The sequence below is a fragment of the Helianthus annuus genome, chromosome 15, assembly GCF_002127325.2.
Source record: "Helianthus annuus cultivar XRQ/B chromosome 15, HanXRQr2.0-SUNRISE, whole genome shotgun sequence".
NCBI classification, from domain to species: domain Eukaryota; kingdom Viridiplantae; phylum Streptophyta; class Magnoliopsida; order Asterales; family Asteraceae; genus Helianthus; species Helianthus annuus.
In genome coordinates, this window is record NC_035447.2 from 112,099,388 (window position 1) to 112,171,476 (window position 72,089).

General features: G+C 40.6%; 5 protein-coding genes across 5 annotated transcripts; 4 read left to right on the forward strand and 1 right to left on the reverse strand.

Moving 5' to 3' along the window:
* Positions 1 to 12,614: 12,614 nt before the first annotated feature.
* On the forward strand, positions 12,615 to 13,607 carry LOC110914075. The gene has a single exon (XM_022158895.1). The coding sequence runs from the start codon at positions 12,615 to 12,617 to the stop codon at positions 13,605 to 13,607; it is 993 nt and encodes a 330-aa protein (XP_022014587.1).
* A 2,004-nt stretch (positions 13,608 to 15,611) lies between these two features.
* On the forward strand, positions 15,612 to 16,304 carry LOC110914076. Its single transcript, XM_022158896.1, has one exon. The coding sequence runs from the start codon at positions 15,612 to 15,614 to the stop codon at positions 16,302 to 16,304; it is 693 nt and encodes a 230-aa protein (XP_022014588.1).
* Positions 16,305 to 33,526: 17,222 nt separating this feature from the next.
* LOC110914077 lies at positions 33,527 to 34,482 on the forward strand. Its single transcript, XM_022158897.1, has 3 exons — positions 33,527 to 33,723; positions 33,769 to 34,052; positions 34,136 to 34,482. Exons 1-3 carry the CDS (start codon positions 33,527 to 33,529, stop codon positions 34,480 to 34,482), a joined length of 828 nt encoding a protein of 275 aa, XP_022014589.1.
* Positions 34,483 to 34,518: 36 nt separating this feature from the next.
* On the forward strand, positions 34,519 to 35,577 carry LOC110914078. The gene has a single exon (XM_022158898.1). It carries the CDS (start codon positions 34,519 to 34,521, stop codon positions 35,575 to 35,577), a length of 1,059 nt encoding a protein of 352 aa, XP_022014590.1.
* Positions 35,578 to 57,805: 22,228 nt separating this feature from the next.
* LOC110914079 (pollen-specific leucine-rich repeat extensin-like protein 1) lies at positions 57,806 to 58,843 on the reverse strand. Its single transcript, XM_022158900.1, has one exon. It carries the CDS (start codon positions 58,841 to 58,843, stop codon positions 57,806 to 57,808), a length of 1,038 nt encoding a protein of 345 aa, XP_022014592.1.
* Positions 58,844 to 72,089: the final 13,246 nt, after the last annotated feature.

Here is a 72,089-nt window from a genome sequence, read left to right on the forward strand (position 1 = left end):
TGAACAAACCATTTTGTTAGGACACGCCATCTCACCAGCAATCCGTGCGAAATTAAAAGAACTCATGTCTAACAACATGGATATCTTCGCTTGGTCTCCGGCGGACATGACTGGAGTACCAAGAGAGATAACACATCACTGCTTAAATATCCGACCTTCCATAGAACCAGTCGCGCAAGGGAAGCGCAATCTTAGCGCCGAAAAAGCAAAGGCAATAAACGAACAAGTGGCCGAATTACTTTATGCTGGGATTCTGCGCAAAGTACAATATCAAACTTAGGTAGCCAACCCAGTAATGGTGCAGACGCACAACGGCGGGTGGCGCATGTGTGTAGATTTCAAAGATTTCAACAAAGCCTGCCCAAAAGACTGTTACGCCCTCCTAGAAATAGACAAGAAAGTGGATTCCTTAGCATCCTTCCGCTGGAAGTGTTTCCTAGATTGCTATAAAGGATATCATCAAGTACAAATGAAGGAGGAAGACGAGGACAAAAAGACCTTCCGCATAGATAAAGGTATTTTTTGCTACACAAAAATGCCTTTTGGCCTCCGCAATGCGGGAGCCACTTATCAACGTCTGATGGATAGAGTCTTCAGAGACGATATTGGCGTAACAATAGAAGTTTACATGGACGATCTCGTTATCATGAGCCGAGAGGAAGACTCTATGCTTGCAAACATTCAGCGCACCTTTGACTCCCTGCGCAGAGTTAACCTAAAGCTGAATCCAATAAAAAGCTCGTTCAGAATGGAGGAGGGCAAATTCCTAGGGTTCATAGTAACCAGAGACGGCTTCAAGGTCAACCCAGATAAGGTAGAAGCCATTCAACTAATGCCATCACCAGCATCAATCAAAGAGATGCAACGTCTGGCTGGTCGATTAGCAGCTCTCAAAAGATTTCTAGCAAATCACGCTGCCAAGTCATATCCATTCATCAGCACGTTACGCAATTGTGTTAAAAAAAGCCATTTCCAATGGACTCCAAAAGCAGAAAAAGCCTTCCAGCAAATGAAAGAATGCCTGATTCAGCTGCCAACCTTAACAACACCACGGAAAATGAGCCATTAATACTATATCTATCCGTAGTAGAAGTAGCAGTCAGCGTGGTACTGATGGTAGAAAGGGACGGAGTTCAAATCCGATATACTACATCAGCAAAATGTTAACCGGTCCAGAGACACGCTATTCTATCATGGAGAAACTCGTCCTTGCACTGGATCACGCATCACGCAGGCTGCAACGATATTTTTCTGGCCACGTTATCACCGTCCTTACAAACTATCATCTAGGACAAATCTTGTCTAAGCCAGACGTCGCGGGGCGATTGGCCAAGTGGGCTATCGAATTAGGAGGGTACAACATCTTGTACAAACCTCGACCAACTATTAAGGGGCAAGTCTTAGCAGACTTCGTTACCGAAGTCCCCATCGACAAAATCCAGGAATGCGAAGCAATTCAAAATCCTACCCCAGTCTTCGATGACAGGGTTTGGACATTACATACAGATGGTGCCTCAAACGACGACGGTGCAGGCCCATGCCTTCGCCTAGTTAGCCCTGACAACCACGAACTAACGTACGCAATTCGCCTGGATTTCAAAAGTACTAACAATGAAGCGGAGTATGAAGCGTTCCTTGCAGGTCTCCGCTTAGCACTCAAGATGGGAGCAAAGAACCTCAAAGCACATGTTGATTCCAAATTGGTAGCAGAACAAGTCAACGGTCATTACGACGCCAAAGGCGAAGCCATGACTCTGTATTTGGAACAAGCAAGAATCCTTATCAATCAGTTTCAGACCTTCAAGATAGTCCACATCAACAGAAGCGAAAACAAACATGCAGATGCGTTAAGCAAACTGGCTGCTACAAGCTTCAAACACCTCGCGAAAGAAGTCCGCATCGAGGTATTATCTAGTCCATCTGTCCCCTTAAGACAACTAAACATCATAGAAGTTAGGAATCCATCTTGGATGTCCCTAATCATTACATACTTACAACATGGAGTCCTCCCAGAGGGAAAGGCAGAAGCTAGAAAAATTCTGCACAAGGCATTAAACTACGAAATGGCAGACGATATCTTGTACCGCAAATCATTCATGGGTCCTCTTCTACGTTGCGTAGATAAGACCGACGCACAATATTTAGTCCGCGAAATTCATGAGGGACTATGTGGAATCCATGCAGGTTACTACTGGCCAGGTATGCACGTAGATGCAGTAGAACTGTTGCGCAAATGCACGGCATGTCAGCGTCATGCCCCAAAGACACTCCGCTCAAAGAATCCTCTGGTCCTAGTCACTTCCGCTTGGCCCTTCCAACAATGGGGCATTGACCTAGTCGGTCCCTTTCCCGATGCGCCCGGCGCAGTCAATTTCATAATAGTAGCAGTAGACTACTTTACTAAATGGGTAGAAGCAAAGGCTCTCGCGTCGACTACTACAATGGTGATCCGAAAATTCATCTGGGAACACATTATTTGCCGATTTGGATTACCATTGCCCATCATTTCTGATAATGGTAAAAACTTCGCATCAGAAGATCTACAAAAATGGTTCAAAGAAATGAACATCGAACATAGCTTCGCCTCTGTGGCACACCCACAAGCGAATGGGCAAGTCGAGAGTGTAAACAAGCAGATAGTGGATGGCATAAAAGCAAGACTGGGAACCGCGCACAGGGGGTGGGTAGACGAACTCCCAAGCATTTTATGGGCTCACCGCACTATGCCAAAAACCAATAAAGGCGAAACTCCATTCAGTCTAGTTTATGGTTCAGAAGCAGTAATTACAGCAGAAGTCGGTCTCCCATCACCACGAATGATCGCCATGGAAAAGCAAGGCAACGAGCGAGAGCCCAGAATTGACCTGGACCTCCTTGAAGAAAGGCGCGAAAACGCAGCCATCAACGAAGCCAGGTACAAATCAAAGCTAGAGAAATATTATCACGCTCGCGTGCGCGTGTGCACTTTTGTTCCAGGGGATTTTGTTCTATGAGACAATGAGGCCTCTAACGCTGAGAAACCAGGAAAACTCGCGCCCAAGTGGGAAAGACCATACGTCATTCACGAAGTCCTAGGTAAAGACGCATATACCCTAAAAAGGCTGGATGGAACAGACATACCACACACTTGGAATTCGCAATAGTTGCGTAGATGCTATATGTAGCCAACCTATCCATCCTGCACAACAGCCAACACTTGCGCAGGCAACATAATTATTTTATTTATTTACTTTGTATCTACTGGCCCCCGCGCCTTAATCAATTGATACATAGTATTATTCCTGTTATGTTCTATTGTTTATTACAAAATGCATGTAATTTCTTTTGGTAAGCGCGAAAACATTATGGTAAAACATTACAAGTCTCATGAACGGTCCACGGATACAAGTCCCACATACAATCCAGACCTACGTTCACACATGAGATTTATACCATCTTTATTCGCTTTACCTAAACAAAACAATTATACACATGCAAGACATTGTAATCCAAACATATCTTATATTCAAAACGTTACTTGCGAACTATACGCATTAACAAAAATCTACATGCACAACAGTTTATCAAAAAGTTACTTGTGCAGAAAGCACAGTAACAAAAGTATACGAGCACAGCAGTGCATCAAGCAATATTTACAAAAACATACAAAATAAACTAGACATCTGGGAACATGGCCAACACCTCCAAAGGAGTATGTAGTGCTTCACCATACCACTCGAGCGGGTGAGGGTCAATGATCCACGAGTTCCCATCCTCCCCATCACCCACAGCAGATGCCATCCTGTGGGCCCTGGCCAGAATTGCAGAAGGACGTCCACTTTGACGCCGCTTATACACCACCGAGCACTGACCTTTCCGATCAGACCGAAACATTTGCATCAAGACATTCGCCGACAATCGCGTAACACCTACATCATCATCAGCCCCAGTAGGAAATGGGATATCATCTTTCCCTTTTCAGGGACGAGGCACGGTGCAGAGAAACCCTTCATTTCCGACAGCATTTTCCGGTGTCAGACCTCCAAGACGAAGCATAGCATCAGCAGCGCCAAGAGTCTTCAAAATATCGGAAATCCTCCTTAAACGGTATTTTCGATTCGTTTTCATATTTACCAAATCTGGTAAATGGACAGTAATAACATACATAATATATATATATATATATATATATATATATATATATATATATATATATATATATATATATATATATATATATATATATAAAGCTTAAACGAGTTGACGTCAGCACAGTTAAAGAGAAGTGTAAGAAATCGTAATGATTAATGTCAAATCGCCACTTTCTGAAACGGCGGCACCACAAGTAATCATCGATTTTATTAAATAACCCCTGACAGCGTCAGACGTCTGCACACATTCCCACAAGTCACAGGTTCAATAAGAAGGTGATCGGTCAAACACCTGTTCATCTTCTTCCCCAAGGCACACAAGGGCTACATCACATCAATCAGTTCATGCTAAAAAACATTCATTCTAGCATAATGAACAGTTCAACTTGAAAAAAATCTTCTCCAAGAAGATTCCCCACGGTTCATGCCAAAACTCCACATGGCAAAAAAACACCCATCTCTCATAGCCCAGTACTCCACTTATTTGCATAAGAGCAACACTGGACTGGGGGGACTTGAAGGGGTATGGTCCCAAAAACCTCGCGCAGGCACGTGGGACCATACCACATCTTCATCACAATAAACCCCCTTTAAAAGAACCTTGCGCGGCTGCACACCGGTTCTAAAGGAAAACTTGAAAGAAAATAGTCTTCAACATCCACGCGGCAAGATGGAACTAACACATCCTTGCCCAAGTTCCTATGGCAGAATAGTTAACAAACATCTCTGCGCAAATATCACCAGACTTAAACAGAAAGTGGTCTTTCTGTTACAACAGAATTAACATGAGACAGAGGCATAGAAGATTACAGCTGTAAACCTTCTAGAAAGCCCCATCATGCATAGCCATTCGGTTATAACCGAATGGCCACGTGGCATTATCCTGAACTCCCATCAAGGTCACGATGATGGCACTAAATTGAAGAAGGATCCATGCTTGCCCACTTTCCACGTGGCACCTCCCCAGCCATTGATCATGCCCACGATCCGTGTGCATATACACCACGTTAGCGATTAACGGTGAAGAAAATAACCGCTTACGAAAAATGCTTTCCGTTACTTCCTCGGTCAACAAACTTTCCCTCCCAAATTCGGTTATAAATAACACAACTCAGGTATCATTTCTCAAGTTACTCTCACTTCACTTTCACTATTACTTCTTCTTCTTCATTGAAACCTGTACTTATTCTCACGCTGGAGGGTGGTCACGGAGAGAACCCCCATTCTCCCTGTGGCAAGTCTAACGGTTGTTTGTTTTGCAGTTATCGTTCGAAGAAGGAGATCAGTCAAACCTCGAATCAAACGAGAGGACTGACCCTTTTAAGCAGAACCAAACCCCTTGGTCCGATTGATTTCGGTCATTCGAACCAGTGCTTCTTCAGCTCAGGATATCATCAATTGAAATTACAAGAAGAGGACATTCCTAAAACTGCTTTCAGAACAAGGTACGGTCATTATGAATTTACAGTCATGCCATTTGGTTTAACCAATGCCCCAGCCGCATTTATGGACATGATGAACAGGATGTGTAAACCATACCTGGAAAAATTCATAATTGTCTTCATAGATGATATTCTAATTTACTCTAAGAGTAAAGAAGATCATGCAGAGCATCTGCATACACTTCTGACATTATTGAGAAAAGAGAAGCTATATACTAAATTCTAAAAATGCGAATTCTGGTTACAAGAAGTGCAATTCCTTGGACATCTGGTAAATCATGATGGAATTCATGTGGATCCCACAAAGATCGAGGCGATTACTAAATGGAAAGTCCCTGAATCACCAACGGAAGTAAGAAGTTTTCTTGGACTGGCAGGATATTATAGGCGATTTATTCAAGATTTCTCTAGAATAGCCATTCCACTAACCAAACTGACCTTCAAATCAGTTAAGTTTGAATGAGGACCAAAACAGGAAGAAGCCTTTAGGATTCTTAAGCAAAGGTTAACCAACGCACCCATACTCGCGTTACCAGAAGGAACTGAAGACTTTATAGTCTATTGTGATGCGTCTAAGCTAGGATATCGATGGGTGTTAATACAATGTCAAAAGGTTATAGCTTATGCCTTTAGATAGCTTAAGAAACATGAAGAGAATTATACAACCCATGATCTAGAGTTAGGAGCCATAGTTTTTGCCATTAAAATTTGGAGACACTATCTTTATGGTAGTAAGTTTGTTGTCTTCACAAATCATATGAGTTTAAGATACATTTTTGGGCAAAAGGAATTGAATATGAGACAGAGACGCTGGATGGAAATTCTTAGTGATTATGATTGTGTTATCCAGTATCATGCAGGGAAAGCTAATGTAGTAGCTGATGCTTTAAGTAGAAAGTATCATGAAAAACCAAAACGAGTATGCTCTCTCAGATTAAATATGCAGATAGATTTAAATGAACAAATTAGAGAGGCACAGGAAACAACAATCAAGGATGATGCTGAAGGTTTAAAAGGAATGATTAAAGGATTAGAACAAGGGACATGGAATTTGGAGATTCTATAAGAAAAGGATCTGGATACCTAGACAAGGAAACCTACACCATAAAATTTTAGAAGAAGCCCATAAGTCTAAGTATACGATACATCCGGTAGTGATAAGATGTATCAAGATTTAAGAAAGAATTTCTGGTGGATAGGAATGAAAAAGGATATAGCAAACTATGCTAAATGTCTAACCTGTTCACAGGTTAAAGCTGAACATCAGAAACCCTCAGGGTTATTACAGCAACTAGAAATGCCAATATGGAAATGGGAATTGATAACAATGGACTTTGTTACCAAATTACCAAGACATGAAAAGGTAATGATACAATCTGGGTGATTGTAGACAGATTAACCAAATCTGCTCATTTCTTACCAATGAAGGAAACTTTCAGTATGGAACAGTTAGCCAAGTTATATGTAAATGAAATAGTTTCATTACATGGAATTCCTTTATCTATTGTATCTGATAGAGATAGCCATTTTACATCTCATTTTTGGACAAGTTTCCAAAAAGCAATGGGAACCAGGTTGAACCTAAGCACAGCTTACCATCCGTAAACGGACGAAAAAAGCGAAAGGACAACACAAACGATGGAAGATATGCTTAGAACCTGTGTAATTGATTTCGTAGGAAAATGGGATGATCATTTACTATTAATAGATTTTTCTTACAATAACAGCTATCATACAAGCATTAGTGCTGCACCATTTGAAGCACTTTATGGACGAAAGTGCCGAACTCCAGTCTGTTGGGCAGAGATTGGAGAAAAGCAACTATCTGGACCAGAGATAGTGTAAGAAACAACGGACAAGATAATTCTAGTCAAGGAAAGACTAAAAGCAGCACGAGATCGTTAAAAGAGTTACGCAGATAACAGACGAAAACCTTTGGAATTTCAAGTAGGAGACAAGGTATTATTAAAAGTTTCTCCATGGAAAGGAGTGGTCAGATTCGTTAAAAGAGGAAAGCTAAGCCCAGGTATGTTGGACCTTTTGAGATTATTAGAAGAATACGACCAGTAGCTTACCAGCTACAACTACCAAAGGAAATGGCAGGAATACATGATGTATTTCATGTATGTAATCTCAAGAAGTGCTTAGCAGACGAATCTTTAGTAATACCTCTTAAGGACATAGAGGTAAATGAGAAACTTAAGTTTGTAGAGAAACCCATTCAGATTGAAGATAGAAAGATCAAGAATCTCAAACACAAGAGATTAGTTCTGGTCAAAGTAAAATGGGATTCTAAGAGAGGACCAGAATACACTTGGGAGCTCGAGTCAGAAATGCAAAGGAAATATCCACACCTGTTCTAGTAGATCTCGAGGATGAGATTTAAATCAAGGTGGGGAGGATATAACAACCCTCCTAAAAACCTTATAAAACCCTAAACGTCCTAAAGTATACCCCGTATCCGAGAAACGGGCCTGAATTACAATTATATTAATAAAAATCAAATAAAACAAATAATAACCGTCGCTCGCGGGCCGCGACATAGTTGGCCAAGCGAGTCGCGGGGCGTGACACTCGGTTACTTGCCGGACACTTGTGAAGCCACGTGTCCTAACGCGTGTCGAGGCTAGTGTCCTGACTAGTCAAAGCTAAGGCCTAACCTACCCTGCTCGTGGGCCGCGAAAGAAAAGGAAGAGGGCGTCCCGGGGCGCGAGCCGCCCTTCGATCAGCCCTATAAAATGGGCCGATGGCCTCAGTTTACCTCCGCTCAATTCTTTTTCTCTCTCAGACGTATAGCCAAAATATAATCAGGTATTATACCCCAAAAAGCAAAGCTCTGCTTCATTGTAAGTATTATAACCCCCGATCACGTATTTGTTACCCTACCCGATTGATCTAGGGCTCCTTAACGCATGTCAAGGTCTGCCTGACTCAGTTCGTTGGAGTTCTGTCTCGTGTTGTACGACTAATGTGATTTGTGTTATCTTACTAACACGTGTGCATTGTTTAATTTTTAATAGATAATAACCAGGAGAACCATCAGGAAGCTATAGTATTATCTAAGTCAGCAATGTGAGTACATCTTACTTTTTGTCACCTTTTGTGAATCATTCAAAATGTTTTACCAAAATCTCAAATATTATACTTAACAATGATTGAGTCTGTGTATTCTACAATTACTGTTGGTATGTTGGGGTTTTGTATACATTACTTGAAATTCGTTACAATTGGACAAAGAGTTAGCCAATGAGTAATATGTCACACCCCCAAAATCCATGATGTACAGAAAAAGTACATATGTTTTTAGTGTATATTTTGGTCAGTTTTCGGTAGTTTTGAGTCTAGTTTAGGTTAGAATTTCGATACTGCTGACGTTAAGCTTTGATTTCAGGTCCCGTAGCTTAAAGTGATGAAAAACGAGTCGAAACGAGCAGTTTGGAAGAAAAACGGGATTCGTACGCGAATTGGAAAGCTGGAAATCAAAAAAATAATAAAATAATCAGAAGGGAGGGCGCCGCGTGACGCCTAGCCCCCTCGCGTCACGCCTAGCCCCTAAACCGTGGATCTGGTTGTTTGCTGCTAGGGTTTTTGAAGGAATTTCCAAGAAAAAAACAAGAAGAACCCTAATTACGAAATTGAGACATCTTTGGGCAATCTTGGAGCATTCTTGGCGCATAATCGGAGATCTCAAGGTTTTGAAATCATCGGTACGAGTCAAGGGCGAAGAACCGAAGGATCTATCGGGTTTTCTAATCCCTTGTTTTGTCGATTTCTTTTCTTGAAACTTGTTATGATGAATTCTTGTTTAGACATCTTTGGATTGTTTTCACGTTTTAGTATGCTTGGCTAAACATTTAAGCCACCTAGACTTGATGAATGGATTGATATAAAGTTTTTACCGGTTTTATTAATTGCATGATTTTTATGGACTAATTGTGTTTTGTAAAAGGTTTGATTTAATGATTTGATGTATATGCGTGCTTTGATTTGGTTTATTGTTATTATTTGCTTCATATGATTCTTAGTAACGGTCTATATCACAATATAGAGTCATATTAGGGTGTAGGATTTCGGTGAGTGTCTATATCACGTTAGAAAACCTTAACTCTTTAGGGAGAATCGGCCGATAACCCCTAGAAGTAATTGATAATAATTTGCTAAGTCTTAGTGTTCTACTAGTCCTAATACCTGGGAAGTGAGGGGCTATTGGTAGGTCTTACCCGGCGAATTGCTTTAGATAGTCCTTGGGAAAGGTCATATCTTGGTTTATCTGTCAGTTTTATTAGTCTATCAAGTCAAATTAATTAGTCCAAACTACCCTAGATCTATGATTGGAAAAGAGTAGGTCAACATTAGGGTACTTACACAATAATTAGACAACTGGGAAGGCGTCTAATAACCGGTAGGATTAACGGCCTAGGTAGTTCCACAGGTTTCTCCTTGAGAAGGGTCGAGGGGCTTAGTTGGTTCTTAATAGGTTTAGTATCACATGATCCCGGTTCCATAATTCGTGTAGTTAATTTAATCGGTAATCTCTAAAAAATGATCCAGGATTCTTGTCTAGGTGGTCTCGTTCTCATATAAGGAAAGTCCTCAGTCTTAATTCGTTTTTAGTCCAGTTTTAGTTAATTTAATAGTTTAATATAGATTTCCCAGATTTTTCATAACCCCCCCTAAAACAAATAAACAAGTTAAGTCGTGTCTGTCAGCGTCTGTTAGAGTCTAGTTTGCGTGATACATAGAGTCTCTTGGTTCGATATCCGGACTTCTTAGGGTTATACTACATTGATCGGTACACTTGCCGATTGTGTGGTTTAGGTCGAGTCTAGAACTAAAGCTTTGTAGTGTCTAGTTTAGAAAGTCTTATTTAGTTAATTTTTATAGTCTGTTTAGCACACATCAAGTTTTTGGCGCCGTTGCCGGGGACTCTTGGCAATCGCGTTCATTAGCTTTGATATACTTCATTGACAAATACGTGCTACGTGTTTACTTTGTTTTGTGTCTTTTATATTCATCTTGAGTCTTAGTAACTAGTGTTTGTTTGCTTTTCTTGTGTTCAGGTTTTTGCTTGTAGTGGATGCCACATCTGCGCTCGCACGGACCGCTACCACGAGTCAAGGAGTCATCATCTCAATTGGGCCAAGGCCCTCAGGTTACTTCTTCATCCTCTTCTCGTTTTCCCAATTTCGATTCCACCCCGTTACCCACCCCACCTCCTACACCACCACCTTCGCCAAACCATTCGCCTAAAACCTCACCTAAGGTTTCTCCACCCGATAGTCCTACTTCTAGTGCCTCTAGTAATCCAGAAAACTTAGAACCAATGGCCAACCCTAGGCAAACCGTCCATCAGCAAGCCACTCAGAATTTCACCGGCCTTGCTTCACCCATCACCGTCCCACCCATAGTTAATGAAAATTCATGGCAGATTCCATCTTATGCCATGCAGGCTATCACCAATACCATCAAATTCCATGGCCGAGACGATGAGGACGCCCCGGCCCACATCAACCGTTTCTCTCGTATGCTAGCTACTTTTAGCCTTCACGGTGCCCCTAACGATGCCACCTACCTACAACTTTTACCATTCTCATTAGCCGGCCGTGCGGCTACTTGGTTGGACTCTCAACCAACCGGTACCTTTACTACATGGGCGGGGCTTCGTCAAGCCTTTTTGAACAAATATTTCCCGCCCGCTAAAGCCTCACGTCTTAGAGACCAAATCCACTCCTTCCGCATGGAGCCCGACGAGCCTTACTACCTTGCTTGGGAGCGTTTCCAAAACCTTTGTGCTCGTTGCTCCCAGCATGGTCTTTCTGATTGGGATTTGTGTGAGAAATTCTATAAGGGTCTCACCCAAGAGACTCGTGATAGGTTCGATACTAATGCGGGGGGGGGGGGGGCATATGATGGGTATTCTTACAGTTGCCGAGTGTTTAGAGCGTTTTGAGGCATTTGCTCAGTCTCAATCCCAATCACGATCCGATCAGAGGTATCAAAGTGGTAGTTCCAATACCACTACTAGTGCACCCGCCCGAGGGGTAAACCATGTCACCATGGATCCTAGTTTAGCCTCTGTTTTGGAAAACATGTCTAGGGAACTTAAAGAAATCAAGGATAAGGTAGACAAATGTGAGTATTGTCGAGGGGGTCACGACACGAGTGCGTGTCCATTACTTGTTGGTGAGGAGCAAGTCGATTTTGTAGGAGGAGGGTTTGGTAGAGGTCAACCTAGCGGTTTTAGTAGTAATAATAATTTTGGGTCGGGTTGGCGTAATAATAATAACTTTAATAATAACACTTTTCGCTCAAATGGACCCCTGGTTTTCAAATGGCTCAAAACCCAAATAGGGGCCAAAGTTCACTTTTTGGTGGGGGTTCAGGTGGGCAGTTCAACAAAGGGTTCAATGGGTAGGTCAAGGATGGGGGGTCAAATAACAGAGGTCAAACAGGTCAAGGTTCAAGCTATGATTTAGGGGGTAGTTTAGAAAGGATGGAGTCCATGATGAGTCAACTAATTGTTAGGGATCAAACCACTCAAAAGACCCTTAGTGAACACGATCTCATGCTTAAGAACCACCAAGCCTCATTCCAAGACCTTCAAAGAGTTGTAGGGGATATGTCTAGAAAATTAGAGGAGAGGCTACCCGGTCAGTTTGCGGGTAACACCCAACCCAATCCTAATGCCCATGCTAAAGCCATTACCACTCGTAGTGGCAAGACCGTAGGAAACCCTAGAGTCGAGGAGAGAGCAGTTGATGAAGAGGGAGATGTGATAGATGAGGAGATCAAAATGGAGGCTCCCGGCAAAGTGCAAAAGAGGCTAAGCCCAGCAAGTACCGCACAGCCCGGTGAGTCTCAAAGTGAGTAGAAAGTTGAGAAAACCCCTATAGACGTTAGACCTTCACCTTTAGTGGACCATGCGTATATTCCGTTTTCCTCACACCTTAAGAACCAAAAATACTCAAGGGAATACGGACAAATTCTAGACATCTTCAAGCAATTGAAGATTAATCTACCGTTTATAGAGGCACTTCAATCGATGCCTAAATACGCGAAGTTCCTTAAAGATCTCCTTAGGAACAAAGAGAAGTTAGGAGAGTTGTCTAACGTTCCGTTGAATGGGGGATGTTCCGCTCTTGTGTTAAATAAGCTTCCCGAAAAGCTTACCGATCCCGGTATTTTTACCATTCCTTGTCTATTCGATAATAATACCAACACTAGAGCTTTGGCCGACTTAGGTACTAGCATCAATTTGATGCCTTTTTCTCTTTATAAGAAGCTAGACCTAGGAGAGCTTGCACCTACCCGAATGACATTATCCTTAGCCGATCGGTCCGTTAAATACCCTAGGGGTATAGTTGAGAACTTGCTAGTTAAGGTAGACAAATTCCTGTTTCCCGCCGATTTCGTAATTCTTGATATGGAAGCGGATGAGAGAGTTCCCATTATACTAGGTCGTCCTTTCTTACGTACCGCCAAAACTCTCATAGACATTTACGATGGTAAGATCACCCTTAAGGTCGGTGAGGAGAGGGTTACTTTTGAGATAGATCGTTCCATGAACCACCCGAGTGGTTCGGATGACTATAGTGGTCCTTGTCATTCCGTGTACTTCTTGAATTCGTTTATCTCGTGTGTCGACCATTGTTTAGAGTACATTAGTGGAGCGGACCTAGTGGTAGGAGAGAAGGTAGAAGAGGAGTTGGAGAGTGTAGATGAAGTTGAAGAGGAGGGGGTTCCTTTAATCCCCGATGTGTTAGCCGTTAGTGAGGATACCACCCAACCCCCACCCTTAGAACTTAAGGTACTTCCATCTCATCTAGAGTATGCTTTCTTAGGGGAGGGTTCCGAGCTTCCCGTCATTATTTCGTCCGAGTTAGAGGAAAGTGAGAAATTGAGGTTGTTGGATGTGTGGAGGGCCAACAAAGAGGCCATTGCATGGAAGTTGTCCGACATCAAGGGCATAAGCCCTTCCTATTGCACCCACCGGATACTCATGGAGGATGATTATAAACCAGTGGTGCAACCCTAAAGGATGCTTAACCCCAACATGCAAGATGTAGTGAAGAAGGAGGTTCTTAAACTCCTAGATGCCGGGATGATCTATCCCATTTCTGATTCACCTTGGGTTAGTCCCACTCAGGTTGTCCCCAAGAAGGGGGGGGGGGGGGGATGACCGTTGTCATGAACGAAAAGAACGAGCTTATCCCTTCTCGTATGGTCACGGGTTGGCGCGTGTGCATCGACTACTGAAAGTTGAATGATGCCACCCGTAAATACCATTTCCCATTGCCTTTCATAGATCAAATGTTGGAGCGTATCGCCGGTCAACAATTTTATTGTTTTCTAGACGGCTTTTCTGGTTACTTCCAGATCCCCATCGCACCGGAGGATCAGGATAAGACCACCTTCACATGCCCCTATGGCACCTATGCGTACCGACGCATGCCATTCGGGTTATGTAACGCTCCAGCTACTTTTCAGCGTTGCATGGTCGCCATATTTCAGGATATGATAGAGACTTCCATGGAGGTTTTCATGGATGATTTTTTCAGTTTATGGTGATTCCTTCGATGTGTGTTTGAAGAATTTGGAGAGGATGTTGAAGCGGTGTGTAGAGACGAAGCTTATGCTGAACTGGGAGAAGTGTCACTTCATGGTGACGGAAGGTATAGTGCTAGGGCATAAGATTTCTAGAGAGGGTATTGAGGTAGATCGTGCGAAAATAGATACCATTAGTAGGTTACCTCCACCCACGAGTATGAAGTCGATTAGGAGTTTTCTAGGGCATGCAGGGTTCTATAGGTGTTTCATTAGGGATTTCTCAAAAATCACCCACCCCATGACCAGTTTGCTAGAGAAGGATGTTCCATTCGTCTTCGACGAGGAGTGTCTTAAAGCCTTCAACTTTTTGAAGGAGCAGTTGGTTAGTGCACCTATTCTTATCTCGCCCGACTGGAGCTTGCCGTTTGAGCTCATGTGCGATGCGAGTGACTATGCCGTCGGAGCGGTTTTATGACAAAGAAAGGATAAGCACTTCCACCCCATTTACTATGCGAGCAAGACGCTCAATGATGCTCAAGAGAACTACACTACCACGGAGAAAGAGCTTTTAGCCGTAGTTTTCGCTTTTGATAAATTCCGCTCGTACCTCGTGTTATCCAAAACGATAGTATTCACCGATCACTCCGCGTTGCGTTTTCTGTTTCAAAAGAAAGACGCCAAACCCCGACTCATACGGTGGATTCTTTTGCTTAGCGAGTTCGATATTGAGATTAGAGACAAGGGAGGGGCCGAGAATGTGGCGGCCGATCACTTATCGCGTCTAGAGGATCCCAAGAGAGAAGAGATCCGTGAGGAGGAGATTGGAGATACGTTCCCTCACGAGTCTATAGAGTTTGTTGAGGCCGAGAAAGAAGGATTGCCTTGGTTTTGCAACTTAGAAAATTACCTCTCTAGTGGCAGTGTTGTGAGAGGGATGTCCACACAACAAAAGAAGCGTTTAATTAGTGAGGCGAGGAAGTATGTGTGGGATGACCCTTTTCTTTTCCGAATAGGGGGAGATAGAGTTCTTAGACGCTGTGTGTCGAGAGAGGAGGGGTGGAACATCATAAAGCATGTGCATGAGGGCCTCACGGGAGGACACCATGGTGCACACTCCACCGCCCAAAAGGTATTTGATTGTGGTTTCTATTGGCCTACCGTTCTTAGAGATGCCGAGGAGTTCGTGAAGATGTGTGATGCATGTCAACGGACCGGCAATATTTCAGCCAAAGATGAGATGCCTCAAAACCCCATACAAGTAGTGGAGGTTTTTGACGTTTGGGGTATCGATTTCATGGGACCTTTCCCGAACCCCAAAGGAAACCGTTCCATACTCGTGGCGATTGATTACGTGTCCAAATGGGTTGAGGCTTAAGCTCTTCCCACAAACGAAGCTCGAGTAGTTTTAAAATTCCTTAAGAAGCTTTTTTCCCGATTCGGTACACCAAAAGCCTTGATTAGTGACCGTGGCACTCACTTTTGCAATGCATTGATGGAGAAATTGCTTGCACGCTACAGCGTCACTCATCGTTTGTCCACCGCATATCATCCACAAACAAGTGGACAAGTGGAGAATGCGAATCGTGGTATTAAACGAATCTTAGAGAAAACAGTGGGTAAAAATAGGAAAGATTGGTCCGACAAGCTAGACGATGCATTGTGGGCGTTTAGAACCACTTACAAGATGCCCTTAGGAACCACACCATTTATGATCGTCTATGGAAAAGCTTGTCATCTTCCCGTAGAGTTAGAGCATAGAGCGCTTTGGGCATTAAAAACCGTTAATTTAGACATGACCGAAGCCGCTAGGAAGCGTTTCTTTCAAATTCATGAGCTTGAGGAGCTTAGGGATACAGCGTATGCTCGATCGTTGGGAATCAAGGAGAAAACGAAGTTGTTACATGATAGAAGGTTGAGAAAAGTGAAGGAGTTTAGCAAGGGCGATAAAGTGCTTCTTTACAACTCAAGATTGAAGCTTTTTGCAGGTAAGTTGAAATCGAAGTGGTCGGGACCTTTTGTGGTTCACTATGTGTTTCCGTATGGAGCGGTGGAAATCATGGATGAGAAGGATGGCCGTGCTTGGACGGTGAATGGCCATCGTTTGAAACAGTACGTTGGAGGAGCGATAAATAAGGATGAGAGGGAGGAAATTCCTCTCGAAATCCCACCTAAAGCCGCCAATTAGTGTTTTGGGTGAAAGCCCAAGTGTACATTTTGTATTGTTTGTATAAGAGTCGTCGTTTGAGTATTTTTGCATTCTAACAAGTATTGTCGTAGTTTTTCGGTCTTTGTTTTGTGTCGTTGAGAATTTTACAGGTCTCGTCACCGCCATGGAACGGAAAGAGCATGATAAAAGAGGTCCCAGGTATGTTTCCTTGATACTTAGAAAAATTTTTGGGAATTTTGGATGGTGGGGAAAGGTTTTGAAAAAAATTCTAAGGCATGAACAACAAATTTTCTCGAAACATTCTGTGAAAAACGACCCTAGGCGTGGCGCCTAGGGCCTTCGCGTCACGTCTAGGGTAAAGGTTCAACTTTAATTGGTTTTGGTAGCGCCGCGCTACGCGAGACCCCCACTTCACCCCCACGCATCGCGCGAGGTCCCCCTGAACCGGTTTAAGTGTTGTTTTTGACCCTGTTCGCTGCATATCACCTTTCCTTTTCTCCATTTCGAAACCCTAGTCTAAAAACACTAAAATCACCATATCTTGCTCATTTTTCCACCAAATCACTCCATTCTTTTTTCCTACATCACCACAATCACTTTCCCTACCATTCTCACCATCAATTTCACCTGAAATCGCGATACATCTTCGCATTTTTCGACGACCTCGTGCACCACAAGTTCAAGGCTTCATTTTTCTTGCTTAATCCGACTCCAAGGTATGTTTTCTGTGATTTCTCGAATAGTAGGTATCATTATTGTTCATTTGTAGTGTCGGGTCAGTCATGTTTTAGGTCTAGGGTTTGGGTAGTTTGCTAAAGTTGAGGTTTTTGATCCGTTAATGATGCTAGTGGTATGCGGGTGGTTTTGTTTGGGATGTTTACATAGAATGAGGCTTGCGGATGGTTCGGGTTGGTTTACTTGGGGTTGTTTGAAACTTGTGAGTTATGTGTGGACATCTAGGCAACATGTTTGAACTACGAGGGGTTGTTTGGCTACCACTAAGAAGTTTTTGCTAAAAGAAATAGGTTTTTGAACTGATTTTTGCAAATCTAATTAGTTTTCTAAACGGCTTTTGTTGCACAAAACGTCGCTTTATGGCTTCAAAGTTTCAAACTCTCACTTGTTTAGCCTCAAGTGTGGGGATATTTTGGCACTTATGCTTAATTGAGGACAATTAAAGTGCCGGGAGGAGATAGTGTACATTGAGTCTTAGGTCGTTCGAGTTATTGAGTCTAGTAGTTTTCTTAGAGTAGTACTTTGAGTCTAGTGTCGGGTTTACTAATATGCACGTACAAGTTCACAACATTTTGCCCGTACTCAATCTCCATTCGGGTAGAATGATGTTTAACTTACGCTTTTGTAAACGGTAACCCATGTTTTTCTTCAACTTTATTTTCAGAATTAGCCGCGAATGAAATGCTATACGGCTATTCTAGTTTTTATGGACTAAAAAAAATATATTTAAAAACACCAAAAATAGTTTGTGATTACTAACATTCTGCATTGTTTTTCTTGTCAAATCTTTCTTGTTTTGCAGAAACATGTCAGGTGAGGGCTCATCGTTTAACCTAAGGAAAAGGAAAGTCCAATATCGTGGAAATGATAGGAGAGTTTATTCTCGAGTTGAGAGGATAGTTGATCACCCGGTCTTGGATTTTGAAGAAGATAGTGAAGAAAGAGTGAAACTAAAGAAATATGTGGTAACTCAAATGTTGGAGCATCGCACGATTGATTGGGAGTGGTTGCAAAGAATAGGAGCTAGTGATCGTGTAGCGGAATTGTTGGGGCCAAGACTGAGAGCGGCAATGGATTGTGATTGGCCACAGTATACGGAACTGACACTTGAGTTCCATTGTACCTTTCATCATAAAGAGGGTACTTTTGCTGAGAAAAACGCGGTTTCGTTCTCATTGGGCAGGAATTTGTATGAGATGAGTATTGCTCAGTTTGGAGTGGCTTTGGGTTTTTACACGGAGGAGGAGGTGCAGACAGATGAGTTTGTTAATGGGTTAAGGGGTGTGTACAATCATCCTCGGCCAAATTGTTTGGATTCGACAGATTTGGCTAGATTTTGGGAAACAATTGTGATCCAATCGTTCGCCCACACGAACCTTATCGCATCGGTTTGTGATCCGATACATAGTTATATTCTGAAGGTATTGGCGACTACGGTTGTGGTGAGAAAGTCGGGTGAGAATAAGGCCAATTGGTTGGATATTTTTGCGTTGATGTGTATGGTGGAAAAAAAAGGAATTGGAACTTGGCGAGTTTCTTCGCATGGTCATGCAATCGACCTCGTAGGGGAGGAAACGGGCTGCAATGGATCTTGGGCCATACATAGCTAGGTTGGCAAGGAATTTACAGGCTCTCACGAAATATAAGGTGGAGCAGATGCATGAGAGTTTTCCAACGGTTTATTGGAGTGTTACGGATCTACAGTTAGCGGGTGTTCTAACATCTTCGGATCCGGCAGAATGGAATTACTCACAGGGCGCTCCTCCAGCACGACAGCCGGTACCTAGGCAGAGGCGTGAGGTCCCAGCTCCACAGCAACCACTTAGACAACCACGACCTAGCCCGTTCACTCCTGAAGTTGCTTATGACATGACCCAGCAGCGATTTGATCAGCTGGAAAACAGAATGAGAGTTGATCACCAGTGGACGATGCAGAGCCACCACCGCCAGGATGCCATGCTCAGGTATATGATGTCAGGTATGACACTAGATGTTCCTCCACCTTTTGCCGGGTTACTTCCTCCACCACAGTATGGAGGTGAGCAGCAGACCCCGTACGTCTATGGACAGTACCCGGGGTACGATCAGTGGGGAGGACAGAGTGGTTATAGTCATGGTGGACAGTACGGATGGCAGCAGGCTGGAGGCTCGGGAGTGCAGCAGATGGAGGAGGAGTCAGATGAGGAGTGATGGAGACAGACTGAAGCAGCGTATATCCTTTCATGATTATTTCATTTTATGCTGATTTAGTAGTTCGATTTGGTTGTATCAGTAGGACATATGTTTTTATTTTTCATTTGAACTTCGGATGTTGGTACGTTGAACGTTGGGTAGTAGTTGGCTTGGTATGATATGTTTGCTTTAGGTTGATGACTGGAGCCGCTTTCCGTTTGTGTGAGAGAGAGTTTGGTATTGTTTGCTGAGCACGTTCGGTATTGGAGTGCTTATGTGGAAACGACTGGCACTTTGATAGTCTCACATACTCAGCTAAGTCGTTTCCCTTTTTGTTGTTGTTGTATATTTTTTTATTTATTTCGTTTGCAGTTTCTATTTTTAGGTAGTTGTTGAGTCGTATTTTCGTTCTTGCATTAGGGACAATGCAATCTCTAAGTGTGGGGATGGGATACTTGTAAATAATCGAGTCTTAAATATGAAAAACACAATAAAAAAAATTGAAAAATCCAAAAAAATTGAAAAATCAGAAAATGTCTTTCGAAAAAAAAAGAAGTTTGCAAATTAAAGCGGAAAATGATAGAAAAGATGAATTTTTGCTCGGTTTCGAATAATAATAATATGAGATTATAATAAATCGAGCTTGCGTCTAGTTAGGGATATGTGGATAGGCCCGGGTTTGGTTTTAAGTCCCTTTGAGTTAATATACCTTAATTGTCGGTCTGCTAGTGGGTTTTCGCCTGGGAAATATGGGAAATCAAAACTGCCAATAAGAGTATAAGGGGCACCGTTATAAGTTAAAACTGTTAGAGTTTGTGATCCTGCGAAAAAAAATAGAATAAAAAGTGAGCTAGAAACTAAATGAAAGTAATGCATTACTATGTAGTCTGAGCTGGGGATAACGACTCCACAGCAAGATTACCGCTAGGGTGTGTGAAATCGATCGTGCAAAGAAAAAGAAAGAAAAAAGTACCGAAACCTAAGTAATCTGTGGTTGGGGACAGCGACTCTACAGCCGGATTGCCTCTTGGTTAGGGAAAGCATCGTGTAGACTCACGAAAAAAAAGAAAAAAAATGGAAAAAGAAAAAAAAATTTTGATTGTAAACTCTTTTGGTTTTGATATAAGACGGTTAGGAATTGGTCCAGTGATCGTTCCTTTAGTCCTATAAGCTTGAGGTGGGAGTAGGTGGACCGTAAATTCTGGTGTGAGGCCCTAGGTGGATTGACCGCACTTAAATTAAAATCACATGATAAGGGCTTAGAACCGGATTAGGGTTTAAAGTGGACAAGTATATTCGCAATCGCGGCTAACGCAAGCCTTGGTTTTAAATTAATTATACATATGCTTTTGACCCGAGTGATTATTCGTCTCTGATTCCGTTGCATAATTCTTTTTCGAGGACGAAAAAAGAGTAAGTGTGGGGATGTTTGATGTACTGAAAAAGTACATATGTTTTTAGTGTATATTTTGGTCAGTTTTCGGTAGTTTTGAGTCTAGTTTAGGTTAGAATTTCGATACTGCTGACGTTAAGCTTTGATTTCAGGTCCCGTAGCTTAAAGTGATGAAAAACGAGTCGAAACGAGCAGTTTGGAAGAAAAACGGGATTCGTACGCGAATTGGAAGGCTGGAAATCAAAAAATAATAAAATAATCAGAAGGGAGGGCGCCGCGTGACGCCTAGCCCCCTCGTGTCACGCCTAACCCCTAAACCGTGGATCTGGTTGTTTGCTGCTAGGGTTTTTGAAGGAATTTCCAAGAAAAAAACAAGAAGAACCCTCATTACGAAATTGAGACATCTTTGGGCAATCTTGGAGCATTCTTGGCGCATAATCGAAGATCTCAAGGTTTTGGAATCATCGGTACGAGTCAAGGGCGAAGAATCGAAGGATCTATCGGGTTTTCTAATCCCTTGTTTTGTCGAGATTTCTTTTCTTGAAACTTGTTATGATGAATTCTTGTTTAGACATCTTTGGATTGTTTTCACATTTAAGTATGCTTGGCTAAACATTTATGCCACCTAGACTTGATGAATGGATTGATATAAAGTTTTTACCGGTTTTATTAGTTGCATGATTTTTATGGACTAATTGTGATTTGTAAAAGGTTTGATTTAATGATTTGATGTATATGCGTGCTTTGATTTGGTTTATTTGTTATTATTTGCTTCATATGATTCTTAGTGACGGTCTATATCACAACATAGAGTCATATTAGGGTTTAGGATTTCGGTGAGTGTCTATATCACGTTAGAAAACCTTAACTCTTTAGGGAGAATCAGCTGATAACCCCTAGAAGTAATTGATAATAATTTGCTAAGTCTTAGTGTTCTACTAGTCCTAATACCTGGGAAGTGAGGGGCTACTGGTAGGTCTTACCCGGCGAATTGCTTTAGATAATCCTTGGGAAAGGTCATGTCTTGGTTTACCTGTCGGTTTTATTAGTCTATCAAGTCAAATTAATTAGTCCAAACTACCCTAGATCTATGATTGGAAAAGAGTAGGTCAACACTAGGGTACTTACACAATAATTAGACAACTGGGAAGGCGTCTAATAACCAGTAGGATTAACGGCCTAGGTAGTTCCACAGGTTTCTCCTTGAGAAGGGCCGAGGGGCTTAGTTGGTTCTTAATAGGTTTAGTATCACATGATCCCGGTTCCATAATTCGTGCAGTTAATTTAATCGGTAATCTCTAAAAAATGATCCAGGATTCTTGTCTAGGTGGTCTCGTTCTCATACAAGGAAAGTCCTCAGTCTTAATTCGTTTTTAGTCCAGTTTTAGTTAATTTAATAGTTTAATATAGATTTCCTAGATTTTTCGTAACACCCCCCCCCCTAAAACAAATAAACAAGTTAAGTCGTGTCTGTCAGCGTTTGTTAGAGTCTAGTTTGCGTGATACATAGAGTCTCGTGGTTCGATATCCGGACTTCCTAGGGTTATACTACATTGATCGGTACACTTGCCGATTGTGTGGTTTAGGTCGAGTCTAGAATTAAAGCTTTGTAGTGTCTAGTTTAGAGAGTCTTATTTAGTTAATTTTTATAGTCTGTTTAGCACACATCAATCCACTAACGGAGTATCACCGCATGGGGGCGTTCCTCGACGAATCGCAGCTGATCGTCGATAGTGAGCTCCTTGAGAGGAACCATGAGGGTCTCATCTGACAGACACTTCTTCAGATTCGACACATGGAATACGTTGTGAACTCCGCTGAGTTCGTCAGGTAGGTTCAGTTTGTAGGACACTTTGCCTATTTTCTCTATGATTTCGAAAGGTCCGACGTATCGCGAGTTGAATTTGCCTCGTTTACCAAAACGAACTACACCTTTCCAAGGTGAAACTTTAAGTAACACTCGATCCCCAACCTGGAACTCGAGTGGTTTCTTGCGCTTATCAGCGTAGCTTTTCTGACGGTCACGAGCTGCCGCCATTCGTTGTCGTATCTGAGCAATCTTCTCAGTCGAGTCTACCACAAGTTCTGGGCCAGTAATTTGGCTGTCGCCAACCTCTGCCCAACAAAGAGGTGATCGGCATTTACGTCCGTACAATGCCTCAAACGGAGCAGCTTGGATGCTGGTGTGGTAACTGTTGTTATACGAAAACTCCACTAACGGGAGATGTTTTTCCCAGCCATTACCAAAATCAATCACACGTGCCCTAAGCATGTCTTCAAGGGTTTGGATGGTGCGTTCAGACTGCCCATCCATCTGTGGATGATAAGCGGTGCTCATGTCTAAACGTGAGCCAAAGGACTTGTGCATTGCTTGCCACAGTTCAGAAGTAAAGCGTGCATCTCGATCAGAAATAATAGAGGTTGGCACCTCGTGCCTCGAAACCACTTCCTTTAAGTAAACGTCTGCTAAAGTAGAGAACTTGTCTGTTTCTTTGATGGCCAAAAAGTGTGCAAACTTAGTCAATCGATCCACTATCACCCAAATTGTGTCATTTCCGCGTTGAGATCTAGGCAGGCCAGAAACGAAATCCATGGAAATTTGCTCCCATTTCCATTTCGGGATCTCTGGTTGTTGGAGTAGGCCCGATGGTTTCTGATATTCAGTCTTGACCCTTGCACAAGTTAAACATTTACTAACGTAGGTTGCTATGTTGGCTTTCATGTGGGGCCACCAGTACGTAGTCTTGAGATCGTGGTACATCTTATCCGAACCAGGATGTACCGAGTAACGAGACTTGTGTGCTTCATCCATCACAAGCTCACGTAGATTACCATAGAGTGGAACCCAGATGCGCCCGTTTACATAGTAGGCACCGTCTTCCTTTTGTTCTAACCGTTTCCTCGATCCTCGCAGGGACTCCGCCCTGATGTTCTCTGCTTTCAGTGCTTCAACCTGAGCATCTTGTATCTGAGCGGGAATACTAGATAGGATGGTAAGTTGTAACGCTCGCACGCGCTTAGGTGTAGTATCCTTTCGACTGAGGGCGTCGGCCACAACATTGGCCTTGCCCGGATGGTACTTGATCGCGCATTCGTAATCATTTAAGAGCTCGACCCATCGACGTTGTCGCATGTTTAACTCCTTTTGCTTGAAGATATGCTCGAGACTCCTGTGATCGGTGTAAATGGTGCACTTGGTACCGTACAGGTAATGTCTCCATATCTTAAGCGCGAAACAACTGCTCCCAGCTGCAGATCGTGAGTAGTGTAGTTCCTTTCGTGAACTTTAAGTTGGTGTGAGGCATAAGCAATGACCTTATCCCGTTGCATCAACACACAACCAAGACCCTGAATTGACACGTCACAATAAACCATGAAATCGTCTGTGCCCTCTGACAATGAGAGAATTGGTGCGCTACAAAGTCTATCCTTTAAGTGCGGAAATGCAGATTCCTGTGCATCACCCCAATGATAGGTGACACCCTTCTGAGTTAGTGAAGTGAGAGGTTGTGCAATCTTGGAGAAATCCTTGATGAACCTTCTGTAGTAGCCCGCCAAACCCAAGAATTGGCGGATTTCTGTTGGTGTACGAGGTGCAGGCCAGTTCTTGATCGAGTCAACCTTGGATGGATCCACGTAAATCCCATCCGCATTTACCACGTGGCCTAAGAAATGGACTTTACGAAGCCAAAAGTCGCATTTTGAAAACTTAGTATACAGCTGCTCTGCTCGAAGAAGTTCCAAAATAAGTCGTAGATGATGCTCGTGTTCCTCCTGACTCTTAGAATATATCAGGATGTCGTCGATGAAAACAATGACGAACTTATCCAGGTAAGGTTTGCACACTCGATTCATGAGATCCATGAAGACCGCAGGTGCGTTTGTTAATCCGAAAGGCATGACCAGAAACTCGTAGTGCCCGTAACGAGTTCTGAATGCCGTCTTGGAGATATCGTCGTCTCGTACTCTCAACTGATGATAGCCCGATCTCAAATCAATCTTTGAGTAGAAGCTCAACCCTTGCAACTGGTCGAACAGATCATCAATACGTGGGAGGGGATAACGATTCTTCACAGTCACCTTATTGAGCTCACGATAGTCAATACACATTCTGAAAGTACCGTCTTTCTTCTTCACAAACAAGACTGAGCTCCCTAGGGCGAAGAGCTAGGACGAATAAAACCCTTGTCCAAGAGTTCTTGCAATTGAGTGGACAATTCTTCTAGTTCTGATGGAGCTAAGCGATAAGGTGCACGAGCTATGGGTGCTGCTCCAGGAGTTAGCTCGATTTGAAACTCAACTTGACGATGAGGCGGAAGACCAGGTAATTCCTCAGGAAGTACCTCAGGAAAATCTCGTATGATCGGAATGTCTTCTATCTTCTTCTCTTTTGTTGAGGTGTCAGTAACAAGTGCCAAAATGGCAGTGTGACCCTTCCGCAAACACTTCTGGGCCTTAAGGAAAGAGATAATGCCTACGACTGCACCACTCTTATCACCACGAATCACGAGGGGTTCTTCATCAGAACGAGGGATGCGGACAATTTTCTCCTTGCAAAGAATTTCCGCTTGATGTTGAGATAACCAATCCATCCCAATAACGACGTCGAAACTACCAAGAACGATAGGAATAAGATCGATAGAGAAGGTCTGACCAGCTAAGACGAGATTACAACCCTTAACTATGTGTGTGGCCTCGAGACTTTTACCGTTTGCTAGCTCTACCATGTGCTTGGTGCTCAAAAGTGTTGGGGTGCGCTTAAGCATTTGACTAACTTTTACAGACACATAACTAGTATCGGCACCCGAATCAAATAAAACAGTAACAAAGAAATCATCCAAAAGAAACTTACCCATCACTATGTTGGGATCGTTCCTCGCGTCACCCTGACCAATCACAAAAGCTCGACCCCTGGCACCATTGCCACCATTGTTTCCCCCATTATTGTTTCTGTTTCCCTGATTGTTGTTGTTGTTCTATCTCTGATTCAGCTAGGGGCAGTCTCTTTTGAAATGGCCTTCAGCACCACACTGAAAGCATCCTTTATTGTTACCCTGTTGCTGCTGTTGCTGCTGACGCTGGTTCTGTCCTCGCTGATTTGCAGGGTAGAGACTCCTGCAATCCTTGGCCGCATGGCCAGGTTTGTTGCACCTCTGACAAGTGCCCTTAGTACACGGTCCGCTATGATGGAAACCACATTGATTGCATTTGGGGTGGTTCCCCTTGTACCCACTCTGCCCTTGACTACCAGAAGATCGTTGACCAGGGCTCTTGTAGTCATCTGTCTTTCGCTGCTAAGGCTGAGACTGAGCTGATGTTGAACCCTTGCTTGAGACTCCATCCCATTTGCGCTTGTTGTCACTGGGGGCATCTAGTAGTAGTAGTAGTAGTAGTAGTCGTAGTAGTGGTGGTGGTGGTGGTGGTGGTGGTGGTGGTGGTGGTGGTGGTGGTGGTGGTGGTGGTGGTGGTGGTGGTGGTGGTGGTGGTGGTGGTGGTGGTGGTGGTGGTGGTGGTGGTGGTGGTGGTGGTGGTGGTGGTGGTGGTGGTGGTGGTGGTGGTGGTGGTGGTGGTGGTGGTGGTGGTGGTGGTGGTGGTGGTGGTGGTGGTGGTGGTGGTGGTGGTGGTGGTGGTGGTGGTGGTGGTGGTGGTGGTGGTGGTGGTGGTGGTGGTGGTGGTGGTGGTGGTGGTGGTGGTGGTGGTGGTGGTGGTGGTGGTGGTGGTGGTGGTGGTGGTGGTGGTGGTGGTGGTGGTGGTGGTGGTGGTGGTGGTGGTGGTGGTGGTGGTGGTGGTGGTGGTGGTGGTGGTGGTGGTGGTGGTGGTGGTGGTGGTGGTGGTGGTGGTGGTGGTGGTGGTGGTGGTGGTGGTGGTGGTGGTGGTGGTGGTGGTGGTGGTGGTGGTGGTGGTGGTGGTGGTGGTGGTGGTGGTGGTGGTGGTGGTGGTGGTGGTGGTGGTGGTGGTGGTGGTGGTGGTGGTGGTGGTGGTGGTGGTGGTGGTGGTGGTGGTGGTGGTGGTGGTGGTGGTGGTGGTGGTGGTGGTGGTGGTGGTGGTGGTGGTGGTGGTGGTGGTGGTGGTGGTGGTGGTGGTGGTGGTGGTGGTGGTGGTGGTGGTGGTGGTGGTGGTGGTGGTGGTGGTGGTGGTGGTGGTGGTGGTGGTGGTGGTGGTGGTGGTGGTGGTGGTGGTGGTGGTGGTGGTGGTGGTGGTGGTGGTGGTGGTGGTGGTGGTGGTGGTGGTGGTGGTGGTGGTGGTGGTGTGGTGGTGGTGGTGGTGGTGGTGGTGGTGGTGGTGGTGGTGGTGGTGGTGGTGGTGGTGGTGGTGGTGGTGGTGGTGGTGGTGGTGGTGGTGGTGGTGGTGGTGGTGGTGGTGGTAGTAGTAGTAGTAGTAGCACCAATACGCTTGGGCAGCCTGTTCTGCTCGACTGCCTGATCAGTGAGACGATGAGCCAAACGAATAACTTGCTGAATCGTGGCGAGGTTCGCTGCAGTCACATGACTCTGAATCTCTGGCACTAAACCCTTAAGGTACAGCTCGATATGCTTGATAGGAGGATCCACCATAGTAGGACACAAGATAGCCAGTTCATTTGATCTCTTCATATACTCTTCGATTTCCGATCCCGTCATCTTTAAGTTGAAGAACTCTACTTCCAGCTTGTGGATGTCATCACGGTTGCAGTATTCTTCCTTGATCAAATCCTTGAAGTCATTCCATGGGGTGGCATTAGCAGCAACTATCCCCAGCATTTGAACCTGAGCGTTCCACCACGTGAGCGCTACACCTTCAAGAGTACCAGTAGCATATTTCACCCTACGAGCCTTAGGGCATTCACACATCTCGAAGACAGACTCGAGCTTCTCGAACCAGTGGAGAAGGCCTACAGCTCCTTCAGTGCCGTTGAAAGTAGTAGGTCGACAGTCCATAAAAGTTTTGAAAGTACACACAGGAGGCTGAGCAGGTTGACCTCCTGCCTGAGCGGCTGTGAGTGCTGCAGCAACTTGTTCATTGATTAAAGCCATCAGCTGGGCTTGAGCTAGGTTGATTCGTCCACTCATGATCTTCACAATAAAGAGAGCATGGGTGAGTGAAGTGTCGGGGCAATGCATAAATGTGGAGTGACAGAAGAGAGCAAGCACACAATGTTTCAAACAGCAGATGCTATGTTGATTAAGCATACCATGAACAATGCACTACATAAGCTAGCAGACAGGCAATATAAACTTAATTCATATCACCTATTGTGTCGAGTCTTGCACATGGAGCAATGCGTCGTTGTGGATCGTTGAGCACTGTACAGGTTATAGTATGGTTTTATCAAAAAGCCTTTCCCCTTTTTAAAACCAAGTTCACTATAACCAATGGCTCTGATACCAATTTGTCACACCCCCAAAATCCACTAGCGGAGTATCACCGCATGGGAGCGTGACTGATCAAGATCAAGCCACCAATCATATTGAACATAGCATGTAAATAAATATAAAACCCAAACACAATATAATTGGTGTCCAAACAAAACGTAGTTTAAGTTGTAAGCAGAAGCATAATTGTTTTAAACCAAAGTATAAGTTCAAATATATCAAAAGTTTAACATGGCATATGACCACTCATGTCCCACAACGATCACGCCTCCTCGTGCAAGCTCCATAATACCTAACGACCTGCAAGGCATGTAACAACGAGTCAACAACAAAGTTGAGCGAGTTCACATTTGGTGTTCATTGTTAAGTTGTTTCAAAAACCATGAGTTCATTTGTAAGTTAAAAGTTAACCAGTTGCCCTGTTTCCCAAACATATCCATAACCAGTGGGGGCTTCCCCATGTGAACCACTAGACCCCTTTACCATATCGACCACTAACTAAAGTAAGTTGGTGCCCTGATGTCAATGTCTATCATCATTGACTAGTGCCCAGATCCATTAGTTCATGCCCGTCCTCTGCGGCACGGTGTGAGGCTTGTCAAACCTAAATAGCGCTATCTAACTAATGACCCGCTCGCCATTGGCCCGGCGATTAAGTCGATATAAAAAGGAGGGACTTCATGATAGAATGTTTTGGTCTAGTATCTGTGTTGTCACCCTTCAGTAAAGAGGGTGTGTACGTAATCTCCAAACCAGGAGATTACGCAGGTTCCGATTAAATACTTATCACATGTTGTCACCCTTCAATAAAGAGGGTGTGTACGTGTTCCAAACCAGGAGATCACGCAGTTTCAGTTTCAATCCTTTATCCATTCCCAACCCTTGGGAATCCCATGCCTTGTGGAAAGTGTGAACTCACCTTTGATTTGCTTGGTATGTTATGTTTCACTATCCGTCCCAAATTGGTCAACCAGATCCTAGTGTGGTTACCATTTACAATTCGTTTGTGGACACGTGACGCATGTGTTCTTTGCATTCATCACATAGATTTCAAATAAACAAAACACGTATCATAACGCAAGTCTTGGCAATTGTTCGAATTCTACTATCAGTCATAATACACGTTCACATCATACCCTATCACAAGTTATTCAGTCCATAATTGAGTACACACATATTAGTTCATAACAGCTTCACCATATCAACTACATTATTGTATGGCACAACATTCAGTAAATCACACATTAAGTTTGCACTAATGGTTTGGGTCCTAATGTTCAATATACATCACAATTAATACCTTACTGTTATAATAGTTTTCTTAATAAGGCCCATTACATCAATTGGATTGTATTAATCGTTAAGTCCCAGCTAACATAACCGAGGCCCAGTTACATACATCTAATTAAGTCCTAATAGCACAGCCCAGATTATATTATATGGGCCAATTATTTACATAGCTGACCCACTATCACAACCGGATCCCCTGTGTTACCCAGATTACATACGGTCCACCCTCACATGGCCCAAAACTCTTTAGTAAATCCAACTAATAATCATGCAGGTCCGATTTGTATGTAAACCCCCCTTACATCTTTTTTTTAAATCATCTCAGTGGGTTATTATTATTTGATTATACCACCACTGCCCAACCACATATAATCTCATCTAATAATTTCTTAGCAACCCAGTTAGCATGTATCGACAGTTTAGAGATCACAACAATTTACGAAACAATTTCTGTTCATCTTGATTAACTCTAACAATCATACTACCTTATGAACTTATGACAAGCAACATCCTATTCTTTCCACACAAACAGTTAAGTGCCATCACATTATATGAACATCATGACCTATATTCACATTTAACCAATCTGTATTATTGGATCCTCATCATTAATATTAGAATTAAATAACCAACCCATACCCTTAACATTCCTTCTAAACATATAAATAGCATGCAATCCCTAAGCATCAATTATTGTACAAGAATCAAGACGTAACTTCTCAATTTTATTTATGATACATACATGCACCCCTTGTTAATCAATAATACACAACTACCATCACCAATTACTAGATAGCATAAGTATAAAGCTACTAACCCCAAACTCTGATCAATTCAGATGATGTCTCGAACAGGGGGGGGGGGGGGTTCTCCTATGTCCGTCGCAATTCAGAGAAGAGGGGGTAGGGTTTGTGAGTTTGTTATGTAATCACATCATTAATACGTATACATAATAATACTAGTTTTAGCGCGGTTCAACCTATAGCCGATAATGGGCTCAAGCCCATTTCCTTGGGCTGCCACTAGGGGTGTTCATGAGCCGAACTGAACCGAACGAAGGTATGCTCGTGCTCGGTTCGGTTTAAAACCGAGCCGCTCGGTTCGGTTCGGATTTAGGAAATCGAGCGGAAATCTTATGCTCGTGCTCGGTTCGGTTTAAAACCGAGCCGCTCGGTTCGGTTCGCTTTTGCTCAGTTTTATTTAGGATTCCTACACAGCCATTTATTCACCAAAATTCATGGTTATAAATAAACACTTAAATAATTCAATACGTCCATTAAAAACAAATTCAAAGGTACAAAAATTATCAAAACTAGAAAAAAAAATCAAACTGTGATGAACCTCCAACAGAATAATATTCTATAAAATAAGAATCAAATTGGGGATATATACAAAAAATACGAATGAATTAAAGAAGAGGTGTTTAGTGTGGGTACTTCAAACCGCGGAGTGGCTGTGCGTTTTGATTGACCGGCGGTGGAGTGGTGGATGGCCGATGGTGGAGCGGTTGTACGGCGGACGGTGATGCCTGCGGACGAGGGATGTGGACGGTGGAACTGGATCTGGATGGATGTCGGCTGGATGTGTGACTTGAGAGTTGAGAGAGATTAGGGTTTTCTTTCTCTTTGTTTTTTTAACTGAATAAGGATTCTAGTATATGAGGATTCTAGGGTAGTTTTGGATGTCGGCTGGATATGTCAAATATCTATATTTAATAAATATAATATATATATTTAATAAATATAATATATATAATAATATTAAAAATAAATTCGATCGAAACCGAACGGGCGACGAGCGAGCGTACCTATGCTCGTGCTCGGTTCGTTTTTAAACCGAACCGAGCTGCTCGGCTCGGTTTTAACCGAGCAAGGAATCGAACGAGCAAATTTCCGAGCTTTTTCGAACGATCGTCGAACGATCTTCGAGCGCCGAGCAGTTTGGACAGCCCTAGCTGCCACAATGAATGATAGGGCTGCCAACATAGAGTTTGGGTTGCTAGACTCATTTGGGTGTTCCTTGGGCTTTGAGAAAACGTGGCCTGAACTACTCGTGGCCCATAACGCAATTAGTTATAACATACATTTTAAAGTTAACACAAAACGTTGAACGCGTCAAATTCAAACAAGGCAGAAAGAAAGAAATAATGAGAAATGTATAAAATAGCCGATTTATTTTTAACTTTTTTAAAGCCTATCTTTATAGGTTTATTTAACTATTATTATTATTATTATTATCATTATTATTATTATTATTATATTAATTCAAATCCACTTAATAAATGTGTTTTAACATTTTGACTTAGTTTTTTATGTTTTGGTCTAAGTTTTGTGACTTAACATGTCATAATGTACGCCCGTGATTTAATGTTTTTACGTCTATTTTTTGTTTGTTTTAACGGTCCCATAGCAAGGCACAAATCCTAAATATTGGTTGTAATTAATTAAGAAAGTAAAGTACACCAATGGTTCATATGGTTTATTAGCTTTCCAAAAGTACACTGATAGTCCCTATGTTTTGCACTTTGTAACGTATTTAGTCTCCAACCGAAAACTTAGGAGGCGGCAAAGGCGATCAGGTTTTCGAATTCTTTATGGTGGGCAGGGAGAGGTACAAGATCAATACATGGTATGATGTTCCTTCGAAGAAGGGAAGGAGACCAGGACAGGATGATGGCTCAAAGAATAATGGTGTCGCGGTCACAAAGTTCTTTGTGTCCAATCTTTCGGGGAGTTGTGCTTCGTTGGATCTTTATGTAGTTCTTAAAGGATTTGGAGATATTAACGGCACACATATAGCGAGAAAATACAATAAACTTGGTAAAAGGTTTGGTTTGATTTCTTTTAGGAATGTTAAAGATCCGTTGAGTCTAGAGAAGGATTTAAAAGATGTCTGGATAGGTTCGTATAAGTTGTTTATTGTGCTTGCTCGGTTTGTGGATGGGGAGAAGGTTTCATGGAAGGAGGAGAAGCAGTGGGTACCGGTGAATGAGAAAAAGGTAGAGAAGAATGTTAATGAAAAACCGAATGTGGTGGATGTTGACCAGCCGGGGCCAACTACTGTCAATCAACATTCCTTTAAGGACACACTACTTGATAAAGATCCGGGGCAAGGTCTTTTGGAGGTGGCCATGGAGTCTAACTTTCAGGGTAGTCTTCAATGGAAAGGATTGGGGTTGGTTGGTAGAGCTCATTGTCTTCGGGACTTAACTTCTTTGAGGGTTTGGTTGTCTTCGATAGGAATGTTGAAGGTTGGGATTAGGTATGTGGGAGGATTATGGGTTGTCCTGGTATTTGAAGATCAGAAGACAATGGTAGAGTTTCATCGTTCAAAAGAAATGTGGATGTTGGTTTTTGGTACGTTAGATCATTGGGAAGGGCAATGGTTACCGGTTGAACGTATTGCATGGCTTAAGATTTTTGGGGTTCCATTGTGTTTGTTCGAGGATTGTGTGTTCAATGACACTGGTTCAAAGTTTGGTACCGTTATCCAACCGGCTCAAGTAAGCGAAGTAGAAGAAGATTTATCTCATGTCATGATTGGAGTCCTGTGTGATTCTGTCTATAGGATTAATACAAACATATCGTTAAAATGGAGGAAGGAAGTGTTCTCGGTTGTCATAGAGGAAGAGGTTGGGGATTGGACACCAGATTGTTTGGAGGAGGTGGTCGAAGTCTCGGAAGATAGTTTGCATGATGATGTAAGGTTAGAGAAAGAAGATATAGATGGTGACTTAAATGCTGATCATCTTGTGGGTATGGAAGCAGTTCAGAATGAGGTTTGTGATAGTGATTTTCAGTCTGGTAAATTTACGCAAGGTATTGGACTTGGTGTTAAGGAGGTTTTTCGCTCTCACTTTTCTGGTGGGCAGTCTAATAAGGATAATAAGAACAAGAGAAGAGGTAGTTTTCGGAAAAAGAAGAGGTCAGATAAATCTCCTTCCCCGTCGGGCCAAGAAAGGCCGAAAAACGATCTAGAGAAGGGGATGACCCCTTTGATATAGATCAGTTTATTTTTTCCATAAAAAGGAATCCCAAGGATTTTGCTGAAGTTGAAGGGTCACAGGAAGCGTATGTTACTCCTGATCTTAATAAAGAGACGATGAATGTGGAGGTTGGAAGGAATGAGGTGGATTCGGGTTGCATAGAAGGGGACATCAATCAGGCTGTGGAGGAAAACGTTGAAGAAGTTATTGAGACGGTTAACTTGGGCAAGAATCTTGGAGTATCTAACATTGATAGGTATGAGCAGTCTATTATGAAGAAGATTAGCGAAGAAGGCTTTCAATCAGTTCCTCAATGAATGTTATATCATGGAACATTAGAGGGTTGGGGTCCGTTGGAAAGAGTTCATGGATTCGAAAGCTTAAGGTGACAAATGAGGTTGGTTTTTTAATGTTACTGGAAACTCAGTTTCAGTCGATCGAAGGGGTGGATGTAAGTAGATTCTGGGGGACGGGTGAGTTTGATTTTGAGTATGTTGATGCTACGGGCAGGTCTGGGGATTAATCTCTATTTGGAACTCCAAGGTTTTTGAGAAGACATCGGTTTTGGGCGAAAGAGGGCGATGAAAACTCTAGCTTCTTTCATGGAGTTATTAATGGTCGGAGAATGTCCAACTCGATTCCTAGATTGTTCATAAACGGGGATTGGGTGACGAAGCCTAACGAGATCAAAAAAGAGGTCCATCGGTTTTTTAAAGAAAAGTTTGTGGAAGAGATAAAAGATCGACCTTTTCTTCATGTGTACGGTTTAAAGACCCTTGATTCGGAAGCGGCGGATGTGCTTGTGGTACCTTTTCTAGAGAAAGAGATTAAGATGCGGTGTTCGAATGTGGGAGTGATAAAGCACCGGGTCCTGATGGTTTTAACTTTTGTTTTATTAAGAAGTTTTGGTCGCTATTTTCAGGTGGTTTTCTGGATATTTTTAATAATTTTGCAGAGACGGGGGTTATAAGCCGGGGTCTAGGCTCCTCGTTTATCACTTTGGTTCCTAAAGTGAATGATCCGGTTGACTTGGGGGAGTATTGTCCGATTAATTTGATTGGTGTAGTGAGCAAAGTGATATCTAAAGTCCTAGTAAACAGGTTGAAAAAGGTGATTGATAGTCTTATATCAGAGACACAATCGACATTTGTCGCTGGGATATTTATTCTGGATGGTCCTCTTGTTATCAGCGAAGTTTTATCTTGGGCTAGAAGATGTGGGAAGGAGTTATTTATGTTCAAAATTGATTTTGAAAAAGCCTATGATTAGGTCAATTGGGCGTTTGTTATATCGGTTAGGCGACAAATGAATTTCCCGGAGAGATGGTGTAAATGTATTAAAGGAGTGTTGGAGTCGGCTAGGTCGTCGGTCCTAGTTAATGGCTCTCCGACTAGTGAATTTTCATGTGAGAAGGGTATGAGACAAGGTGATCCTATCTCGTCGTTCATGTTTATCATTGTTATGGAGGCTCTTTCGGGTCTTATAAGGAAGGCGTGTGATGTGGGTTCTTTTAGTGGCATTCGGCTTCCGAATGGAGGACCTATTCTTTCTCATTTATTGTACGCAGATGATGCGATGGTTATGGGAGAGTGGTCGGAAAACAATTTTGTGACTCTTAAAAGACTGCTTCAAGTGTTTCATTTATGTTCGGTCCTTCAGATTGATATTCATAAATCTACTTTCTTTGGTGTGGGGAAGAATATAGACGAGATTAGTGGTAAGGCGGTTTCTATGGGATGTCGTTCGGGTGTCACTCTATTTTCGTATCTAGGAATCTTAGTTGGTGCTAATATGAATAGAATAAGTAATTGGGATCCGGTGTTGAAAGTTTTTAAAACTCGTTTGTCCAAGTGGAAATCGAATGTTCTATCTATTGGTGGAAAGTTGACGCTAATAAAATCGGTGTTGGAGAGTTTGCCTTCTTACTACTTCTCTTTGTTTATGGCGCCTGTTGCGGTTATAAATAGCCTTGAGTCTCTGATTAAGAAATTTCTATGGGGAGGAAATATGGATGTTAATAAGGTCTATTGGGTTGGATGGGATGTAGTGTCTACATCTAAGAAACAAGGAGGGTTGGGTCTAAGTAAGTTTGGAGAGAGTAACAACGCTTTATTGTTAAAATGGCTTTGGCGTTATCGTAAGGAAGGTAATTCTATGTGGAGAAGAGTTATTGATGCGATACATGGGTCTACGAGGAGGTGGGAGACCTATCCTCATAAATCTAGGTTCTCGGGGACATGGACGAAGCTTGTTAATAGTGTCTGTCGTATAAAGGTGGGTGATACATATGACGTAAACATGATAAGGGGTCAAGTGGGTAACGGGGCCAATATAAAGTTCTGGATCGATCCTTGGCTTAAGTAGGTTCCTTTGAAGATGTTGTTCCCTGCTTTGTTTCGGTTAGAGCAAGACAAGTGGTGTGTGGTAGCGGATAGGATTGGTGATCATAACATGGCTGGGGCAATTATGTGGAAGTGGAGGTCGTACCCAAGTACTGATCAAGAAGTTCGAGAATTGGTTGAATGCCATCGGTTGCTTGTGGATAAGAGATTGGATAATAAAAGGGACACTTTGGCTTGGGACTTTAGTGGGCCGACTGATTTCTCAGTACAGGAGGTGAAGAAATGGCTGCATAGTGACTGAATGGAAGATATTCATATAGATTTTCAATGGTGTAAGTGGGTCCCGTTAAAGTGTAATGTGTTTATGTGGAGAGCGATGTTGGACAGGATCCCCACCAAAGATGTGTTACGAAGAAATATACTTAACAAGGAATGCCTATGTGAGTTATGTCACGAGGTTGATGAAAGCGTGGAACACATTTTTTACGGTTTGTAGAGTGGCGCATGGAGTTTGGAATGGGATTGCGAATTGGGTACATCTTCCTTCTATATTCTTATTCACTGTTAAAGATATTGTTGATGTGGTTACGAACTCGGGATGGTCGAAGAGTAAAAAGGAGATTTTATACGACATCTTAATGGTAGCTTGTTGGCGGATATGGAAGGATAGAAACGACAAGGTGTTTAATCAAACTACTAGGAATGTTGTTGAGATTGTGTCCAATGTAAAAGAGTTGAGTTATCTATGGTTTTAAAATAGGGGTAGAAATAGTTATGTGGATTGGAAGTCTTTTTATTTTGATGTGATGTAATTGTTTTGTTCGTGGGTGTCTCCGTCTTGGAGATTCCCCGTTCTTTGGTGGTTAATGAAGTCTGTTTTTCAAAAAAAAAAAAATTAGTCTCCAACCTTTTTCAAAAGTACATGAATGGCTCATGTGGTTTGCAATTTGTAACGCATTTAGTCGCTAACTTGGACCTGATGAAATCTTTAGATTTATTGACGGGGGAGTAAATGCATTACAAAGTACAAGCCATAGAGACCATTTGTGTACTTTTACAAAGCTATGAACCAAATCCAAAATTTTTACGCACCAAATCCAAAATTTTTAGAAACCAAAAAGACCATCCGTTTACTTTACTAATAATTTAAAGTCAACGGGCTAATACATATGTTTCAGTATTATTTAGACCAAGCAAAAGACTTGAATGGTTTGAGTTTAGTTTCCAAAGGCCCATTGAAACATGGAGCAAAGCAATAGAAATAAGCTAGTTACTACAAAGATGGAGCAAAGCAAAGGAAACAAGTGCTTACTGGAGGAAAGTAGAAAAACAAAAGTAGACTTTCCTTTCCCGGGATAGAAGCAGAGAACTAACAACTCCTATTTCCATAAACCAGGGCTTTAACATAGCACCATACACCCATTTTTCTTTAAATAAAAATTTGTGTATAAAAATTTTAACTTTTTTTAATAACTTTTGGGCCTCGTGATAAGGAGCTCTGTGTAATCGCACCACCTGCACATGCTTTGGGACGGCTCTGCGTGTGTTATAAATTTTTACCATGCAGATGTGGGCCTAGATCTTAACTGGGATTTGATTATGCATTAACAAGGCACAGTTATACCATATTAGATGGTGTTGTTATGTGTGTCGTATACCATCTTAAACGGGTTTTAATCGGTTACTGATCAGGTATATGAGTTTTTAAAAACCCTATACGGGTATAGAAAAAACCTGGCGCAGGTATTGTTAAAACCCGATTTTCCTGCTGTGTTGTCTGCTTCTTTTGTTTTGTTTTGTTTTTTTCTTTTGTAGTGTTATGTTTCCAACTCCATTTTTTGGTTTATAAACATTAACATTAACAACATAAAACTTCCAATATATTAGAAACTTTGATATTTAACAAGATTACACATCATCAAAGTGCATACATAATGTATCACCCGACTCGTTAAAAACAATATAATATAGTTTCCAAAGATATATTAGTCCACACAATCGGATTAATAGAACATTTACAAACGCTCATTTAGAAACTTTCGTCATGACCCGTTTGCAAAACAACCAATCCTTATGAAAACAACCGTGCTTAACAACCAAGGTTTTTATAAAACAAACATAACCAAGTACAACATTGACATGCTAGCGCTTAGCTAAAACAAACGTTGAAGTTAAACTCTAAAATGTAAATAACTAGGTCAATTTTACCCGATAAGAAAACCACATACTTAGTGAACAAAGCATCACTAAATCTTCCCAACATTGACCCGCTTCCAAGACTTGATCACTTTTGCCTTTCTACCACCCGAATCTGTCATAAAACATTTCCATGTCATTAGCCTCGACTAAGAAATTATATATTTCTACGATAAACATAATAATGACTAATTTATCATTTAAACCGGAATATTGGTAAACGACTTGTGAAATCTTTTCTTCTTTCATGTTACCGGTTCAAGCCACCCTATTGTTTCTCATGACTTGTCCACCTTGTTCATAGATCTCAAACATATTACCTACATTTGAAGACACCCCCAAAATTAGCTTATGCTAAGTGAGGACTCACAATATATATATATATATATATATATATATATATATATATGTAGGTTTACGTACATTACGGCTTAACGTACAGATATGTGAAGCGTTACAACCTTTTAATCCCCAATCGTCATTCATAAGCCACACTCCCCTCCTCCCCTCCCCCAAACCCTCAGGCGTTCCAAAAACCTCCAACATCCGGCCAGACATCCGTCCGATCATCAGTACAATGAGGCAATACGCTGTGTGATATTATTCACATTCCATCCTGCTGTACATATATGATGTATATATAATATCGTAACTATAACTGTTGTTGTTGACCAGTAGTTGTAGTAGTTGATGATCATTGTTAGTCGCAACAGTTAATTTGGGTTACTCAGGTTGATCAAATTTTGGGTATGTAAGATTAGTGATCATCGGTAACCCTTATTTTGGATATTCCTCTATGTTCTATGCCTTATTTATGACATTTTATCAGTGATGATGGATTTTATTTAAGTATACTTACTGTTGTTGCTAGTTGAAAGGTATATAGTCAGACCATTGAATGCTTATACGGTATGCTAGTATTTGGAAAGCTTATTTAAGTCTGCTTACTGGTGTTTGTTAACATTTGGAAACCTGTAAATGCTGTGGTTAGATGAACATGTTCTTGAATGAACTATAGCTGATTCGGGTTGACCTGTTGTCTTTAGCATTGTATTGGATGTCCATTTTCATCGTGCACTTAACTGAGTATATGTACTTCGAATAATCAAATATATGACTGGCAATAGATAAATTTTCTTCGAGTGAACATGTATTTCATTTAACAAGACCAGTGCATTTAACTATAATTAAGTTTGGAAGTTGAAACATATTTGGCTAAGGTGAGGTCTTTGATAATCAGACATGAGGCGAGAAAGAAAGGTAAAAATGAGGAGCAAACATGCTTCACTAACATAGAGGTCAAAGCCAACTAAAGTAACATTTCAAATCTGGTCAACTTTGTTATAGCAGACGACTGATGTTGTTGTTAATACGTTCATATTGCAGGTTAAGTAAGGTTAATCACTGTTTAGTTGCTAGATTAGGAATTGTTTTGAATATGGAGGGAAATCATGTAAAAGATCGTTTAGGGACTGTAATTGTAAGTAAGCTTTGGGGGTATTTTAGTCTTTTCACTGAAATACAAACGATCAGTTTGGTCCAGGGTCTTGATTGTGAGAAATTGAAAACGACAGGGGCTAAACTGTTGAATTTTTTTAAATGAGGGCTGAACCTAAGATTGAGTGTAAACCCCAGAGACTGAAACTGTACTTTACTCTAGCAAAATATATAAACCTGATAGTTAATTGCCGGATAGTTCCTGTGGTTTCACATTTTATCACGTTTAGTCCCCAACTTTTCAAAATAGCATGTATGCTCCCTGTGGTTTAATCATTTGTTACTCGGATAGTCCTTGGTGCGGATGAGGGTTAGTTTTCTCAGTTAAATGAGTGTAAAATTACTAAATTACCCTTTTCCAGTTTTCTCAGTTTTTTCTGTTACCCACCCAATTCTTTCTTCTTTTAATGTATTATCTTCTTCTCTGAATCTTCCTCGACCACACAATCACCGCCATCTCCAGTTAACAAATTATCCTCCACCTTCTCTCCCCTCTCTCTCTTCGTCGTCGGCGTCTATGATCAGCACCACATCTCTGACCTACTTCTCTGGAAACTCTCACTCTAATACCATTGTTTAACCCAGATCTGGACAAATCTTGAACCATTTGCTACATTGGCTGAGGATTTGGATGGAAAACTGGTTTGTTTGGATTTTGGTGGTAGCCAGAGAAAATGAATTTGTTTGTTTTGAGCGGTGAGAAAGAGATACAATGGTGATGCCCAGAATCGTGTGGAGTGGTGACAGGTCGTGGTTTTCTCAATGATGCGTTTTTCCGATCGTGTTCAGTGATACGTGTGGAGTTCACAATTATCCGACTGTGATTTTATTCAATGATGCATTTTTCCGGTCGTGGTTTTCTCAACTGTGCATTCCCCTACTCGTCTAAATCACTCCTTCCACATCTCTGACGGAGTAAACTGCGCTAACGACGCAACATCGAAATAAGGTATGAGTTGCAGGTTCGCCAGACAGATTGGTATTGGAATTGTAAGTATGGTTTGCTTATCTACTTGTGTCAGTACAGTATCTCTAAGTAGTATGTATTTATACAAATGATTTTGTTAATTAATAAATTTTCATTTGGTTATCATGGAGAAATAAATTAGTTACATGTTGCAGGTTAGTGTTTTGCATTTGGCCGGAGAGTATGGAATGGGATATAATGTTTTGGGTAAAACTGAGAAAACTTGAAAAAAGGGTAATTTAGTAATTTCACACCCACTTAACTGAGAAAACTAACCTCCATCCGTACCAGAGGCTATCCGAGTAACAAACGATTAAACCACAGGAAGCATACATGCTATTTTGAAAAGTTGGGGACTAAACAAGAAAAAACGTAAAATCACAGAGACTATTCAGGCAATTTATATATACTCTAATTTGCAACAATTTTATGCAATAAGGTTGGTACATCCTGCTTAGAATGTTGTACTAGCTTTATGAGTTTGGTTATACACTCATTCCCGGATTTTATTGTTATCCACACTTCTTTTCTACCTGCAACATAATCAAGAAAAAGAGGGATCAGATGAGACATAGACATAGAGAGAAAGAGAGACTTGAAGTGGGAGAGACCGTAATGGAGATGGAGCCAGGCAGCGGTGGTTCTAGGGCGGCGTTGCGGCAGCGACGTCGGCGCGGTGGTGAAGATAACAGGGGACACAACCCTGATTCCGGCGAAGCTAGGGTTCTTCCATTATCATCGTGAGTCACTACACCATTCCCACACAATTCCATCAACATAAAGTTCACCACCAGTCACCACCATCATCATCATGAGATACTACGTCGAACCCTAAACGGCAGTCGGCGCTCCTTCCCCTCAAGGCCAGTTACCCTTCAATCCATATCTTTTTTATGACGGATGTTATTTCAAAATTAGGGCTTTTATCTATGTTGTTCGATTCTTGAAGGTAATCCACCAAGGGCGTATCCATCACAGCAAGGGTAACCACCTCACTACGGCGCACAAACTTGCTGGTGAAACCAATTGACATTCTCTCTATGCTGATCTGAGTTACAACCAAGTGATAGGTATGGAAGTATTGATTAGGTTGTTTATACAAGTGCTTTGATATTGATTTGGTTAGATGCTTTCAAGTAGTTTAGTTTGTTTTGATATTGATTGTGTGTGTCTGGATGATTAATGTTTGGATCAGGGTGAAGCATTTTTTTGATTGATTGAGATGAACAACTTGATAGTTTTAGCTGATATTTTTTACTAAAATTTGGTAAATTCATGTTAAAAGTATTAAAAACACAATAATAGCAGTTATTAATTAAGTTTTAACGTTAGTGTGAAGGAAACCCGTGTAACAAGGATGAGGTGTCTCAAAATGGTTCACCGCGGCGCTTATGGTTCCTGCGACCCTCTGTGTACTCCGGTCAAGACGCCATTGGATCTCAACCCTAACAGTGGTGGCAGCGATGCATGGTCCAGAACAACGACTTCAACCGATTCACTAGCGAAGAGGTACTTCGCGACCACTCGATCGATCTTTCTGATTTAGCGAATTAGTATCCATTATAAACTTCCAAGCATATATCTTTTTTGTGTAGCTGATTTATATATATATTTTGACCAGGTTGTTCGAACCAAATACTTCGATATGCCCTCTTTGGGTTGGCGGATGGGTCGGGTTGTGGCGAAGGATGTTGAGGCGGTGGCGGTGGCGGTGGCGGTGGCTGAGCCGGGGAAGGCATTGGGTTGGTGGAGACACAAGCCTCAGTTTTGGTATGCTTCATTTTTATTTACTAACTTTGTTATTCATAAACATATTTTGTTTATTTAATTCATATGTTCTCATCTTTATTTTAAAATATTTAGTCTAAAGAATGCAGTAACAAATGTGAATCATCCTTTTGCAAAGGTACATATAATTACCAGTGGCTTTATTATGTAATTAAATAATTTTTAGTTTTGAAAAAATAAATGATATAACAAATATGTTTGTATTGACAGTGCCACCATTGTTAAGCTGTAGAAAGTATTGTGCATGTTGTATGAAGCATGATGCCTGCATTTCAGCCAGGGCTAGCCCATGGGCCAATGAAGTCAAGCTAGGGCTTTAGGCCCCAAACTTGATAGGGCCACCAGCTAAAAATTTAACAGAGTTATTTGCGATTTTGGGCTTAAAAATAAGGAAGTATGCTCAGTTTTGTGACCTGATAAGCCCACCTAAACAAGAGGCGAGTGTTATATGTGCCATACAAAAAAAAAATTACGTTTGATGAATCGACACTTGGCGGCAATGGATTAGCGATTATTAGGCTGACGAAATCTATTGGTCGGTTTTTTCTTAAGTCTAATCGAGGGGCGAGGGCTCAGGGCTCCCAACTCGAGTATTAAAGACGAAGATGCTAATCATGCATGATACACTGATGTGATGAAATATGTTCCAAATACAATCGATTGTGAGTACTTATTCTGTAAATTTGTTCTTGATTATGACATTCAAAATCAAAAAACCTGTTACCTTAGTTCAATTTGAAAATCCCTTCTGATTTAGAATCAATTAATTTTTGGAATTTTATACACATGGAGGCTTGATTCTGACATTCTGCTCTTGCTATTTTTTTGTTCTTTCTACTGGAGCCTTAAACCTTTATAGCCTTATAGGTACACTACTAGGCCCTAATCTTTTCCAAGTAAATTTTATACTGTTGTTCTTTCTATTGTGAATTTGTTTGTAATTTGTGAATCTGTGAACCATATTATGAATGTGTTTGCAATTTGTGAATATGTGAGTTTGTTTTCAGTTTGTTGATACTTAGATTTTTTTATACTGAGATTAGATTTATTTTTGGGGTTTCATACACATGATATAAACTTAAAAGAAAAAAAAAATTAATTACACCAATTATAAAGTTCTTAGTTTATTGTTTGTCCCAAGCCCGAGTAAAGGATAAGGGTTTATATCAAAGATTTTTTGAAAGGGCCCGACTTTTTTGGTTCGCTTGGGGCCTCTAAAAACGTTGGGCCGGCCCTGATTTCAGCCAACAGTAGTGAGTATTCTCACACTTTTTATGGTTTCAAAAAATGTTTTTAAATAAACTTTACTGAATTTAATGTTAAGCTGGTTGAATTTTAAACGTCCTTAAAACTTTCCATGCAAGTTGTTTCTTGATTATTTATTAACAATCATGGTCATGCACATGCTTAGAATTTCTGTGCAAGTTTTTTCTTGACTGTTAACAATCATGATCATGGACGGAGCTAGACGGGAGGGGTGCGGATGGAGTGTCGTTTCTTGTCTATTAACAATTATGGTGATTCACAGAACTATAGGGGGTTTCGTATTGTATTATATCTTCAAATCGTGGATTACAATGTGGGAGAGCGGTTTAACATGAAAAAACAAGTTAAATACAATGTTCTGTTGTATCTTTCTTTGTTTTTTTATTTATTGATAGCTATTTGTGTTTATTGATGACATATCCTGGGTTCGTATGGGTTTTTTATATTTTCTTTTCAAATATAAAGACTACAATGGTAATTTCATAACTATTGAACATAATTCTTAACATTGGTTGATGCTAATGATCAAACCATGTCCCGCTGCGCGGCATCGAAGCAACAAACAGTAGTACCGGCTGCAACACGCCGGGTGCTATAATTAGTTAACTCTAAACCTGAAATAAATTCATGCTTCACCCAACTCACAATAGAAAAAAAAAAATTAAAAACTGATGACATTGAAATATATGATTATAATACATATAAAAAACACACAACACATCCATTTCCAAACACATTAATATAATCCATACTTTTTAAAATTACTTCCAGTCAAACTCATCCCGGCTACTTGTGCGTTGGACATCTGAACTTCAGTGGAAGATGAGCCGGTTTGAGATGTTTCTCGTGGAGCTACATCATTGAACGACGGTGGTTGTTGACCATCATTATTATCAAAATCTCCGGACGGTTGAGAAGCCACAAACGGTCTCATAGCTCCAATAGACGGTGCTTGCACAGTATCCTCTCCATACCCGACGGAGTTACCTACCCCACGGTTGTTTAAAGGCCCATCTTGATTAACAGAGATGACGTCAACAGGCGGGATTTGGTCAACGTTACTAGCCTTAGGATTGTTAGTGATCATTTCCGGTGACAATGAAGGAGTTGGGTTGTTGGGATACATGTTGCAGATGAGTGTTGAGTAGTTGAAGATGGAGTTGAGATGATCAGATGTGTTAGTTTAATAGTTTTATATACTATACTGTTAACACGGCTACACGGTAAAGGAAGCAAAGTAGGAAAGAAGAGACTTGCATTGCATGACCTAGTCAATGTGAACTCAAAGACTTTACTTATTCTTCTACACACATTTTCTAAAAAGTGTATAAGTTTAAATAAGGATAATAATTACAACTTGTCGGTGGTAATCTGAAAAAAAATCTTTAAATTACTAATTGACGAAAACTAGCAATAACACCCGCGCGCGTTGCAGCGCAGGTACGTCACAAACATCGAATGGATTAGTCCAAATGTTATGTGATGCGTTAATCATATTAAAACGCGCGTTTAGACGTTTCCCGATTGAACTCAATGTAACCTATATAAGCATTGCGATTGGATCAAAACATAAAGTAAATCAAACTTATATCATACAATCATAATGTATTATATGTGACCCGACTCATACATAGAAAACGTAACACATGTAACAGGAAAGTTGACACGTATAATTAAAAGAGATTAATTAGAACTTTGTGAAAAAGGGAAAAAAGAAACCCCGATTTGACTCCAGTCGATTCGAAATAAATTTTATCAAACATTCATAAAATAAGCATGAAAACATATTATATTGACCTGACTCGTTTACCAAAAAATTTACGTCGAAACATACACCAACTTCAATGTATACCGAAACGTACATAAAAATAGTTTTTTTATACGAAAACATATTATATTTGACCTATCTCATTTTTAGAAAAAGTTTACTTTGAAACATATAGCAAATCGAATTCATGCCGACAAATACATAAAAATATACACGTAAAAATAGTTTCTTTTAAAGTAAATGAGGTATAGGGGTAAACTCGAAACAAATTATTAGTAAAACTTAATAGGTTAAATACGTTCGTAAAATCGTGCCAAGTAGCACCACTGCCAACGACCACCAATATCAGGAAAGATCGTAAAAATAAAATAAATAAAAAAGGAATAAATAACACCGAATGAAAAACAGACGTAAAATTGTTAAACCACAGACGCCCATTGCGTCATGTTAATGCGAGAAATTAGACCGTAACGTAAAAACGTAGAAAAGAATAACTAAGTCGATCCAGGACCCGCACGTTGCGATGAACTTCTCAAACGGATAAAAATAGACGTGTTGCGATGGGCCTGTAAAACGGGAAAAAATAGACAAAAAACATTGAACCCCACACGCACATTGCAGCGTGTTGACTCACAAATTTAGAATGAAACATAAAACGAAAAACTTGCGAAAGATAAAAGTATGAGGGACTAAAGTTGAACATAAAAAAATTGTTTGTGTTAAATTGCAAAAGATTAAAAAGTTTTGGGTAAAAGTAAAAAAAAACAATAGGGTTAAAATGTAAAAGGTAAAAGACTTTTGGATTTAAAGTAATAAAATTCAATTTTTTTTGAAAAGCACCCAATGCATAATGTACAACCATATGAAACAACAACATGTTGCTTATTTATAATGTGGTAATAACAGTGAAAAAATAATGTAGATATATGATATATCATACCTGACGTACACTTTTTATAATTATTTTATACTAAAAAAAAAGTCAAAACAAAACCCATCACCTAATCAAAACAACCCAACACATTATCATCTTCTTCATCACGCTTATGAAGAATCCAGTGCCCAAAAATCCATGCCACCCTCCAAGCCACCGATGGGCCGGTGTGCCCGGCATGGAGAGACTTCCAAGCCTCCAAACCATGCCCACTTCGTATGTATGATCTAAAAGAAAAGTATTGTTTTACCCAAATATGCTTTTGTAAATGGTAATTACTACCAAGTTAGTGAGAAGATTAAAAGTTAACACTAATAACAATACATGCAGTAAAGTACTATGTTCACTTAGTACACCATCACACTAAACTATCATTAGTAGTGAAATATGTAGTGAATGTATCAATGCATACAATATAAAAATATAGTCATAACATATGTAGTATAGTCACTAACATATCTAGTGTAACATATTGTAACGGTGTAAGAGCATTCGCAATGAATTTCTTATCCATATTCATATATTTTCACTGAAAACAATTAGTTTTTCTTTCATTTTTTCAATAAAATAATATTTTTATACCTTTATCATTAACTTTTCTCGATCTTATGGATAAACTCTTCATCACTACGAATCACAGTATATCATATCGACTCTTCACTCCACTCTCCATTTACACTCAAACATTAGGAGTGTTCATCTCTTAGGGAGTCCATTTCTTTTTCATTTCTAAAAACTATGCATCAGTAATTAAAACACTTTTAAACAAAATAAATAACATTACAATAAAAAAAGACATTATATTAAATTAAAATAAAAAAGGCAATACATTAAACTAAAATAAGTAAAATTACAACAATTTAAAACTAGTAAAATAAAAACCTAATTGATAAAACTAAAAATCAGAAATTGCGAGACGCATCCCCTCGGGTTCGAACCCTACCCTCGACTAGCCAAACATTTTTTCTTAGCATCATCCTTGTTTTGTTTATCCATGCTGTTTGAGGTATGTACTTTGATTGTGATTGTTTTTGAGTTGTGAGAAAATAAAATGTGAGAGTGGTATTTTAATAAAGAAATCAAATTATTGTTTTTTTAAAAGCAAACGACTATACAGCCGTTGGAATGCACAACGGTAAAAAATGTAATGCTCCACATTTGTATTTTCCATATTTAGAAAGCGTAATCGTATTTCTATTTTTGGAAACTTATAACCATATTGTATTCGTATTTCATTTCCAATCTTGTATTCCAAGACTTTGATCATAATTCAATTCATAATTTACACATACATGTTATACTTACAAATCAATCGTTAAATACGTGTTTACTTGTAAACTGATACTTATTATATGTGCAATTACTCATACATACATTCACGATACATGAATTATACTTACATACGCTTTCCATACTTGAAAACATGTTAAATTACAAAGTTTTAGCATAAAATGAAGAACATATAAAAGTCCAGGGACTAAATGCAATAAAACAAAAAATTGGCTAAATGAGGCGTGGCGCCATCGGTTGAGGTGTGACAGATTGGTATCAGAGCCATAACTATAGAGAATTAGGAAAAACTTGCCATGATTTGACCTAGTCTATAGTCTATGTACCCATACTTGACCATTCTTGATTTTCATGCTTTAAATGTTTAAATTCTTCTTCTTTTGCTTCTTATCTATTCTTTTGTCTTAGATTATGCATGCCTTTTATAAGGCAAACACAATACACACATGAAGATATGAAGACACTCGTATTACACAAACGAGACGATCTCACCAAAAATACGCGTAAAAACCCACAATTTTTGGTGAAATCCCTTAATCCGCCTTATTCGATTTTTCACGAAATTACGCCATCAAGTTAGGAGTGATATCCACATCTTGATGGAAATTTCCCATTCATACTCTAGTAGACCCTTACCAACGAGTTTGAATTTATTCCCTTTACCCATTCGGTGAGTACTAACCACACTTAGGGTACGATGTTGCCAAGTTATAGGTGAAACCCGCATCTTGACAACTAGTCCCACTCCTCGATTTTCAATCCCGCCAAAGTCTCGAATTTTCGATCGACTAGGGGCATATAGTAACCGGAAGGGTGAATGCCGTTAACCGCTCCTCAGTGAGAGTGTTCTACCTATTAGGCCAAAGCATGTTTCCCTAACTCGAAAGAACTTTTGATCACTTTGGAAAAGTCTTAGTTTCGTTCCGAGACACTCCAAGTTTTACGTTGAATCTATTTTATTTCGTATTCATTTTAATATGTTTTATACTTGATACTTCGTTGGTTTCAAAATGGAAGCACGAATCATACGTTACTCGCAATCTAAAGCTATATCAACACTTGAGAACAAACTAAATTTACAATCCTTATCGTCTTTATTCGCGATTAGACAATGTGAATACATGTTATACTTGTGCAAACTATGTGAACTTATGTGCTATGCGATATACTTTTACAATCATTCATGCAAACAAACATTATTTTCTAAACACATTATGATCAAATCTCATCCTTTTCCCCTATTTCGATCGTTTCGATGTCTTCCAACCGTAACTTGAACTCAAGGAGGAACTCCAAGTCCAACGCCGATTCGATGTCTAAGAAAGAGATGATGAATTCATGGCCAAACAAATAGCCAAGGTTATCCCCAACAACACCGATTCCCCCCATGCCTCGGTCGACTCCAAAGTCGACCCACCCAAGTCGAGCTTTATGTTTAAGCAATTCAACTCTTATAGCCCGATGCCGTTTACGGGTGAAGAAGGAGTAACGAAGATGTTCCAATGGTTCGATGTCATTGAACTCACTTTTCGTCAAAGTGGGTGTCTCGAACACCTTCGCACCACCAACGCCACCGACGTTTTCCGATCAAGGGCACTCAATTAGTCTACTGCCGAGCGCAATGCGCGTGGTGATGATGCAGCCTACACATTAACTTGGACTGAGCTCAAGAAGCTCATGAAGAACAAGTTTTGTCCTTACCATGAAATCCAACAACTCGAGAATAAGTTTTGGAACATCAAACAAGTCGGGAGCGACAACACCGGCCTTACCGCTAGGTTTAAGCAACTTAGCGCCCTTTGCCCTGGCCAAGTCGATTCTACCGACAAGGCCATAGCCAAATACATATGAGCCCTTCCCCCCTCCGTTTCAAACTTTGTTGAGTCCGCTCAACCCAAAACCCTTGAAGACACCTTCCGTCTCGCCGCCAAGTTCAACCACAATCGGATCTTGGATGGAACCTACGAAACAAAGGGTTCAACCAAGACCGTGCATCAAGCTACCACCGAACCAACCATCAAACCCACACCATCAAAACCACCTACCAAACCAACACCAACTGTAAGAAGTGGAAGGCTTCGAACAGAAATTGTGCGGCGATTACTCCGCAAAACCCTCCTCAACCACAACCGCAACAACAACTTGCCATAGCCTAAAATCCCGAACCGACTAAACGAGCCTACACTAGGACTCATCCCAAGCATGTTACTTGCATTTATCATCACCCAGCCCACACACTGTGCCGCCTTTGCCCCTTATGCAATAGGTTCGGCACTTTAACACCTAATGCTGAAATGTTTGAAAGCCACAAGGCAACCAAACCCAACCACCGGCCCAAAACCAAAACCACAACCAGCCGCCAGCGAACAACAGTCGCACCTGCTACAAGTGCGCGACCAAAACAACCTGAGCAACGCCTGTCCTCAACACAACAATCAAGCGCAACAAGCTTCTCGTGGATGAGCTTTTTTCATCACCGTCGCTCAGGCGCAGAACAATAATGGCGTTATCAACGGTACGTTTCTTGTAAATGATGTTTATGCTTCTTGTCTTTTTGATACTGGTGCGGATAAAAGTTTTGTATCCGTTGAATGAGAACAATTTGTTAAGTGTAGACGCTCTAAGTTGCCAAAATCTTCCGCGGTCGAAGTCGCTAATGATAAATCTATAATCGTCGATTATGTCCTTCTTAATTGTTCTCTTAACCTTAACGATCACAAGTTCTCGATTGATCTCATACCCATGCAATTGGGTAGTTTTGACATCATAGTAGGCATGGATTGGCTTCGAAGAGTCCGTGCCGAAATTGTTTGTTCTGAGAAGTTTATTCGTCTTCCCCTTCCATCCGGTGATTCGTTACACGTCTACGGTGTGAAACCCTCAAAAAATCTCAAACTTATGTCGTGTACTCAAGCGAACAAATACTTGTGCAAAGAGTACTTTTCTTTTCTTGCCCACATGTGGAAAAGAAGGACAAAGGAAAAGGCATGAGTGATGTTCCTGTCGTTTGCGATTTTCCCGACGTTTTCCCCGAAGACCTACCCGGTCCTTCTCCTCTTCGTTCTGTTGACTTCCACATTAACCTCATTCCCGACGCTATCATTTGCAAAATCCCCTTACCATTTCGCACCCTCAGAAATGCAAGAGCTATCAAGCCAACTTCACGAATTACTTGAAAAAGGCTTTATACCCCCTAGTACTTCTCCTTAGGGTGCTCCGGTCCTCTTTGTAAAAAGAAAGATGGATCCTTCCGCATGTGCATTGACTACCGTGAACTGAACAAGCTTACCGTCAAGAACCGTTATCCCATTCCTCGCATTAACGACCTCTTCGATCAACTTCAAGGCGCAACTTATTTCTCCAAAATCGATCATCGTTCTGGCTACTATCAACTTCGAGTCCTTGAAGAAGATATTCCTTAAACCGCATTTAGTACTAGATAAGGTAACTACGAGTTCGTGGTCATGCCTTTCGGTTTGACCAACGCACATGCGGTCTTCATGGATTTGATGAACCAGGTGTGTAAGCTTTACTTGGACCGTTTTATGATCGTATTCATAGACGATATACTCATCTACTCCAAAACCCCAAACGAACACGAGTGACACTTGTTTCTAATCCTCGAACTCCTACGTACCGAACAACTATACAGGTTATTCTCCAAGTGTGAATTTTGGCTCAAAGAATTTCAATTTCTGGGTCACATTATGAACGAGAAAGGCACTCACGTTGATCCCGCTAAAATCAAAGTTGTCAAGAACTGGATTGCACCTAAATCTCCGTCCGAAATTCGTTCGTTCCTTGGATTGGCGGGTTATTACCATCGGTTCATCTCCAACTTTTCGAAAATCGTCGTTCCTCTTACTTCGTTGGCTAAAAAAGATAAACCTTTTGTTTGGGGTTCCAAACAAGAGGAGTCTTTTCAAACGCTCAAGGACATGCTTTGCAACTCTCATATTCTCGTTCTTCCCGGTAACGACGATTTCATCGTGTATTGAGATGCATCTAACCAAGGTCTCGGTTGTGTTCTCATGCAATGAGACAAGGTTATCGCTTACCCTTCGAGACAACTCAAGATACATGAGAAGAACTACACTACCCACGACCTTGAACTTAGTGCGGTTGTTTTTACGTTAAAGATATGGCGACACTACATTTACGGTACTAAGTGTGTGGTCTTCACCGACCATAAGAGCCTTCAACACATCTTTAAACAAAAAGAGCTCAACATGCGTCAACGCCGATGGGTAGAGTTGCTCAACGACTACGACCGCGAGATTCGTTACCATCCTGGTAAAGCGAATGTCGTGGTCGACGCTCTTAGTCGAAAAACTCATGTAAAGAGTATTTGTTGTTTCCAAATCTTAAACAACCTTCGAGACCGCATTCGCGAGGCACAATACTCATCCGTTAATGAGGACAACTTATACAACGAGATGAAGTTTGGTGCCAAAAGCCAATTTCTGTCCAAATCTGATAGAATCCTTTTATACAACCCTCCTAAAATAATTATACCACCCCTATACGTCCTAAAATACAACCCGTATGCGAGAAACGGCCCAAAATACCTTTAGTTTTATAAAAATAAAATAAAAACAAAAATCAGGTGGTTCTGGCGAGGCGCGACAGACTCCCCTAGGTCTGTCGCGGGGCGCAAGCGAGTGACTGGTGGCGCAACCCCAGCCCGCCACGTGGCACGACACACGGACGACCTATGCTCGTGACTGGCCAAGGCTAGGCCCTAGCCAGCCTAGCTCGCGGGCCGCGACAGCCTACCTTGTCTCCATCGCAGGGTGCGAGAGACCCCTGGTCAGGCCCTATAAATAGATCGATCAACATTCACTTTCAATTCGTTCAAAACTCGATTCTCTCTCTAAAGTTCTGAATTCTAGACATAATGTTTGGGTATTATACCCACTAAAATAGCGAAGCTCTGCCTCAATGTAAGTATCATAACCCCTGGTTACGTATTAGACATGCTGCCCGATTGATCTAGTGCTCCGTAACGCATGTCGAGGCTCTGCCTGACTCAGTCGTTGGAGTTTCTGTCTCAGGGAGGGTATAACTAATGTAAATTGGGTTATTATACTAACGCGTGTGCATTGTTTAATTAATAGATTATAACCAGGAAGTCACAAAGGAAATACCTAAAGTAGCAATGTGAGTAATCTCCTTTTTGTAAACCTTTTTGCAAACTGCTTTTACAAAAGCTCAATGTTTTAAATTATATTTCACAGTGATTGAGTATTTATGATTCTACAATTATCGTCGGTATGTTGGGGTTTTGTATACAAAATTTGTTACTACACTGTGAGTAGTAACATGACCACAAGTCGGGTTGACAGTACCGTGGGTGGTAATTAAGGTAGGAATATAAACAAATGTAATTGCGAGATCGCCCTCAATGTTGTACAATGATAAAACCTGTTTTGATTAAATTGGGATTCACTCGCCAGTATTTCTTGCTGATAAAATGTTTTAAAAACGCGTTTCAGGTCACAAAATGCGAAAGCCAAATAGAAGCCAGCTGGACAACACTGAAGGATTAGAAAAGTGGCTATAAAAGTTACCTAAATAAAGAAGATGTTTTATTTCAATAAGTTAGGGTTTATCCCTATAAACATGTTTGTAATGGAAACTTAGGAATTTCCCATGTATTTAATATTATAAAAATGTGGTATTTTACTCTGATAAAATATTTCCGAACTACGGTCCTAATGTAAATTCCGCTTCCAAAATTGGTAATCACCGATACTGGTTCGCGGCCGCCCGTTCCCAAGTGATTAGGGGCCGGGGGTTGCGACACTTTTACTATCTCGATCGCGTTTTGGTGCCGAACCGTGATGATATTCATGAACTCTTAATGAAGGAGGCACACAAGTCCCGATACTCTATTCATCCTGGTGCAGACAAGATGTACCAAGATCTTCGTATGTCTTATTTGTGGCCCGGTATGAAGAAAGATATCGCCACGTTTGTTTCGAAATGTCTCACGTGTTCCAAGGTGAAAGCCGAACATCAACGTCCCTCTCGCTTACTCGAACAATCAGAGATTCCGGTCTGGAAATGGGAGAGTATAGCGATGGATTTTATCACCAAACTCCCTCGAAATTCGTCTGGTCATGATAGCATTTGGGTAATCATTGATCGTTTGACCAAATCCGCTTACTTCCTCCCCATTCATGAAGACTACAAAGTCGAGAAATTGGCTCGTATCAACACGAATGAAGTCATTTGTTGTCATGGTATTCCCATTGGCATCCTTTCTGACTGTGATGGTCGCTTCACCTCGCGCCATTGGCAAACCTTTCATACAACTCTCGATACTCATACTGCTTTTCATCCTCAATCAGACGGTCAAACAGAGCGTACTATCCAAACCCTCAAGGAGATGCTTCGTTCTTGCGTAATCGATTTTGATGGTAATCGGGGTATACACTTAGCTTTGGTAGAATTCTCATAAACAATAGTTATCACGCTAGTATTCAAATGGCACCATTCGAAGCATTGTATGGTCGTAGGTGTCGTTTGCCTATTTATTGGCAAGAGATCGGAGAAGCTCAAATCACCGGTCCCGAGCTCATAAAAGAGACAACGGACAAGATCTTGCAGATTCGTGATAACCTACTCAAGGCTAGAAGCCGAAAAAAGAGTTACACTGATAGAAAACACAAACCGTTGGAATTTAATGTTGGTGATCACGTACTTCTCAAGCTATTCCCTTGGAAAGGAGTGGTTTGACGTGTCAGAGCGTGTACGAATTTTTAATGTATTTTTAGTACCTTTTTACCCATGAATCAAACTTTAAATTTATAAAACACGATATAAAACTATTACTTTCTACAACACGCTAGGGCAAATGCACCCATCGTTGGCGTAGTATAGTGATGGTAAGATACCGAGGTCGTCCAAGGACACAAGAGCTTTTAATACCAAAATATTATCGACGTCTAATCAAACCAAATATAGAGAAAATTTTTGTTTTTGTTTTTAAATAAGTAAATAAAAATAAAGAAATAAAGTAAAACAGATAGACAAGATAGAATCACTTGGATCTGACTCGTCATTTATGTATCCTTTGATGATTTCCTTTCTTTGGGGTTTTAAAGAGATTATCTTAGTGATTGTGGCATGTCCCTCTTTTGGAGGCAACGCTACCCTTAGCCTATTGGTCTGAGTCAGCAGGGATACAGTCCCGCAAGGCCAGATTAATGAAAGATAATTAAGTAAGTTATTAATGCAAAAAGTGGCATGTCCCTCGTTTGGAAGCAACGCTACCCTCGACCATATTGGTTTGAGTCAGCAGGGATACAGTCCCGCAAGGCCGGTTTAAAGTTTTAATAGTAGTTAATTTATAAGGGATTACAAGCCGTTCTTACTTCCCCTGATTTGATGCTATCTGCCTCAAGGAAAGTCCTACTAAGCTTGTATCAGGTCCACGCAGATCTATACATTGAACGAGGAAAGAACTTTACCCAACCACCCTTCTAACCCATTCCAGGCAGCTAACGCGCTTTATATAGACCGTAAAGACACGAATGAGTGAATCAACGAAACATGAAGAAATGATTAAGTAAAGTTCACCTTCAATATAAAAAACTAGCTATTAAAGTCATTAATACAAACCCAAATAAAAAGTTACCAAAGCTAGGAAATCAAAAGTAATACATAAATGATTTTGTCTTCACCAAGTGATGTGCGAGATTAGCCAAGCATGGCCTTCGTTTGACATAAACTCTTACTAACGATCTTGGATCCCTAGACTACGCACACACTCTAAGGATGGATGATGGATGAAAGTGGTATTGTGGTAGTGGAGTGGTGGCAAGTGTGAGAGAAGTGGTTTGCCAAGGGATGGTTTGTAAATGAGCCAAGCACCTCCTTTTATAGCTGAAAATAGTAGCTTCACATGGCCCCGTGCCTACCAGGCACGGCCCCGTGTCCTTCCTTTGTGTCAGCTGTTTTGCACACACGGCCCCATGTCTTCTATACTTGTTTCGAACCCAGATTTATGAATATGACAGTTGACCACGGCCCGTGCTTAGGGGACACGGCCACGTGTCCCTTGTCGTTTTCTGTTTAACTTTATTCTCTAGGACTCTTGAGTAGGGGCAAGGCCCATGCTCGGCTAGCACGACCCCGTGCTTGGGTTCTGGTCTTCTTATTTTGTCTTTGGGGTGAAGCTTGGAGGGTCGGTATAGCGTGCCAATTTCTTTTCTTCGTAATTATGTTGGTTTTCACTGTTAATTTGTTCCTTTTGTCTGTTTAAGCTCTTTTAATCCTGGAAATCAAAAGTAAACAAAGAAACGCACTTTTTCCAACATTAGTACTAAAAAAGAGTTGTTTTATACCTTATTTGATATGATTTATATGTTGTATTTTGTGCATATAAAATACCCCCACACTTGAATTTTTGCTTGTCCTCAAGAAAAACTCTTATATAATTGTTTACACTCCCTGTTAGGATGTAAGTTTACTTGTTTGTGTTGTTTTTATAGAATGATTAATGAAAGAAGAAAACAGAGGATAATTGCAATGGAAATGAAGGAAAAACTTTATAACACAAACAACGAAAGAAAAGCTTTCATCATAAATACTTTGTGTCGAATGATTTAATTACAAAAGATTCAACGTATGCATGAATTGTTATCTCCCCCTCAGCATGAGCTCATAAGTGCTAGTTGTACAAAATGCAAGTGTGTGAAAGAGCTAATAGAACAGTACAGGCACTGTCTATTTATAGTACTATCCTAAACACTGTAGCATCTTGGCTGACGTCACCTAGACAGTGACAGCTAACAATCTTAACAACCTCTAAACACTGATAATTATAAACACTGTTACAATAGACACTGATTATCTATCTACTAATGATGCTATCCGCTGATGGGCTCAACCACTGATGAAGCTTGAGCAGTGCTTTCCATAAAGGTTGATCAGGCCTTTGACTATGAGTAGTTCTTTGACTTCAACAGATGATTGGTCTTCAACAGACTTTATACTTCATTAGAGCTTTGCACATAACAGTCTTTATAGATCAATAGACTTTGGAGATCATCAGATGATGGATACCACTGTCATTAGAGGGAAATAGAATTCAAAACATTGTTATTAGGATCAGTTGTTGCAGAACCAGTTTTGGCTTTGTATCATCTATTCTTTAGGAAGGATCATATGAGCCAACAATCTCCCCCTAGAACAGATGATGCCAAAACCCTTCATTATTCTTTGATCTTTATTTTCTCATCAACAGTTCCCTGATTTACCCTTTGAATTGGAGCTCAAAATCCAAGGAATTTGTGTCTTCTTCATCCCTGATCAATTGAAGGTTTAATAGATCTTGAAGGTCACCTGCATTCAGACCATATGCAGCCTTCCTTGATAGTTTTTCAACATTACCATCAGATCTGAGCAGAGTCAATACGTGGGTATCTTTGTCAGACTTCCACTTTAGTATTTTAGGATCTGATGGCTTTCTAGAGATAAGATTTATTTGAGATGAGTTTGGGGATTGAGGTCTGCTTGCCAACTGTTTGATAGTGTCAGCAATTTAAGCAGCAAGTTGTTTAGCAACATCATCAACTCCAAATTGAAGTTGGTTTTTGATGGCCTCTTTTCTATGTTCAGTATACCTCTTCTCATCTTCCTCATCAATCTGCTTTTGCCTTTTTAATTGATTCAAGGCACTGATGGGTAAAGAAGATGATGAGAACAGTTTTTTAGGGGCATGGGTCTATTGAGGCCTACCAACAGTGGTTTCAGTGTATACTGGCTTCTGAGGAACCTTTGGGTCTTTCTTCTAAGCTCTTCTAATTTTTTATAGGTCTCATCAACATTCTGCTTTGACCATCTTGCAATTGATCTTGCAGACCCATATCCTGCAGTAACAAGCTCTGCTCTCTTTCTTTCGTACCTCAATGCCTCATCTACATCAACCTTCTTGAATTTATTCAAGTTGGTGCATATTTCTTCATTTGAGGATCTTTGTTCAATATTTCAATTCTGTTAATTTCTTCTTTGAGACCATCAAGAGACCAATCTTTGAATTGGGACTTGTTAGCTTTGTAGGGCTTGGTTTTCATGATGAGATCCAAATAATCAACCCTTAATTCTTCTTGAAGACCAGCATCTGGTGGCAACTTTGACATGGATTTACTGAGGTCTCTAGAAAAGTCTTCAAGTTTCCTGACTTTGCTAAGCCCATGTTGCATCAGACCTTGGTATCTCCTGTCTCCTAACCCTTTACTCTCTTCTTTTGCTATAAGCTCTGCTTGTTTGGCTTTCAACTTCAAATATTCATCTAGATTCTGAGGAGTTCTGAAGCCATATAAAGATGGGAAGGCTCTTTTGGATGGATCCTCTATCTTGTAGAATTGTATCATTTCATCTTGGACTGCAAGCTGTTCCAGAGGATATTAAGTTGCCAAAGGGATGACATGTGGCATGTAACCAATGGGTGGATGATCAAGTGGGGTTGTTTGTGGAGATGATAAGGGTGGAATGATTTGGGTAGGAGCAGATGATAAAGGAATTGGTGATGGAATTTATTTTTCTTCTTCTTCTTCAAGTACAACAAATTTCCTTTTTCTTGCATAGGCATATTTTGGAGGAGGAGGAGTTTTTAATGGAGAAGGTGGTTTAGGTGAAAAGGTTGATTGTGAAGGGAATCTTTGGGGTGTTGGTGGTGGTTGTGTTGATGGTGGAGGATCAAAGTGAATGGGACCAGTGGTTTGGCTAACAGTTGTTGAAACCACTTGTGTCTCAACAATTGATGGCCTAACATCTGCTGATGCTTTTGTAGCGTCAAGATCTGTTGGTTTTGTGGAAGATGGTGGTGGTGATGAAGCTATTTTCTGCTTCTTTTGAGGAGGTTTTTTAGGTGATGGTTTGGGTTTGGATGTGGTAGTGGTTTGATTCTTTTTAGAAGAAGCAGTGGTTTTAGGGAATGTGGCAATTGGTGGTCTGTTGTTTCTAAAAGATTTTCTTCTATTAGAAGTACCAATATTTTCTCTTTTCAGCTTTTCCTCCTGTTCCTGCTTCCAAACATCTGCCTTGCTTTCTGCTGTGTCTTTTCTCTTCTGCTTTGCCAAAATCTCTTCATCTGTCTGTTTATTAAGGGTCTCATCAATTCCCTTTTTCTTTCCAGTATAAGATTTTTCAGAAGATTTTGCAGAAGTGTCTTTGGCAGACTCTAGCTTTTGTTTTGGCTGACCCTTTGGTTTAGCTTTGGGGTCAACATCTAGCTTTCTCATGGAATCTTTCTCCCCCTTTTTGGCATCATCTTGGTCTTCGTTTTCAAAGATAGGTGCAGAGGAGGTGCCAGTGGGTTTTGCAAGGGATTCTTTGATACCCCTTATATCTGCCTGAGTATCCTTGTACCTAGCCTCAACCATAACTCTGATCAATTCCATGTGTGAGTTATGTTGAAGTTCAGCCAATTCCCTTTGAGCTGCTAAGATTGGTTGCACAGAATTCCACAACTCTTGGGTGATTTGCTGATGACTAGGCTGACTTTTAGAAGCCTCCAACACTTGTTTCAACATATCTTTCGTTTCTCCAACAGTATTTTCAAAGGAAGTCATTCTCTCCGTCAATTCTCTATATTTTAATTCATCACCTAACTTAATAGGATCACCTGAATTCCCACTAGAGGTGTTGTATCTGCTTTTGTGATAGGAATAGACTCCAAATCATCATTAGCAGATGCCCCTTTGTCTTGGTTCTGGGGACTTCCCTCTGCAGCAGTGGAAATCTTGGTAGCCACAGCAGTGGTTGCCTTCAATGGAGTCTTAGAAATGAAACTACTATCTAAATGTAAATCAGTGGATGTGACATTTGTAGTAGCTGCTCCACTTGAAATACCAACAAGAATTTTGTGAAATTCAAGTGGTGTAACCTCCTCAACTGTTTGTGGGTTAGCTAATTGAACAGGTTCAGACATCGCTATTGTTAAAGTTATACTCTCAGTAATGTGTTGGTGAGAGGGGTTGTTTCGAGTCTAAATGTCAATAACCTCAAACAGTGGTATGATGGTAGGTGGAATAGGAGATGAAGGGAATGGTGTTGAAAGAGACATTGCCCTGGGAGAAGGGTTTTTGACCATACTCTCAAATGAGGGTATGGCATTATATTGTGGTGTCCATATAAATACAACATGTTCCTTTTGTGAGGAATCATGAGGAGTTTGGTTTTCTGGTTGAGATCTTTCCACTTGTTGTGAGGAAGTAGTAACAGTGGTTTCTAGTGACATTTATGTTGTCACAAGGTTAACCTCTGGGATCTCATCGTCCATAGGACCCGTTTTAGTGGATTTGGTGGGCTTTTTGTATTTGGATTTGGTCTTTTTGGGTTTTGTGTCCCAACCCTCGCCCCCTAACTACCTGGGAACGGGCGGCCGCGGCCAGTTTCGGTGGTATCCTGTTTTTGTCTGATTTGGCAGCGGATTTTACATCAGGACCGTAGTTAGGAAATATTTTATCAGAGTAAAATACCACACTTTCATAATATTAAACACATGGCTAAAACCCAAGTTTTCAGTACACACATTTTCATAGGAATAAATCCTATTTTTATTTAGTAAAAACATCTATCCATTTTAGGTAACTTTATTGCCACTTTTCCAAGCCTTCAGTGCTGTCCAGCTGGCTTCTATTTGGCTTTCACATTTTGTTACCTGAAACGCGTTTTAAAAACATTTTGTCAGTGGGAAATACGGGTGAGTGAATCCCAGTTCAATCAAGTTCTAATAAAAACCATTGTACAGTACTAAGGGCGATTCCGCAATTACATTTGTTTCCAAGTCATATCAATTACCACCACACGGTACTGTCGTTCCGACTTATGGTCATGTTACTCCTCGCAAGGTAGTAACAAATTTTGTATACAAAACCCCAAATTTACCGACTGTAATTGTATCCTTACAAATAATTAATGACTGCTTAATGTATAATTAATTAAGTGAGGTTTTGTAAAAACAATTTGCAAAAAGGAGATTACTCACATTGCTGTCTTAGGATTTTCAGTAAGGATTCCCTGGGAATAATCTATAAATTACACAAATGCACGCTGTTAGTATAATAACCCATTTTAACATTAGCAATACCCTCCCCGAGACTGCATTTCAACGACTACGTCGGGCAGAACCACGACAGCCGTTACGAAACCCTAGATCAATCGGGCAGGATATCTAATACGTATCCAGGGGTTATTGTCACGGCCCTAGCCCCGGTTTGACCAGGTCAAGAGCCGCGGGACAGGAACCCCGTGGTATTTAATTTAAGCGACAGCGGAAGTCTTTAATACAGGATCTTTTAATACTAAAAATGCATGTTTACTTTATTACATAAGTTGGGGGTAAAACCCTGTAATTTATAATAAAGGGATTTCACTGGGAAATCTTTATTTTACAAAACATGTTTCTTTATTTATTTATTTTGAGCCACTTCCTTAAGCTTGTAGTGCTTCACAGCACTTTTCCTGGATCACAACAGATCACCTGAAACATGTTGAAAAAGGTTTTGTCAGCGGGGAAATACTGAGTGTATCATTCTTTTTGTTTAAAGCAATGTTTGGTTATAATTTACAGTATTAAGAGCGATTACAATGTTTATATGTCAACCAACTACCCACAGTATTTGTCACTCGACTCGTTTCTGTGACTGTGGTCATATCACTATTGGGTCCGTTCACCCACAAGTGACGTGTATCACTATTTAGGTCCGTTCACCTAAAAGTGATATGTATCATGATTTAGGTACGCCCACCTAAACTGATAAAAACAATAGTAATGTGCACAATACCCCACATACCGGCTGTAATTGAAGACTACAAAGACTTAATCCCTGTAATTACAACTTTGGAAAATAATTTGGAGTATTGTAAAACAGTTGACAAAAATAGAATGACTCACATTGCAGATTTATGCGGGCGGAGTTTAATCTACTGATTAGCCTGTTTAACCTAATTTAAATGACAATGCACACGAACTGGGTTAGTAACTAATACAACATTTACGACAATTCACGAGATTAAACCCTCACAACAAATGACAAAGTGCAATACTTAAACATCCATCGAATTAACGACGAATGACGAAGTATAAACTCAATTTGAGCGGCACTTAAACATTTGTTGGATAGTTTCAATCGATCGGACGTTGAATCGTAATAGCGATCGAGTTATTACCCTGTTACTGCGGCAGCGTTTCGTGATTTGTGTGTTGTGAAGTATTCGAACTATAACTCAGTGTATATTTGGAATTTGAGCGTCGTTCCAACTCCAGAATTCAAGTCCCAAACACCCTTATTTATACATAAAATTTGACCCCCCTCGCGTGACGCGAGGGGTACCCTATGGGCGTCGCGTGGCGCGAGGGGTCACTACCTACCATAAGGTAGCCCCGTGTGTTTGTAGGCTTGCTGAGTCGACGGAATTGTAAAATTCGATTTTGACAGCTTTTTTATTGGATAATCGTAACTAGGGTTTACCCCCTCCCCCCCCCCCTGAGTTTTAGGGGCCCTGATCCTGATTCTGATTGTTATGAAAATTTTAGGGTTTATGCAGAATTACTTGGGTTTCTCAATTAGGTTTTCCTTATTTGGACAATTAACATAATAAGTAATTATTTTAGTGAGAGTTGTTACATCCTCCCCACCTTAAGAAAAATCTCGTCCTCGAGATTTACTGGAATAGATGAGGATATTTTCGCTTCATTTCTGATTCCAGCTCCCAAGTATATTATGGTCTTCTCTTTGAATCCCACTTGACTTTGACTAATACTAGTCGTTTGTGCTTAAGAAACTTGATCTTTCTATCTTCTATTTGCAGTGGTTTCTCCATAAATTTCAACTTGTCGTTTACCTCTATATCTTGAAGAGGTACTACCAGGGATTCGTCCGATAGACATTTCTTGAGATTGGATACATGAAACACATCATGTACTCCAGCTAGTTCTTCTGGTAGTTGTAAACGATAAGCAACTGGTCCTATTCGTTGGATTACTAAGAATGGTCCTACGTATCTTGGACTCAGTTTTCCTTTCTTACCGAATCGTACTACTCCTTTCCAAGGAGAAACTTTCAAAAATACTTTGTCTCCGACTTGAAACTCTAGCGGTTTGCGGCGATTGTCTGCATAGCTTTTCTGACGATCTCGAGCCGTTTTTAGTCTCTCCTTGATTTGAGTTATCTTTTCAGTGGTTTCTTGCACAATTTCAGGACCTGATAATTGACTTTCTCCTATTTCTGCCCAACAAACTGGAGTTCTAGACTTACGTCCATAAAGTGCTTCAAATGGGGCAGCTTCAATGCTTGAATGATAACTATTGTTATAGGAGAATTCAATTAAGGGTAAGTGGTTATCCCAATTACCACCAAAATCTATCACACATGCTCGGAGCATGTCTTCCAGGGTTTGTATCGTCCTTTCACTTTGTCCGTCTGTTTGAGGATGATATGCAGTACTTCAATTTAGTCGGGTTCCCATTGCTTCCTGAAAACTAGTCCAGAAATGGGAAGTGAAACGACTATCCCTATCCGATACAATGGAGAGCGGAACTCCATGTAAGGATACTACTTCGTCTACATACAACTTTGCTAACCTTTCCTTGCTAAAGGTTTCTTTCATGGGTAGAAAATGAGCTGATTTGGTTAATCGATCCATAATTACCCAAATCGCATCATTACCTTTTCTGGTTTTGGGTAACTTAGTAACAAAGTCCATTGTTATGAGTTCCCATTTCCATACAGGCATTTCTAGTTGTTGAAGTAGACCTGAAGGTTTCTGGTGTTCTGCCTTTACTTGCGAACAAGTAAGACATTTAGATACACATTCAGCTATATCCTTTTTCATTCCTATCCACCAAAAATTATTCCTTAAATCTTGGTACATCTTATTGTTACCTGGGTGCATGGTATACCTAGATTTATGGGCTTCCTCTAAAATCTTATTTCTTAAATCTCCCTGCTTAGGTACCCAAATTCTTTTCTGGCGGAATCTCCAAATTCCATCATTTCCTCGCTCTAACTCTTTTATTCGTCCTTTCATTCCTTTAGCATCGTCTTCAATTGCTATTTCTTGAATTTTCTTTAGTTGTTCCATTAAATCTAACTGCATATTTAATCTAAGAGCACGGACTTGCTTTTGCTTTTCATGATACTTACGACTTAGAGCATCAGCGACTACATTTGCTTTCCCTTCGTGATATTGAATATCACAGTCGTAGTCACTTAGGATTTCCATCCATCTTCTTTGTCTCATATTCAACTCTTTTTGCCCAAATATGTACCTTAGACTTTTATGATCTGTATAAACAGTAAACTTACTTCCATACAGATAATGTCTCCAAATCTTAAGGGCAAAAATTATAGCTCCTAATTCTAAATCATGAGTCGTATAATTTTCCTCGTGTTTCTTCAATTGCCTGGAGGCATACGCAATTACCTTCTTGCGTTGCATCAACACACATCCAAATCCTAATTTTGAAGCATCACAATATACTTCAAAATCTTCAGTTCCTTCTGGCAAGGCTAAAATTGGAGCATTTGTCAACCTTTGTTTTAATATCTTAAAAGCTTCTTCTTGTCTAGGTCCCCATTCAAACTTAACTGCTTTACAGGTTAGCTTAGTCAAGGGTACAGCTATCTTAGAAAAATCCTTAATAAATCGTCTGTAGTATCCAGCTAAGCCTAGAAAGCTTCTAATTTCCATAGCTGTTTGCGGAACCTTCCATTTGGTAATTGCTTCTATTTTAGAAGGATCTACGTGAATACCTTCATGATTTACCGTATGTCCTAAGAATTGCACTTCTTGCAGCCAGAATTCACACTTCGAGAATTTGGCGTAAAGCTTTTCCTTTCTTAACAAAGTTAAGAGTGCATGTAGGTGCTCACAATGTTCTTCTTGACTTTTGGAATAAATAAGTATATCGTCAATAAACACAATTACGAATTTATCCAAGTATGGTTTACAAATCCGATTCATCATGTCCATGAATGCTGCAGGAGCATTTGTTAGTCCGAAGGGCATGACTGTAAACTCATAATGACCATACCTAGTTCTGAAAGCAGTTTTAGGTATGTCTTCCTCCTGTACTTTCAACTGATGATATCCGGAGCGTAAGTCTATCTTAGAAAAATACCTAGCTCCCTGGAGTTGATCAAAAAGATCATCAATCCTAGGTAATGGGTATCGATTCTTAATTGTAACCTTATTCAGTTCCCTATAATCGATACACATTCTCATCGATCCATCTTTCTTTTTCACAAACAACACTGGTGCTCCCCAAGGGGATGAACTAGGTTGCATAAATCCTTTGCTTAGTAATTCATCTAACTGCTTTTTCAATTCTAGCATTTCAGTGGGTGCTAGCCAGTAAGGTGCTTTGGCTATTGGCGTAATTCCAGGAATTAGATGAATCCTAAACTCTACTTCTCTATCAGGTGGTAACCCGGGTAATTCTTCTGGGAATACATCGGAATATTCTGAGACTACTGGGATTTCCTAAAGTTCCTTATTCTTAGTGTTAATGATTACTTAAATTATGTACACTACTTCTTGTTTTCTTGAATAACTAGCTAACTTCATTACTGAAATGAATTTCAGTGGTTTTCGAGGTTTATTTCCTATGACTGAAATTACTTCTCCTGTAGGTGTCTGGATTTCTACGGAATTTTTATCACAGAGAATTCTAGCATGGTTGGCTACTAACCAATCCATTCCTAATACCACATCGAATCCGGCTAACTTCATAGGTAACAGGTTTGCAGAAAATTTATGTCCTAATAGTTCTATCTTTCCTTCTTGCAAAACCTTATCTATGTCAATAGAATTTCCATCTGCCGTTTCGACTGTAAAAATCTGCCTAAGGGTGGTTAAGGGTAAATTAAGAGCTTGGCAGAATGAGGTATTAATAAAACTTTGGTTTACACCAGAGTCAAATAATACTTTTGCAAACACGTCGTGAACTAAGAACGTACCAGCTATCACATCTAGAATGAGTTCTGCTTCTTGAGTGGTCAGCTGGAATGCTCTGGCATTCTTTTTGGTAGTTCCGTCGGTCGTCTTAGCTTTGTTGTCTGCTGTTTTAACCAGTTTAGGGCATTCTGTCTTGAAATGTCCGATTTCTCCGCAGTTAAAACAGACTGTTGTCTTCTTTCTGCAATGTTCTTCACGATGTCCTGCATCTTGGCAAAAGTTACAGGTTTCATTACATCTTCCAAAATAATTCTTTCTGCAATTCCTGCAAAAAGGCGGATTTGAGGATTGTGCTGTTCCTCTCTTCTTAGCATTGCTATTATTACCCATACGAAATCCTTGGGTAATTTTCTGAGCCAAATCCTTCTTCCGGTTTTCTTCTCTTGTACGTACCAGTTCGTCAGTTAGGGTGTTAGCTAATTCTACCGCATCATCAATAGTGCGAGGTCTCGCAGCCTTAACGATATTACGGATTTCGCCAATCAATCCCCAAATATAACGGGAAATAAGCACCGGTTCTGGCGAAGCCAGGGTTGGTACCACTCTCGCATATTCGAAGAATGTTGAAGTATATCCTCGACAGTCTACACCCACCATACGATGGCTCAAGAACTTATTTGCCATTTGTTCCTTTTCATATTCGGGACAAAATTTTCTTTCCATTAACTGCTTAAATTCTTCCCATTTCATGGCATAGGCCATATTTCTTCCTTTGGCTTGGAGCACCGTATTCCACCATTCTAGCGCCCCTTCTTTAAAAAGATGCGAAGCATACATAACCTTGTCTTCTTCAGCACATTTACTTATCATAATTACTGCTTCGGTTTTTTCTAACCAACGCAGTGTCGCAGTCGCCCCTTCATTGCCTGCAAATTCAGCTGGTTTACAAGCAAGAAATTCTTTGTAAGTGCAACCAGGCGTTGCAACTTTCATTTTCTTAGGGAGTGGGGCCTGCAGTGGATCATTGTTATGATTATCATGATTGCCGCCTCCGTTTATGCTATTACTGAAATTATCTTCCTGAGTACGTTTACTAGGAATGATTTGTTGAGGTTCAGCAGGTTTTTGGGCAGCAGCCAGGATTGCTGGAATAGCATTGGCTATCCCTTGAGCAACGATATTCTCGATATCTTGCCTAGTCATAAATTGATTTTCCTGATTTTGCTCAGATTGATTCACTTCATTAACTGGTTCGTTACCAGCGTTTTCCATCTGGTAATTATTATAAATATAATTTATTAGTGTCAAATAATCGATAATTAAACATAATAAAAATAATTGCACATCATCACACAATTTTTACAACACACGTATTGCCAAAATTGTCGATTTCTCGACTTCCATTTTGATAGATTATATTAGGCATCCGTACACACTGTTTATCTTACAACGTTTTATTCCTGAGCTATTTTACAGAGTTATATTTTTTTTATTTTTTTACTACTGTTATTATACAAACATAACCTCCCATCCCCACTATTCCTTTGTCAACTGGCCTTTTAGTAGCGACGTTCCCTCTCGTCGTATTTCCAGGAGAATTGTTCTCCCATTTCCCGGATCCTATTCCCTGTACTTATCAGCTCTTCGCCAAAATGGCGGAGTTCGGCTAGGTTCTCATTACTCATCGGTGGGTTTGGTATAGATTCTGGGTCGAACTGAGGGAAAAAGTCATAAGGATTATTAAGAAGGTTTTGAAATACCCAGTCGTTAGTCCACCACTCATCCATTTGTCCTAAAGGTCGGGTATGGATCAGAGGGTCTGGAATAGCTGGTTCCAAATTCATTGGAAGTTGGGTTTCAGCAGGATAAGGGTAGAGATTGTTGGTAATAGGTCTAATGAGATCACAGCTTGCCAGTAGATGATCTAATTCCTCCTGGAATGTAATTTCTTCAGTTTGCTTAGAACTTTCCCCGATTTCTATTCCTGTTTGCCTAGAATTTTCCCTTATTTCTATCCCTGCTGGCCTAGAACTCTCTCCGGTCTCGATTCCTTTTCCTTTATCCATAGGATTTTCTATTTTGGGGATTTTCCTAGTTGCTGGTTTCCTCCTGCGCACTTTCCTCCATCCTACATATCTTCTTCTTTTCTTAAGCTTTGCTTTCTCTGGAGGTGGAGCTTGAAATTCCATAGGTTCCTCCAAATCAGCAATGTAACCAGTGAAGTCGTTGGAAACTTCTATTGGTACAGGATAGAGATTGAGATTTTGAAGGGCTTCAGATAACTCATCATGCTGTTTAGCATATATGCAAAATGCACACAAAATCCTAAGTTAAAATTTTATAACAAAATTGCACAAATAACATTTAAGTATTATTGTATACCGTGTAATTATTTTAATACAAAGAACAACTGAAATTTAAACACACTAGGATTTATTGTAACTTATTTATTTACGGGATAACTTTTCTTTAGAGCTTCTGGCTTGTAGGTATTATAGGTTCTAATACTGATTTAAAGGTTTGCATTCACTGCTACAGTGGCTAACATGTAAAGATCTGCCCATTTTTCATCTACTTTGTCTTCCCAAGGTGGATTATTGCCTATTTCCTGGGTTTCCGGATTAAACCTCACTTTCTTTGGTTGGGATTTCTTTCCTTTCTCTTGAATTTTCCTAATAATCAAATTTCTTTTACTGGGAGAAAGTGGCTTTTCAAACTGGGCTTTACGGATAAATATTCCTTCATCCATATCTGCCGGGTATTTTGAGGGAGTTCCTTTTTCTTTAAGTGAGGTATCTAATTTATGATAAATAGCCGAATGTCTTTGTTTACCCATACTGTAACTAACAGATAATCAGTTAATAAAACACATAATCACAGAATGAAAATCAGAAATTTAAGTATTTCCCCAAATACTTTAATAGGCTTAAATCAGTGGCTCTGATACCACCTTTTCCTGTCACGTCCCTAGCCCCGGTTTGACCCGGTCAATAGCCGCGGGACAGGAACCCCGTGGTATTTAATTTAAGCGACAGCGGAAGTCTTTAATACATGATCTTTTAATACTAAAAATGCTTGTTTACTTTATTACATAAGTTGGGGATAAAACCCTGTAATTTACAATAAAGGGATTTCACTGGGAAATCTTTATTTTACAAAACATGTTTCTTTATTTATTTATTTTGAGCCACTTCCTTAAGCTTGTAGTGCTTCACAGCACTTTTCCTGGATCACAACAGATCACCTGAAACATGTTGAAAAAGGTTTTGTCAGCGGGGAAATACCGAGTGAATCATTATTTTTGTTTAAAACAATTTTGGTTATAATTTATAGTATTAAGAGCGATTACAATGTTTATATGTCAACCAACTACCCATAGTATTTGTCACTCGACTCGTTTCTGTGACTGTGGTCATATCACTGTTGGGTCCGTTCACCCACAAGTGACGTGTATCACTATTTAGGTCCGTTCACCTAAAAGTGATATGTATCATGATTTAGGTACGCCCACCTAAACTGATAAAAAAATAGTAATGTGCACAATACCCCACATACCGGCTGTAATTGAAGACTACAAAGACTTAATCCCTGTAATTACAACTTTGGAAAATAATTTGGAGTATTCTAAAACAGTTGATAAAAAGAGAATGACTCACATTGCAGATTTATGCGGGCGGAGTTTAATCTACTAATTAGCCTGTTTAACCTAATTTAAATAACAATGCACACGAACTGGGTTAGTAACTAATACAGCATTTACGACAATTCACGAGATTAAACCCTCACAACAAATGACAAAGTGCAATACTTAAACATCCATCGAATTAACGACGAATGACGAAGTATAAACTCAATTTGAGCGGCACTTAAACATTTGTTGGATAGTTTCAATCGATCGGACGTTGAATCGCAATAGCGATCGAGTTATTACCCTGTTACTGCGACAGCGTTTCGTGATTTGTGTGTGTTGTGAAGTATTCGGACTATAACTCAGTGTATATTTGGAATTTGAGCGTCGTTCCAACTCCAGAATTCATGTCCCAAACACCCCTATTTATACATAAAATTCGACCCCCTCGCGTGACGCGAGGGGTACCCTATGGGCGTCGCGTGGCGCGAGGGGTCACTACCTACCATAGGGTAGCCCCGTGTGTTTGTAGGCTTGCTGAGTCGACGGAATTGTAAAATTCGATTTTGACAGCTTTTTATTTGGATAATCGTAACTAGGGTTTACCCCCCCCCCCAAGTTTTAGGGGCCCTGATCCTGATTCTGATTGTTATGAAAATTTTAGGGTTTATGCAGAATTACTTGGGTTTCTCAATTAGGGTTTCCTTATTTGGACAATTAACATAATAAGTAATTATTTTAGTGAGAGTTGTTATAGTTATAATACTTACAACGGAGCAGAACCTCGTTACCCGTGTATAATGCCTACACTTTAAATTTTGAGATTGAGAAAAGAAATCTGAACGAATTCGACTGAAGGCCGATGCCTCCTTTATATAGGGCCTGATTCTCACTTTCTCGCGGCCCGCGTAAATGTAAGCAAAGGCTTACGCGGCCCGCGTGGCCTAGGGGTCTAGGTATAGCTGATCCGGGTCATCGACTAGGTTCAACACGCGTCGGCCACGTGTCAGCACCGGAGCTCGCCTGGTTTTTAAGTTGTCGCGGCCCGCGTAAGATGTAGCCATGGGCTACGCGGCCCGCGACAAGGTGAATTTCTTTTTTTTTATTTTATTTTTAATGTTAAATCATAATTTGGGCTCGGTTTTCACATACGAGGTGTATTTTAGGACATATTAGGATATTTTAAATATTTTGAGGGTGTCGAAAAATATTATGAGGGTGTCGGTTTAGGGTTGTTATATCCTCCCCACCTTGTTTTAGAGCTGGTCCTTGAGGTCTACTGGAACAATTGTGGATATTTCCTTTGCATTTCTGATTCAAGCTCCCACATATATTCTGGTCCTCTTTTGGAGTCCCTTTTCACTTTGACCAGAACTAATCTTTTATGTTTAAGGTTCTTGACTTTCCTGTCTTCAATTTGTAGGGGTCTTTCTACAAATTTGAGTTGTTCATTTACCTCTATGTCCTTAAGAGGTACTATGAGTGATTCATTAGCTAAGCATTTCTTGATATTAGATACATGAAATACATCGTGTATTCCTGTCATTTCCTCTGGCAGTTGTAGCTGATAAGCTACAGGTCCTATTCTTCTAATAATCTCAAAAGGTCCAACATACCTGGGACTTAGTTTTCCACGCTTGATGAATCTTACCACTCCTTTCCAAGGAGAGACTTTTAACAATACTTTGTCACCTACCTGGAATTCTAACGGCTTGCGTCTGTTATTCTAACGGCTTACGTTTGTTATCAGCATAGCTCTTCTGTCGATCACGTGCTGCTTTCAGTCGTTCCTTGACTTGAATGATCTTGTCGGTTGTTTCCTGCACTATCTCAGGTCCAGATAGTTGCTTTTCCCCAATTTCTGCCCAACAGATTGAGGTTCTACACTTTCGTCCATAAAGTGCTTCGAATGGTGCAGCATTGATACTTGTGTGATAACTGTTATTATAAGAAAATTCTATTACATGTAAGTGATCGTCCCAATTACCTCTGAAATCAATTACACAAGCTCTAAGCATGTCTTCCATTGTCTGAATTGTCCTTTCGCTTTGTTCGTCTGTTTGAGGATGATAAGCTGTGCTTAGATTCAGCTTGGTTCCCATTGCTTTTTGGAAACTTGCCCAGAAATGAGTGGTAAAACGGCTATCCCTATCAGAAACAATTGGTAAAGGAATTCCATGTAATGAAACTATTTCATTTACATATAATTTAGCTAGCTGTTCCATGCTGAAAGTTTCTTTCATTGGTAGGAAATGAGCTGATTTAGTTAGCCTATCTACAATCACCCAGATTGTATCATTACCTTTTCTTGTTTTGGGTAATTTTGTAACAAAATCCATTGTTATCAATTCCTATTTCCACACTGGCATTTCTAACTGTTGCAGTAATCCTGAGGGTTTCTGGTGTTCGGCTTTGACTTGTGAACAAGTTAAACATTTAGAAACATAAGCTGCTATATCCTTTTTCATTCCTATCCACCAGAAATTCTTTCTTATATCCTGATACATTTTATCACTTCCTAGGTGCATCGTATATTTAGACTTATGGGCTTCTTCTAATATACGATGACGCAGGTTCCCTAATTTAGGTATCCACATTCTTTTTTTATGGAATCTCCAAATTCCATCTGTCCCTTGTTCTAGTTCTTTAATCATTCCTTTTAATTTTTCAGTATCATCCTTGATTACTGATTCTTGTGTTTTTTTCTAATTTGATCATTTAAATCTACTTGTAGATTTAATTTAAGAGAACGTACCCTTTTTGGCTTTTCGTGATATTTTCGGCTTAAAGCATCAGCCACTACATTGGCTTTTCCTGCGTGATACTGGATATTGCAATCATAATCACTAAGAATCTCCATCCGGCGTCTTTGTCTCATATTCAACTCTTTTTGTCCAAACACATATCTTAAACTCTTATGATCTGTGAATATGGTAAACTTACAACCATAAAGGTAATGTCTCCAAATCTTAAGGGCAAAAATTATAGCTCCTAATTCTAAATCATGGGTTGAATAATTTCTTCATGATTCTTAAGTTGTCTAGATGCGTAAGCTATAACCTTTTGACGTTGCATTAATACACATCGATAACCTAACTTAGAAGCGTCACAATAGACTACAAAGTCCTCAGTTCCTTCTGGTAACGCTAGTATGGGTGCATGGGTTAATCTTTGCTTAAGAATTTTAAAAGCTTCTTCCTGTTTTGGTCCCCATTCAAACTTAATGGATTTACATGTTAACTTAGTTAAGGGAATGGCTATTCTAGAAAAGTCTCGAATAAACCTTC

Bases quoted from the DNA above. Each gene is read 5' to 3' on its own strand.
- LOC110914075 (XM_022158895.1), top strand. From the start codon at position 12,615: ATGCCTAAATACGCGAAGTTCCTTAAAGATCTCCTTAGGAACAAAGAG.
- LOC110914079 (XM_022158900.1), bottom strand. From the start codon at position 58,843: ATGACTTCCTTTGAAAATACTGTTGGAGAAACGAAAGATATGTTGAAA.
- LOC110914078 (XM_022158898.1), top strand. From the start codon at position 34,519: ATGAATTTCCCGGAGAGATGGTGTAAATGTATTAAAGGAGTGTTGGAG.
- LOC110914077 (XM_022158897.1), top strand. From the start codon at position 33,527: ATGAATGTTATATCATGGAACATTAGAGGGTTGGGGTCCGTTGGAAAG. The intron at 33,724-33,768 runs GTCTGGGGATTA...GTTTTTGAGAAG, and splicing joins TATGTTGATGCTACGGGCAG to ACATCGGTTTTGGGCGAAAG. The intron at 34,053-34,135 runs GTTCGAATGTGG...CGCTATTTTCAG, and splicing joins GAAAGAGATTAAGATGCGGT to GTGGTTTTCTGGATATTTTT.
- LOC110914076 (XM_022158896.1), top strand. From the start codon at position 15,612: ATGGAGAAATTGCTTGCACGCTACAGCGTCACTCATCGTTTGTCCACC.